The 72,089-nt window shown below is 31.7% G+C and overlaps 2 protein-coding genes across 6 annotated transcripts; one reads left to right on the top strand and one right to left on the bottom strand.

Annotated features, from left to right (window-relative positions):
* Positions 1–19,776: 19,776 nt before the first annotated feature.
* LOC145321978 (uncharacterized) lies at positions 19,777–52,932 on the top strand. 3 transcript variants are annotated; one of them, XM_080163700.1, is made up of 11 exons: positions 19,777–19,814; positions 22,236–22,255; positions 22,916–22,986; positions 30,168–30,273; positions 30,551–30,624; positions 32,828–32,875; positions 36,012–36,087; positions 37,225–37,372; positions 38,714–38,775; positions 49,147–49,294; positions 49,819–52,932. In XM_080163700.1, exons 1-11 carry the CDS (start codon positions 19,790–19,792, stop codon positions 49,899–49,901), a joined length of 861 nt encoding a protein of 286 aa, XP_080019826.1. In that variant the 5' UTR covers positions 19,777–19,789; the 3' UTR covers positions 49,902–52,932. The 3 variants fall into 3 exon arrangements, with proteins under 3 accessions (XP_080019826.1, XP_080019825.1, XP_080019827.1); XM_080163699.1 differs by lacking the exon at positions 22,236–22,255 and having other exon boundaries at positions 19,777–19,834; XM_080163701.1 differs by lacking the exons at positions 19,777–19,814; positions 22,236–22,255; positions 22,916–22,986; positions 30,168–30,273 and adding an exon at positions 30,328–30,378.
* A 3,279-nt stretch (positions 52,933–56,211) lies between these two features.
* On the bottom strand, positions 56,212–70,703 carry RIC-3 (RIC3 acetylcholine receptor chaperone). Of its 3 annotated transcripts, none has more exons than XM_080163694.1 (19): positions 70,665–70,703; positions 70,066–70,135; positions 69,864–69,920; positions 69,445–69,544; positions 68,850–68,973; positions 68,468–68,530; positions 67,841–67,922; positions 67,521–67,565; positions 66,239–66,296; positions 66,015–66,078; positions 64,413–64,481; positions 63,274–63,351; positions 62,371–62,471; positions 61,767–61,835; positions 61,288–61,394; positions 60,387–60,519; positions 59,678–59,814; positions 59,076–59,212; positions 56,212–58,751 (listed from the first exon to the last, which is right to left on the bottom strand). In XM_080163694.1, the coding sequence occupies exons 1-19, from the start codon at positions 70,695–70,697 to the stop codon at positions 58,446–58,448; spliced, it is 1,833 nt and encodes a 610-aa protein (XP_080019820.1). In that variant the 5' UTR covers positions 70,698–70,703; the 3' UTR covers positions 56,212–58,445. The 3 variants fall into 3 exon arrangements, with proteins under 3 accessions (XP_080019820.1, XP_080019821.1, XP_080019823.1); XM_080163695.1 differs by having other exon boundaries at positions 59,678–59,811; XM_080163697.1 differs by lacking the exon at positions 67,521–67,565.
* Positions 70,704–72,089: the final 1,386 nt, after the last annotated feature.

Here is a 72,089-nt window from a genome sequence, read left to right as displayed (position 1 = left end):
AACCACGAGCAGACATAGTTATTGATTTTTTACAGTACAGACAGTAATAGTGTACATTCATTTCCGCACATGTATAACATTATCAAATCACTACGCCCTAGAAGCCTCTAGGGGAACTTATGGTAGGAGGGGTAAAAGTGGACTCCCCCACTTTCAATTTGAGTTTCAAAAACTAAAAGTAAAAATGTTTTTTTTTTCTTTTTTGAGGTTTCTTTTTATTGGGCTTGTGAAGATCACCTCCCCTACAATAGTAAAAAAAAACTTCTCTGAACCTATAGAAAGCAACACTGTAAAGGAGAAGCATGACGGTTCAGAGGTGAACGAGATTTTTCGCTACAAAAAAAGCTTACTTCTTTATACAAAAGTATAAAAACTGTATATTATTACAACATAATAAACTGCTCTTTACTCCTACCATTAAATATCCGCTATTATATATTTGCAATTTTGTCTTAATTGCAAAAATAAACAATATGCGTTGTGATGATTTATGGAAGTGAACGCCAACCAAAAAAACAAATACATATTTTTCATTTACAAAGAAGGAGATAAATACTAAGTGGTGTTTTGCATATTATCTTAAAACATTATTTGCATGAATTTCAATGCTAAAATTATGATTGTCTTAATTTAACAAATAACGTTCGTCTAATAATGAATACCAGTAAAAAATTAATATAAATGACAAAAAGTTTTTTTTTGTGCAAGTATTTGATTGGGGCAGAGGTGTAAAGAAAGGGTGTTTATACACCTACTTATGTAACCTATACCTATACATCCTTGTACATCTACACCCCCCATTAACATCCCTTCTTATATAGTCAAGATAAAAACTCCCATTTTATTCTTTTGAATATTTTTCCCTTCACTTTGAATGACTCTTGGTTGGCTGCTTGTTGTCATTTGTATGGATGAGGGATAGGACAATGGAAGATAATTAATCTGGTATTGGAAATTTGGTATGTATACCCCATTAGGACTACTTCCATTAATATAGTAAAAAATAATATTATATAATATAGTAAAAATATATCAAATTAATATATGCAGGCGTGGAGAAAGGGGGGTGTATCTACCCCAAATCAAAATAATAGGGGATAGATACACTTCCCTATATTCCCTCCCCCCCCCCTTAATGCAGGAGTTAAAAGTGACACCCTCTTAAAATCAAAGAGGTGTAAACCCCTGACAAAACACTGTGGAAGCCTCTGCTTATATCCCTGAGTTTAGCTGGTATAATCCATAATACAAAAGTTCAGACAATGCAATACATCATCTAATAGATGTATTTTCTTTAATAAACAAGAAAATTATATTTATGTACCATCCCCAATGATGATAAACAAAACTTCCCCTTCAGTAGTTAAAATTATTGACTACACAAACATTGAAAATTAAGTTATTGATCTAACAAATTAGATAACGCGAACATAAAACTTTGGATCCCATTTTACTTTACAGTTAAATGTCCCCTCCCTCCCCTGATAATATGAGTTTCTGATGATAGAGTCTACTACCTAAAATAACTTAAAACTAACTGCTAGACTCACATCCTTTTTTATTATTTTCAGGGTGTAATAGTCTATTTAAATATGTCTATCACACTGCAGAAAGAAAAATCTGTGAATAGTAATATCTACATATATAGGGATCTTGGACAAAGTAGCTTCGGACAAAGTAGCTTCAGACAAAGTAGCTTTGGACAAAGTAGCTTCAGGACAAAGTAGCTTCAGGACATTTACTTAAGAAAAGTAGCTTCCTAAGAAAAATAGTCTCCAATAGTAATAAAAGATTTTACAAAATTACAAAAAGAAATTTGTAGATTTTTACATTTTTAAATATTGTTTTTACAATTTTTCATAATGTTTTTACAATATTTTGGTTAGGTTAGGTTAGGTTATAGGCTAGGGAGCCGAGCGCCCGCGGCTAGGCAGGCCAGGGGGCCGAGCACTGCGGCCATGACCTTCATTAACAGTGGAGGCTACTTTTCTTAGGAGGCTACTTTGTCTGAAGCTACTTTGTCCGAAGCTACTTTGTCAAAGATCCCATATATAGATATAATCATAATAAACATGGATAGAATAACAGATGATATGATAGGCATTCCTAATTTGTTTAGCCTATAATTATTAGGAGGATGAAAGAGGTCTAAATAAATATTTTGTGTCATTGGCCTATCAATTCATTCAAATTATCATTTTATAAGAATGGTAAAAAAATCAGGGAGGGATGAGACATTGAACAGTAAATTACACTGGTACTCAAAATTTTATAACCAATTTATTTTATTCGTTTGCTCATAAATATTTATTCTATTCTGATTGATTGGTTTCAAACTATTAGTGTTGGAAATTCGAAACAATGATTGAGATTTAAAGAAAAAGGGGTATTTTTGTTTATCATCATTGGGTATGCACAATACATCTTCCATTTTCTTATCCTTAAGATTAGATTAACAGCTTTAAAACACTGATTAGTTTGTTCCAACTAGTAGTGAAACAATGATTCAGATTTACAAAAAGAGGGTTAATTTTGTTTTTCAGCATCGGGGATAAACTATTTACCGTCCATTTTCTTATTCCTTAATACTAGACTAACAGCTTTAATACACTTTATCTAATTCAAGTCCCTAACTATTTTATGAAAGCTAAGTAAATGGTAATTGTGTCTCTGCCCCGTGCATACAAATATAGCCAAGCCATTGCAGGGTAACATGAAAAAAGGATAATTGGCTAATTTCTTATTCGCTTATAATGATAAACAAAATTACCTCTTAGGTAGATTAAAATTATAGGTTGAAAAAAATAGATATTTAAACCGCCTAATCAAGATTTGGTAATAGTTCTCAAAGTTTGTAGGCAAACGAGAATAGTTATTTCTTTCATCGTATTATAAACGGCTTTCCGCGGATATAGAATGATTGTACATTTTTATATTCGTAGAAAGCTGGATATAATACGATGCTATACATAGTTTTTTCGTATGGATGAGAACCGGTTCCTATCCACCGGATTCGAATGAATACGAGAAATTGTTTTAAAAATTTGGGCACCAGTGTATTTTTCAGTGTAATATCCCTACTGATTAAACTATATTCTTCGTTGAAGATTCTGTTAATAAATGCCAGCACAATTGTTAATCTTAATAGAATTCAGCATTTAAAAAATCTGATAATAGGACAAATATTCTGTATAAAAAAAATATATATTTACCTATTTATAATATGAACCTTCATGCAGCTAGGGTTTAAAGCCAATATAACGATTTTAACATGTTTTATTTAAGATTAGAGATATATTACCTACGTCCAGACAAACGTACAGAAGCTCAGTGTAGAAACTTTACTTTTAGAAATGTTTCTTTTATCACAACCAATTTCAGCATTTTTACAGAGAAATAATGTTATGCAATTTTGTCATTCTTGTTAATTCTGAGAAGAAAAAAAATGAAAGATATTTCTGAGGCCTATAAAACAAATGTATATCTGCACTGGAGTCATATAAATCTTTATACAGGGTGTTCCAGTAATATATTCTTATGCATATATCCTTACTTAACAGGATCTGTGTCTGTCTGTCTAGTGTGTACGAAAGGATCTTACACGGTGAACCAATGTAAATTTTACTTTTTCTGTAAAACAAAATTAAAGAGGGGGGGTCAACTCCTCCCATGTCAAGGGCGTCTAGAGGCCTCTGCGGGTGCTTTTCATCTTTGTGCCTAACCACGGTGGGTTTAACCTGTTCCTAACTTAACCTAACCTAATCAATACTTCTAAACCAGTTTTGCTTCAACAATTTAAACTTTTATTTACATAAGTCAATTGGATGGTGAGCAGTTGTTTGTTTTGTATATTAACACTAATACTTTCGTAAATCACAAAACATTTAGAATAAACCAACTTAATTTGGACAAGCCCTGTAAGTTCTAAAAATGTTTGATATAGTAGATATTTTCCTACATTTTTACTTAAAATAACCTTTTAATATGCTTTCATATTATTAGACTTCTTGATTCTAAACATGAACTTTTATTAAACTAATTAATTTTAAGTTTTATAAATTTGGAACTATCTAAGTTTTATTTAAGTTTAATGTTAGCAACAGTCATTAATTAAAACAAAAACTATTAAAATTTAAGATGCAGGTGTGTACAAACTTAAATCTTATACACAAAAAATACAGCTTTGAATTTGACCAAGATAACATAACATGTACAAATATTTTCATAATCAACCCAGCATTTTTTTGCAAGGTTAATAATATTGGGAATAGAACAATAATTTAAAACTATTGCAAATTAATTTGATTAAAATATGATCCTTTGGCAACATAAAGCAGTTTTTTCTGGCAAATTTTGCTAATTATTTCCTTTTATTGACAAATCTGCCAAAGTTTGGCAATTATTTGCAATTTTCACTAACTATTACCAATTTTTGCAATCATGGGGATCCTTGTTAAATTTACAGTTTTATTTTACCGAAGTTTTCTTTATGTTTAACATCTATCTATCTACCTGTCAATCTTTCTATCAAATCCCTTCCTATCCAACTATTCTATTTCATAAATATAAAAAATGCATTTGATGTCTGGAATTATTTTTGACTAGGTAAGCAAGTTTTTTTTCTGTTGAACCAAATAATAGAAAAACAAAAAGATAAAAAAGTTGTGGACTAAATGCTTATTAATTTTAAAAATTCAGTGCTCTATTCTTATATGATTTATCCTTTACAGTGAAGATTCTTATAGGTCCAGGTAAGGTCCAGAAAAATATTCCTCCCCCTTTTTAAGATAAAATTTAAAATTGAGGGGCTACTCCCTCCCCCCCCCCCCCCCAACCATTCCTCCAGTGTCCTTAGAGGCCTCCCATTGATACTAAAAGTTAATATATAAAACTTAAACCTAAACTTTAAAAATTAAGAAGAAAAAAATGTTGATAAATTGAAAATATAAAATAACTTTATATTTATCTCACTCCATAGAACAGTTAAGAAGATAAAAATGGTATTATCTCCTAAAAAGACATACATTGATTTTTATTAGTTTACCCCAAGTTATGCATTTTTGGGTACAGGTAAGGACAACTTAGGTGTCGCAGGAAAAAATACCATCCACTTATTTTCACTTTTAAAAATGGGGAAGAGGAGGGGGTTTTGTCAGAAAAAGAGAGGGGACAATGGGCTGTTTTCAATTTATGTATAATAACGTTTACTTATTTGCTGGGTTAACAACTCTGGGGACTTTAGTGAATTTTGATTAGTTGCTTTATTAAGATAAGTGTTCAAACGGTTCAACCAATTGTAATCTAAAAAAGGGGTAATTTTGTGTTTCATCATTTGGTATGTACATCAACTTATCGGCCAATTTCTTATCCCTTTAGATGCCAGGGGTTCTGTGCTCGCAAGGCACTTTGAGGGAAATCACAGTTTTTTTTTTTTTATGAAAGGCATTATTATTTCACCTTCCCAACTCTAGAAGAAAAAAATATATTTCTGATAAAGTTTTAACTTTATAAGTTTCCCCAACAACTTTTTACCAACTCATTATTTTATAGATAGGGTAAAACTTTTAATAAACTATATTTTTAAGAAGATTAGTTTTAGAAATATTATAGGGTTCTTGTTTCATATGAATCTATTAATAGTTATTTCTCGCATCGTATTATAAACAGCTTTCCGCGGATATAGAAAGTACAATTATAAGATTAAAACCAGTTTTTTTAGCCAGTGCCTTTGGCACCTCAAGGCAAAAAAACTGGTTTTAATCTTATGGTTGTACATTTTTATATTCGTAGAAAGCTGGATATAATACGATGCTAGACATAGTTTTTTCGTATGGATGAGAACCGGTTCCTATCCAACGGATTCGAATGAATACGAGAAATATTATTACTTGGATGTTGCACCAGATTTTCATGTACTCTGAGGAGGTGATGCTTGCAGCTGGCTAAAGTAACGATACCTCTAACCCACCTCTTTTAGTCAGATGTAGTGGGCCCTAGTCAAGAATCAAGATTAAACCACCAGCGCATTTGGAATCTGCCTTGTTTAACATATGCGCGGCCAGCTCGTTGTACAATGTACATGTCCATCTTCGTCCAAAGATTTTTTATGTGCTAAAAGGTCATTACCTAAGCTTTCTATAGTGGGGTCAAACGTCCTGATTGGTCAAGTAGTTTTGGCGCTATGGCCGTTTAAAGTTTGTCCAGTCTTATTTGCCCCACCCTGTATATGCTATATCCATTTTCTTGTGTTATACTTAAAAATTGGTAAAAATTACTTCTAATTGGCATAGAAAAACTATGTACCTATCAAATGTTTTGTTAAAGTCAAACTGCTTATAATTGTAACTTTATCAATCTAAGACTAAAGAATCATTAATATGAATTATATGTAATATATATGTTTTAACGAACACAAATCAATCACGATTGATCAATTCTTTACATCCTGAATGAGGATAAACAAAATATCCCTATAACTATAAACTTTTGATTAAAATTAAGTGAAAAAGTTTGGGTATAGTCCCTTTCGTGGCAACGCACATTAAGGGGCGATTCTTCGTATTTTTCACAGTAGCTTTTCTCCTATTTCTAGCCCCTGCGGGGGGCTCTAACCCAGCGGGGCCAATTACCTAACTCAATATAACCTAACCTAACCTAAAATAACCTATGAAAGCCATTTTAAAAATACGACGAATCGCCCCTTAAGAGGCGTTACCACGCACCATATGTTTTTGAGCCAACAGATAATATAACAACGTAATCATAAAACTTTGGGTACCAGGTTAATTTATAGGTCTAATGTCACCTTTCTCTGTAAAGAAATTACATTTTAGTTTTGATTTAATTTTTGTGCATTTATAGATTTAATTCGCAAAGATTATTGTAGTTATAAAATCATAATTTTGCAGGAAATGTTTAATAATTTTGCACCAAACTTTCCTTTACCTAAAGATTAAAGGATAGGTAATTACAAAAAAAATATTGTTCCTTTCATAAGAGTAGCATGATGTATGTCTGTAGTGAAGTATGCTACTAGAAATAGCCACTAGAAGAAATGATGTCTGTTTGTATGTGTGTCTGTAGTGAAGTATCCCACTAGAAATAGCCACTAGAAGAAATGATGTCTGTTTGTATGTGTGTCTGTAGTGAAGTATCCCACTAGAAATAGCCACTAGAAGAAATGATGTCTGTCTGTATGTGTGTCTGTAGTGAAGTATCCCACTAGAAATAGCCACTAGAAGAAATGATGTCTGTCTGTATGTGTGTCTGTAGTGAAGTATCCCACTAGAAATAGCCACTAGAAGAAATGATGTCTGTCTGTATGTGTGTCTGTAGTACAGTAGAAATAGCCACAAGAAGAAATGCAAAAAAATATCTTAAGTAGGGTTGGGCCGGATATCCGGCCATTTTCAATTTCCGGCCGAATACCGGATACTGAAACTATCCGGCCGGATATCCGGCTCTATCATTTTTTATACTTTACACCAAAAATCTCTGCTTTTTAAAATTTTAAATTGCTATTATTTTCTTATTATTGAAGCTAGAAGAACATTTTTTCTGAACAAGTTTAACTTTATGTAAATTTATATAAGATTTCTGAAGAAATTTTTTTTGCTACTTTAGTATCTGGTAATTTGGCCGGTTATCCGGCCGGATATCCGGTAATTTGACCGGTTACCGGATATCCGGCGTTTGAAATCAGCCGGATATCCGGTATCCGGTATCCGGCCAAAAAAGTATCCGGCCCAACCCCAATCTTAAGTGCCACTATAGGTTCTGAAGGTGTAGTATAAAAAATAGCTAGTATCATATTATATATGATCGTTCAGACGGGTATGTTAGGTGAACTTTTTAAATTCAATATGAATAGTTGATGAATTAACAAAACAAATTTATGAATAAATTAACACTTTTTTTAAATTTGCATTTCAGTGAAGCCTAAAACTTTATAAATTCATGAAATCACTTGATTACCTATCCTTTAAACCCCTGTTGTTAGCCTAAACTAATTTGCATTAAAACAGAGAGAAATTAAACTGTATTTTACTTGTATATGTATATACATACATACTATTATACTCCAGTGTATATTTGAATGCTAAAGTTTAAGGGGTTGCCTTCCGTCTTTCCATTTTTTTATGGATAATATGCGGATTATTTTTAGTAGGAAAACTACTCTCTAATTCATCTTGCAATTATATCCGTCTATCAGTACGTCCATAAACTTTTTGTGTTGATTCTATGTACCAAGAAAATCTTGTATAGAATTTTCTCAGTCCGTCGGTCGACACACAGAAAACTGTCCCGAATTTGTATTAATTTTGAGGAACAAGACTCCAGTGACGTCATATTTTCCTTTCCCGAAAAAGGGAAGGGGGGAAGAAAATCTCTTCAAAAGAGATGGGGAAAACCCCCTTTTCTCCATCTCTTTTTTCTTCCCCCCTTCCCTTTTTTTCTTTCACCCTTCCCTTTTTCGGGAAAGAAAAATATGACGAAACTGGAGTCTTGTTCCTAAAAATTAATACAAATTCGGGACAGTTTTCTGTGTGTCCGTCGGTCGCGCTTTAAAGACCAAAGTATTTTAATTTTATGAAAGGTTAGAGCGCAATTTTTGAGCCAATGAATAAGGTAACGTAGTTTTAAAACTTTTAATACCAGTGTTATTTACAATCCAAGTCCCCTCCCTCCCGTCAAAGATCGAACCTTTGAAGCCACGGTAAAAATGCGGTTGTTGTACATAAGTTGCGGGTGGCAGTACCTGACTTAAATGAAACTGTCGCCAAATGTATTAAAGCTAAATTTAATGGCTATAAAGAATATAAATTGACCTAATCTTGGCCGAGCCATTTCATGCTACTTTCTTTTTTAATATCAAAATTTGATTTCAAATACTTGACTTTGGCATTCCATGTAGGTTATTAAAATATGTAAAGTGAAAATAAGTTGAAATATGGAAGAAAAATAGAAGAGTCTCTAAGAATGTACATCAACTACTATATTTCTTCAGCACTGCTATATTTATGACTCGTTCGTATGTTAATTAAATTTTAATAACTTGTTATAACAGGGGAGCTACTTTAAAATTAACTTTGTACGTGTGTCTTTATCGCTATATAGATAGATTGCCTTTACTTGGTATGTTGGGCCGTCGGGAATGCTACAAAAGACATATACATATATGTATATGATCATTTATATATTTAAAATATTTCTCTCTTTCTTTTTATCCCTCTTTTTTATAATCACTGAACATTTGCCCTCTATCTCATTTTTTGTGATATGCTATAAATGGATTTTGTCATCCTTGTTTTCCTTGCATTGCAAAGGTAGATTTATGTTTCTCGTATATGCATTTATTTTCCATTACAATGACCAAAGAAATCAGTTTCTTTTATGGCGCATTTAAATTTAAGTTGTTTTTTTAGTTTCTTGATATTCTAACATTTATTAATGATATTGTATAATAGATAGTTTTCCACGAATTGTCCAATGTGCTGTTGGCACCGATGCAATGGGCCGAAAACCAGGACCAATATAATAGTAATTAAATTTATTATCTTTTTTACACACTTTGGTCTTTGTCATAAAGCGAGGGTTATGAGAAGAGCAAGAGGGGTATATAATGATCCACTAGCCTGTATTGGGGGCATTACCTACTTACTTATTCTAAATGTGACATATTATAATAATAAATCACATACTTTCTCATATTAGATGAATAATCTACATCTATAATATAGTTTCTTTATTTTTTTACTTTTTAATAGATTTTCTCATTTAAGAGGAGAATAAAGGTGTAAAAAGGGCCTAAAATGTAAACAGGAGAGGGCAGGAGAAAAAATGTCGGCTTAAAATCAGGAATCTAAATGGATAAGACAATGGACGATAAATTGATATACATCCCCAACAATGATACACAAAATTACGCATTCTGTAGTTTACAATTAGTGATTCAAACGTTTAGTCATTCAAATTAATGAACCAACCAATTAAACTTTGATAATACTCCCCAAAGTTGTTCAGCAAACAAATAAAAAAATATGTTTATTAAACTTTGGGGACTAATTAACAGTCTAGTGTCCCCTCTCTCGATGCTAATTATAGTATGAAATTATATAAACTATTAAAATATATTATTAATGTTATGTTATTATGTAAGGTCTTTATTCAAATCAACCATGTTTTGAATCTTGATAATAGTTATTTATCGCATCGTATTATGGACAGCTTTCCGCGGATATCTAAATAATTAAATGAAGGTTAAAGACAGTTCTGTTAGACCCAAGGTGTGGAAGGCCCGGGCTATCAATTATTATGCATTTTATGATTTTTCTTTTAATATTCTTGGAAAATTGTCTGTAATACGATTTAATACATGCTTTTTCAGTTTTGCTAAGAACCGGTAATAATTCAGCGGATATTAATCGTTTAAGAAGCCATATTGGGAAAAAATATTTTCATTCTAGACTTGCATTGTCAATAAATCATTTTACATGACATACTCTGTAATGATGTATATTTTTTTGTTCTTTTGGTTCTGCTAGCTTTTAAAATTTAATATTACAATGTGTAAAAAATTTATTTGCGACTTTTAACAAAAACCATTTTGTAACCCATAATAATGATTACATGCATATTAACCAGTGTTCTTTCATTCCTGGAAATTATTACAACACCACAAATTTACCTTTCTCTTTACTTTTCTCTCATTATAAAGCATCCCTTCAATTTCAGTAGCGAGGCTACTCTAAACATCCCGTTGATATCCTTTTGTAAGTCCGTATCTCTATGGGGAAATTTGATTTTCTCAGCTGCTATTAAAGGTAGATTGTTGGAAGATATAAGTTACTTTGTCCGCTGTTCATGCAACAAAACACATATTATTTTTTATTAGGTTTTTGTAAATCTTTTGTAATATCTTCTGTCCTTTTTTCTCTCTCTTTATCTACATCTCATTTTTATTACCACCGAACATTTGCATTTGATGATATGCAGAAGTGAATGCATACCTATAAACTAACAGAGGCCAATTTATTCATAAATTATAACCATAAACATGACCGTTTATAATATCCATTAATTTAACAATTTATCAATAATTTTTATCAATTTATCATAAATTATTGAATTTATTTATTGGTAATACATTTTATTCTCGATTAAATACAATTTTTCGATTTTTTCAATTGTTCATTGATTCATCTATCCGTTAATCTGACCTATCAATCTATTTGTTAATCCATTTATTTATCCACCTATAATCCTCCATTTATTCATCTATCCATTCATGTATTCCTTCACCCATTCATCCATAAATACATCTTTAATCTATTTATAAATCTATTCGTCCATAAATTCGTCATTCATTCATCCATCTTTACATATATCCCCTAAATTATTAATTCACTTATCCATTCATTTATACATCTATATAATGTATTTAGTAAGGTTTTTTGTTTTCATTTACTTCTGGCTGTACATTGTTACATATTTAATAGTTATATAAGCTAGTACATCTATAATCTATTCATATATCCATTTGTCCATCACTTCATCCAGCTATACATATTCCATTCATTCATCTATTCATCCATCCATTTATTCATTCATGCGTTTATACATTTACTACTCTATCTATTCATTCTTTCATTTATCAATCCTATTTATCTATCAATCTATCCATTTATTCTTCCATTTATCAATATATCCATTCATTCATCAATCTATCCCTTTATTCTTCCATTTATCAATCTATCCCTTTATTCTTCCATTTATCAATCTATCCATTCATTCATCAATCTATCCATCTGTCTATCCATTTATTCATCTTTATATCAATTTACTAAAAATGCTTTTACATAATGTAACAAATATATAACACCTAATTAATGCTTCTTGTAGTTCTAATTAATAATTAAGTATAAATAATTAACATTATTTACGATACAAGAAAATGTTACATACTTCAATATTATAAGAGGGAGATAAGTAAAATTATAACATTTTTTAATGCCGTGATACAATTATTTTATTTTCACCTTGTGAAAGATACTTTTATCAACCATTTATGTTTGAGATTATTTCTATGGATGTTTAAAGTTGTCTTAACATATGTTAATTTTGGAAGTTATGACTGTATCAAAGTATTTGATGGATTTTCAACTGGTACCCAAAATTATATGAAAACAAATTTTCATTTGTTTGCTTAAAAAAATATAATTACTATTCTATTTCAGACAACAAACTCTTTCAACTCATGACCTTTGTCTATAATTATTTGTTCTTAAGGAAATTATATTTTCCTTCTTAAACGGACAAGACATTTGGCTTATTTAACAGTAAATACTGTCACAGTGTCACATAGCAAAATATACATGCTTTGCTTGATCTGGTTCAAGAAAAAGTTTTATATTTACTGGTCGATTTGGTCACAGGGAGGAAGGGGACATTGTGCTGTTTATTACATTAGCCCCCAAAGTTTTATTGAATTTTGATTGGTTGGTTCATTAAGTTAAGAGCCTAAATATTTCAACCATTAATTATAAAATAAAAAAGGAGTGATTTTGTGTATCATCATTGGGGATGTACAATAATTTATCAGCCATTGCCTTATCCCTTTAGAACCCTGTCTATTTGGTCATCCTTTCTCAACTTCTATGGTGAACATCTTCCTTTCCTAACCACACAAAGAAAGGAATTCATACAATGTGTTTTATAGCTTTAGTCTATATAGAAAAAGTTAAATGCCGTTTTTATCACCTTAAAAAAAAAGACGTACACACGCTCAATTTTTTATACCTGATCGCTTGTTATGAGGTATATAAAGGGATAAGTTAATGGCCAATACATGTAAGTTATCTCCAATGATGATACACAAAAATACCCCTTCTATAAATTACAATTAGTGGTTGGAAACGTTTGAACCAATCAAAATTCAATAATGTCAACTAAGTTCATAATCCAAAGAATTATAATGCAATAATATAAGATTTTGGAGACTAAAATAATAAACAGTCAATTTCCCCTCCCTCCCTGAATCGAATATCAGCCTCTATTGAATCACAACTAAGATGTTAAAATATGCTTTATGCGCTTGATAATATAGTAAGAGAAGGAGGAATTCCTTGACCTGTAAATAAAAACATACAATTACCATTTACAATAAAGGCATCTAGAAAAACGTCGAGCAATCAAAAAGTATTTGGAATCCCACCTCACGAAAGGATCTTTAACAAAAATTGAAATCTTCGGGTATAGTCCCTTTCGTGACAACGCCCCTTAAGGGGCGTTTCTTCGTATTCATAGTATCTTTATTTTCATCTAAAAATAAAAGTATTTTGTGGCAAAATATAATTTCTATCATTGTTGAAACATAACAAAGAAAGAATAAAAAGTTTTGCTAAAAGTTTATCAAGTTCCTCCAAAACCAGGGAGGGGGGGGACATTAGATGGAAAATTATACTGGTACCCAAAGTTTTAACAACAGGATTTCTATTTAGTGGTGAAGCCTTTGTATCTTTTTAGAAAATCTTCATTTCTTTATTCAAACTGGTAGCGTCAAAACATTATAAATAAAAACTTTGATCAGTAAATATGATAATATTGTTTATAATCATTCGGGATGTACATCAAATTATTGTCTATTGTCTTATCCCTTGACATCCCTGCTCACAACTATCTTGATACAGTAACATGATATGGCTGCCATTTTGGTCTTATCACAAGTAAAAAGTTAAAGCCTGATATTGTATTGCTGTATATGTATCCTTTTTTAAAAGTAAAAGGATAACTGTCTTTATAGTGGAGCTTCCTATAAGTTGAGGGAGGGTTTATAAATATTTTGAAGGTTGTTACAATAACCCCTCCACCCCCCCCCCCCTTTCCTTAAGTGTCCTAAGATGCGTGAAAATCAATACATTTCGATTTAATAAGGATTATTTTTAACTGGGGAAATTTGATGATGAGAATAATCGGGAATAGTCCCTTTCGTGACATCGCACCTTAAGGGGCGATTTGTCGTATTTTTAAAATGGCTTTTTGTAGGTTATTTTAGGTCTGGTTAGGTTATATTGGGTTAGATGATTGCCCCACAGGGTTAGAGCCCCCCGCAGGGGCTAGAAATAGGACAAAACCTACTGTGAAAAATAAGAATAATCGCCCCTTATGGTGCGATGTAAAGAAAGGGACTATACCCGAATAATCTTATAATTTGATAAACTATAATTCCATATACTTTCTTTCTCCAGGTATATTTTTAAGTTGAGCAAAAAGAAGATTATATTGTATTGATAGAAATAGGTATTATAAAAATAAAAGCTAAAAGTGGGTCAAAGGTTTAAGCATTGGTCTTATAGGAGGTATTAAAAGGTATGGGCTATTTGTGAGGCATATAACAAACTCTTTAATAAAAAAATATTTGTCTGTATATGTCTTAATTATGCATTGCACGAATCTTGCTTCCTTTGGGTGTGGAAAATATATTTTATTCTTTAGACAGGCAAATGTTTAAAGAACAAAACTATGATTTTAATTAAAAGATTATTAAAGACAACAGTGTAGAATAGATCTATGAAACATGACACTTTACAATTATATTTTTTATATTAATCTAGAAAAATTTTCTCAACCTCTGACTAAAAGTTGGCAATGGATATATCATCGATTGGATGTTGCATTACATTTTCATGTACTCTTAGAAAGAAATACTCGCAGCTGGCTAAAATAACCCTCTTTACCCCTTCCCTGTTTCTGGATGAACGAACTAACCAACTAATGAGGTCCATAGTAGCAAGCTAAATTGTCGACAAATGTTTCCCTGTCTATATATCCACGTATATCATATATCCATTGAGCTAGGTGGCCTTGTGGTTTTTACACAGAAATTGGATTATAATCAGAGAAGTTCATTCAGCCAAATACATTTATAATTTAATATATTTATAATATAAACAAGGATGTAAACATCCGTGAAATCGAAGATCTGAAACTACACTTGTAGAGTGTCAGACCTGAAAAATCAGAATATAAATGTATAAGAGTCGAAGCAAAATTGTAAGTAAATTTGTTAAAAAACCGCTACGGACGGACCGACCCTAATTATAGATAAGCTTTGCTTTTAAAAAAGTATACATAAACAATTTATTAAAATCAGGGGGAGAGGTGACATTGAACTGTTTAAGACACTAATACCCAAAGTTTTATCACCACGATATCCATTTGATGGCTCAAAAAAAATTTTATGTATTGGTCTCCAACTATTAGTGTCCAAACTTTTAAAATTATTCTTAATAATTGATCATTTTGTTTAACATCACTGGGAATGTATTTTAATTTATGGTCCATTGTCTTTTCCCTTAAGATCCCTAGTTAAAAGGATAAAAAAACTAATCTAGGCTTGCATAGAAGATAAGCACATCATTTGACTAGATAGACAGACAAATATATCGTAAGAATAGCCTTAGAAATTTTCAACAAAATTTTTAGTCATATCTTGTTGAAAAGCAGTTGAGAACATGACGTTTTCCCATACCGTTTAAATCAAATTTGTTTTGCCAATTTTACAAAGCCTACTGACATGATTTTAATCTAAGTTTTTCTTATTGATTGTAGTTAAATTCCTAAGCTTGTTTCTCATAATTCTTTTTTTCAGTTAAGAGGTCGAATCCAATTTTATAGCATAATAAACTATATATCTCCATTTCAAAGATAAACATATGTGGTTACATGAGTTTATAGTTAAGCTTTATAAATGCCTTGAGGTGATTTAGGCCTTTTTCCTAGAGGCTAGGGACGAGAAAACTAGTGCTGAAAATAATCGTCTATTCCCTTTTAATATGACGCCAATAAGAATAGTTCAGTTTTGTAACATTTGCTCATTTTTTTGGAGACTCTGCTTTCCTATTTCATAGTTGGTTTCAAGCTCCTAACTGTTCTACCACCTCTGAAAATGAATTCGACAATGGGAAAGTTATTTTGTATGAGCAAAGTTGACTTGTATAGTTCCATATTCCCATATTTTTACAAGGATACGGGTATAGTCAAATAGATGATAGAACAAACAGTTTCACAATAATGTTTACTTGTTACTTTGTCGTCATATATAAAAAAGGTTTAAGTAATTTTTTGTCCCCTCCCCTCTGCCTCTAAACATATGTTATTGATCATTATTTCAAATCAGGACTTTCAGCCAAGGGGCATCTAGGTCATAAAAATTTATATTTATCTTCTATTGGCATATCAATTTATTCCTGTATATTTCTTGACAATAAATTCAATTTTAACTTTTCTTTCATTCTTCATTGCTGTGTCGTTCTTTCCATACTAGCGGCTTAGCCCCTAGAGGCCTCGAGGACCACTTGGGGAAAGGAGGGATGTACAATTATTTTCTAAAAGAAAAAGTAATTAGGAAGTTTTTGTGCACGGTGAGTGTTTTTTTTATCAAGGATTGTTTTATCTTGGGGGAGGGGAGAAGTGTGAAACACCCAATTCCCTTAAATAGTCATAAACCTTCTTCTGGTTCTATAAGTGGCTTCACTTTAAAAAGAAAGAACCATAAAGGTTCAGCGGTTAGCGAGATCTCTCGCTACACACACACACACACACACACACAGACAAACATCCTGTTACATTTCTAATAATAAATATCCAATTTTTTTCAAGCATTCTATTATTAATGGATATATTATTACCTGGATGTTACACCAGATTTTCATTTACTCTGCAATAAAGTGATGCTCGCAGCTTGTTAAAATAAAGATGCCCGGTCTCCACCCCCTTTAACCCTTTCCCTCCACTCCTACTGAATGAACGAACTGACCAGTAAATGAGATTCATATTAGGAAGCTAAAATGATGACAAATTTCTCCTGTCAATATATCCACGTATATCCTATATACATTATTGTATTCTTTATTCAAAATATTCTCTTGAGTTTTTTTTCTGTTCTGAAAATTGAATTTTGATAAATTGAAGTTTGTAGATAGGTTGTGCAAAATATATTTGTTGTCAATTTTATTTATGAGTCTACACATAAATATTTATTTGGATATACTTTATAACAAGGGCGATGACGTTCATAAGTAGCGCAGCAATAACAAGGTGACAAATTCAAATGTATAATTTGCCTTTTTAAAATGTTTGCATCAGTTTAATTTTTTTGTGGTAGGATGTATCTAATGTACTTTTCTGTTTAGGGGGATGCGTAAATAGCTTAGAACCTCTGCAGGTTCAGATGTTTTTTTGTTGTTAATAAGTAGAGAATAATCTGATCAGCAATTATCGAGATCTTAAGCTTCACACGGGCAGACGGACAGACAGACTGACAGACAGACGGGCAGAAGGATGGACAGTCAAAATTCTACGTGTTATATATAAAAGGTTATCATCATAATAACTTTTAATTCAGACGGACACATAAAACCATACCAGATCCTTCAGAGTAGCTATGCTACTAAAAATTATTAGGTTTTATAGTTGATTTAGTATCCTCAACAGTTGGGCAACTATGAAAGAATAAGTTCTGTTAAAAAGATTAGCTTTTTTAAATAGAAAAAACTGCTACAATTAAAAACTATTCTGCCTCAAAAAATTCATTTTTATTCATTTAAACGAAAACAATGTAAAAAACATTGGTATTTTAAACAGTTTTCTGTATGTAGAAATTTTATTATGAGCTGCCTAACTCTACTAACCATTTTTATGGATATTTTATAGTTTTATGGCTAAATGGCCATATTTTTGTTTGGTTGTAACTGGAACATACACATTTTGATAAAAAAGTAAATTAAGCCAGCAGTAGCTATGGTAATCCGTTTGGACAAGGCCCTGCAGGGTTATAGCCACCCGCAGGGGCTAGAAATACATTTTTAAACTAAAAATAATGGATTGGAAGTTTAGTGGTTCAGTTACAGGATTAAGTTAAAATTACCATTTGTTTCATATAGATTATTATAAAACAAAGGTCAGGTGACCAATTTTGTACTCGGTGGCATAGATAGTTTTAGGCTATTTTTGCCTCCTCCCGATTTCCCCTCCTTCCCTGCTTGAGTACAAAATTTTTTGGTTAAACATTTTAAGTGTAATGGATTTTCAGAAACATAAAAATTTAGACTAAACTTGTAAAGAGTAAATGTATATTAACCCTTAACGGTCGGGGGGGGGGGGGCGTTGAACGCCCCCCCATCCGGTTTTTTCTATCTCATTTTCTGTGTGTGAAAGATGAAGAGCCCAAACTGCTTGACTTTTTAAGTATGGGTATGACACATAACTGAGAGTTGGAATTTTTTGAATATCTCCATCCTGGCGGGCACAGGATGCCAGCAAACCTGGCAGGGTCATCCAGGTAAAGAGCAAAAATATTTTTTTGACTAAAACAAAGCATTTTATCATACCAAAATACTAAAAGATCCTCTAGTAGTACATCCTTATATGAAATACAGGTGTTCAAGTCACTTTCAGGTTCCAGGTATGATCCTGCAGGTCCTGATCCTCCAGGTCTCCAGAAATCTTTAAAAGGCTCCTGTGGCCGCAATTTTTGACTTAGAGACTTCAAATTTTAAACTTAAGCTTTTCTTACATGTCTACATAACGTATTAAAATTTCATGAAGATCCGCCGCCGTTTTCCCGCCGACCGCCGACTGCAGCGGCTGGCAGCTGCCAAGTACAGCTGCGGCCGCTGAAATTTATATTTTGATATTTCTAATGTAAAATTTACATAAAGATAAACATTTTCTGGAAAAAATTTTTTCTTCTAGCTTCAAAAATAAGAAAATTACAGCCGTTTGAAATTTTTAAGTAAAATAGGACCTAAAAACAAAGGTTGTTAAATAAAAGGGTGAAGGAAGCGAAAATTGACTTAGACTTATAAAAGGTCGGAAATTCATTATCAAACAGGGGACTTGCACAAAAAAATTTAGCCCTCTAGCTCTAATAGGAACTGAGATAATAAGGGGGGGCGTTGAACGCCCCCCCCCCCGACTGATTAAGGTGCGGCAAGGGGCCCGACTGTAAAGGGTTAAAATGCAGGGAGGCAGGGGATATTGGACTGTCTGTGAATTAAATTGGTACCCAAAGTATTACAGACTTTTTATCGTATCAAAAACATAGGGTACTTTTAATGAATCTTGATTAGTTGGTTACAATTATTTAGTTTCCAAACTTTTCAACCAATAATTTTAATCTACAGACGGGGTAATTTTGTAATAATCAACATTAGGGTTGTATAACAATTTACCATCCATTGTCTTATCCCTGAATCTCCCTGATAAAATCCAAATATACACTCATAAAATATTGATGGTAAATATAATAATCCATATTTGTATCAATTATTCATAACTACAAAATATAACTTTCTATCTCTAACACACTCTAAAAAAAAATTTATAAAGCTGTTATTGTTACACTGTATAACCATTAAGATCCTATAAACGGCTTGAACTACGCTTCAATTATTAGTAAAGCTAAATATTAATTCTACACAGCTTAAAGGTTATATAACGAGGAGGAAACACCCCCTTAGTCAAAGAGAAATGGTCTTTTTGGTTGATGTCCCTAGACTCTAGAGGCTAGGGGCATAGCCCCTTATTAAGAATTACTACTCTATTGCAATGTTATATCTAAATGATAATTTTTTTAGATATTTATAAATTTCCCTGATTATTCAAACCATTTCATGGTATAATACTTTCTTTTTATCAAAAGGTTAGTTTTAACAATACTTTTAAAATTAATTTTAATTTTAAACTTTTTTTTTAATATTATTTATTTTCAGATTTGAATAATATAAAAATGGAAGATTGGTGCGGAGTTTTGGGTAGACTATGTGGAGGACAGGTAGTTATGAAAGAACAGTCCTACTAACTATAAACCTGGGGAGTTTTAGGTAGACTATGCGGAGGACATGTAGTTATGATAGAATAGTTCTACTAACTATAAACCTGGGGAGTTTTAGGTAGACTATGCGGAGGACAGATAGTTATGATAGAATTGTCCTACTAACTATAAACCTGGGGAGTTTTAGGTAGACTATGCGGAGGACAGATAGTTATGATAGAATAGTCCTACTAACTATAAACCTGGGGAGTTTTGGGTTATACTATGCGGAGGACAGGTAGTTATGATAGAATAGTTCTACTAACTATAAACCTGGGGAGTTTTAGGTAGACTATGCGGAGGACAGATAGTTATGATAGAATAGTCCTACTAACTATAAACCTGGGGAGTTTTAGGTAGACTATGCGGAGGACATGTAGTTATGATAGAATAGTTCTACTAACTATAAACCTGGGGAGTTTTAGGTAGACTATGCGGAGGACAGATAGTTATGATAGAATTGTCCTACTAACTATAAACCTGGGGAGTTTTAGGTAGACTATGCGGAGGACAGATAGTTATGATAGAATAGTCCTACTAACTATAAACCTGGGGAGTTTTGGGTTATACTATGCGGAGGACAGGTAGTTATGATAGAATAGTTCTACTAACTATAAACCTGGGGAGTTTTAGGTAGACTATGCGGAGGACAGATAGTTATGATAGAATAGTCCTACTAACTATAAACCTGGGGAGTTTTAGGTAGACTATGCGGAGGACAGGTAGATATGATAGAATAGTCCTACTAACTATAAACCTGGGGAGTTTTGGGTAGACTATGCGGAGGACAGGTAGTTATGATAGAATAGTTCTACTAACTATAAACCTGGGGAGTTTTAGGTAGACTATGCGGAGGACAGATAGTTATGATAGAATTGTCCTACTAACTATAAACCTGGGGAGTTTTAGGTAGACTATGCGGAGGACAGATAGTTATGATAGAATAGTTCTACTAACTATAAACCTGGGGAGTTTTAGGTAGACTATGCGGAGGACAGATAGTTATGATAGAATAGTCCTACTAACTATAAACCTGGGGAGTTTTGGGTTATACTATGCGGAGGACAGGTAGTTATGATAGAATAGTTCTACTAACTATAAACCTGGGGAGTTTTAGGTAGACTATGCGGAGGACAGATAGTTATGATAGAATAGTCCTACTAACTATAAACCTGGGGAGTTTTAGGTAGACTATGCGGAGGACATGTAGTTATGATAGAATAGTTCTACTAACTATAAACCTGGGGAGTTTTAGGTAGACTATGCGGAGGACAGATAGTTATGATAGAATTGTCCTACTAACTATAAACCTGGGGAGTTTTAGGTAGACTATGCGGAGGACAGATAGTTATGATAGAATAGTCCTACTAACTATAAACCTGGGGAGTTTTGGGTTATACTATGCGGAGGACAGGTAGTTATGATAGAATAGTTCTACTAACTATAAACCTGGGGAGTTTTAGGTAGACTATGCGGAGGACAGATAGTTATGATAGAATAGTCCTACTAACTATAAACCTGGGGAGTTTTAGGTAGACTATGCGGAGGACAGGTAGATATGATAGAATAGTCCTACTAACTATAAACCTGGGGAGTTTTGGGTAGACTATGCGGAGGACAGGTAGTTATGATAGAATAGTTCTACTAACTATAAACCTGGGGAGTTTTAGGTAGACTATGCGGAGGACAGATAGTTATGATAGAATTGTCCTACTAACTATAAACCTGGGGAGTTTTAGGTAGACTATGCGGAGGACAGATAGTTATGATAGAATAGTTCTACTAACTATAAACCTGGGGAGTTTTAGGTAGACTATGCGGAGGACAGATAGTTATGATAGAATAGTCCTACTAACTATAAACCTGGGGAGTTTTGGGTTATACTATGCGGAGGACAGGTAGTTATGATAGAATAGTTCTACTAACTATAAACCTGGGGAGTTTTAGGTAGACTATGCGGAGGACAGATAGTTATGATAGAATAGTCCTACTAACTATAAACCTGGGGAGTTTTAGGTAGACTATGCGGAGGACATGTAGTTATGATAGAATAGTTCTACTAACTATAAACCTGGGGAGTTTTAGGTAGACTATGCGGAGGACAGATAGTTATGATAGAATTGTCCTACTAACTATAAACCTGGGGAGTTTTAGGTAGACTATGCGGAGGACAGATAGTTATGATAGAATAGTCCTACTAACTATAAACCTGGGGAGTTTTGGGTTATACTATGCGGAGGACAGGTAGTTATGATAGAATAGTTCTACTAACTATAAACCTGGGGAGTTTTAGGTAGACTATGCGGAGGACAGATAGTTATGATAGAATAGTCCTACTAACTATAAACCTGGGGAGTTTTAGGTAGACTATGCGGAGGACAGGTAGATATGATAGAATAGTCCTACTAACTATAAACCTGGGGAGTTTTGGGTAGACTATGCGGAGGACAGGTAGTTATGATAGAATAGTTCTACTAACTATAAACCTGGGGAGTTTTAGGTAGACTATGCGGAGGACAGATAGTTATGATAGAATTGTCCTACTAACTATAAACCTGGGGAGTTTTAGGTAGACTATGCGGAGGACAGATAGTTATGATAGAATAGTCCTACTAACTATAAACCTGGGGAGTTTTGGGTAGACTATGCGGAGGACAGGTAGTTATGATAGAATAGTCCTACTAACTATAAACCCGGGGAGATTTAGGTAGACTATGCGGAGGACAGGTAGATATGATAGAATTATCCTACTAACTATCAACTGATGATTTAAAAACAAGTCGATGTGTATTTATGGTAGAATTGTCCTACTAACATAAAATATTTTGTTTTTTTCCGCTATTTGATATTATTCTAAGATATTAGAGAGGAAGGCTTTCAATTTTTAGTGCCGTTGGGTTATTTGTTCATTCTTGGCCTAAAAAATGGCAACACTTTCCAAAAAGTAAAGATCGTTCGATTTCATAGCTTCAGAAAACTGTATGAAAAGATGAACGTCATTTGTTTTAAATAATAATAATAATTTTAAATTCTTCATCCTAGGGAGAGATGATAACATGTTATTTATGCCTGGATGAGATTCACTATACAGCCTGGACTTCTGGAGACCACAGGTATGATAACATAATATTCATGCCTGGGTGAGATTCACTCTACAGCCTGGACTTCTGGAGACTCCAGGTATGATAACATAGTATTTTTACCTGGATGAGATTCACTATACAGCCTGGACTTCTGGAGACCACAGGTATGATAACTTCATATTTGTATGTATAACTGGATGAGATTCACTATACAGTCTGGACTTCTGGAGACCACAGTCATGATTACATAGTATTTATATCTGGATGATATTCATTATACAGCCTGGACTTCTTGTGACCACAGTTGTAATAATATGACATTTATACCTGGATGAGATTCAATATACAGCCTGTACTTCTGGATAACATGGTATTAATACCTGAATGAAATTCATTATACAGCCTGGATTTCTAGAGGCCACAGTCATGATTACATAGTATTTATATCTGGATGATATTCATTATACAGCCTGGACTTCTTGTGACCACAGTTGTAATAATATGACATTTATACCTGGATGAGATTCAATATACAGCCTGTACTTCTGTATGATAATTGAAAATATGGCAATATGATAATTGAAAATATGACATTTACAACTGGATGAGATTCACTATACATCCTGGACTTCTGGAGACCACAGGTATGATAACATCATATTTGTATGTATAACTGGATGAGATTCACTATACAGTCTGGACTTCTGGAGACCACAGGTAGGATAACATGGTATTAATACCTGAATGAAATTCATTATACAGCCTGGATTTCTAGAGGCCACAGTCATGATAACATGGTATTTATGCCTTGATGAGATTCATTATACAGCCTGGACTTCTGGTGACTACAGGTAAAGCTTCCCTGCTAGAAAAGAAATATATTAGACTGAATCAGGGCTTTTAAAGAATAACACTGTATATAAACAATATATGTATATTATACGAGAATGATATCGATCCAACGGTCATTCGAGATCCTTCGTTACAGACATAAAAAAGTTTATTGCTGAAAGTTTTGAATGAACTTATTAGAATTCAATATAAGTACTAAAATTTAACGTTGAGATAACATGGATATAAAAAATGGGTACCATAGCAATTTACAGTCCAATCTCCCTCCCTCCCTGTGTCGTCGTGATGGATGTAGAAAACAATAAAAGTAAAGTTAGTGAAAAAAAAGATTTAAATAAAATTGTATGGTTTCCTTGTGTAGAGTTAACTTACAATTAGACCAGACTTTTACCTTATTTTCAATGTGACAAACTTAGATAATATGATAATTTTTGTCGACTTTGAGGCAATAGATAAAAGTGGTCATGTCTCACATATTACCTAGATTGTATTTTCACTATAAGGCAGGCAGACTGTAAGACTGTAAATTATACCAGTACCTATAGTTTATAAACTCGACCTCTATAGTTGGCTTTAAATCTTTAGGGAAATTTAATAGATATCGATATATTTTATGTCCAAACTTTTCAACCACTAATTTAATATATACATAATTATTTTCGGGGTTTATATCAATTTATCGTCCATTGTTTTATCCCTTAAGATCCCTTTATGTACCTCATATATTTGTCATGTTATTGTCATTGTCATTTCTGAAGATTGCGAAAGCACGAAACTTTAAGTTAAAGATAAATAAAATTGAAGTAAAAAAACGTTGTTTTACTAAAAATTAATTGTCGTGTTATGTATTTTTTTCAAAAAATACTTTATTTTGGTTTATAACAGTTTATTGTTCTTTCTTCATATGAAACTAGCGGCTTCGCCCCTAGCCTCTAGGAGCTTTGCCCCAAGAGGTAATTAAAAAAAAGTACTAATGCTGCTGCCGCCAGTAGTTGTTTGTGAACTAACTTCTCCATAAGAAAAAAATCTAACTTCTCCATAAGAAAAAAAATCAAACTTCTACGCAAGAAAAAAAAAATCGGAGGGGGGATTTTTTATTTTTTTTGGGAGGTTGGGGGTGTCCCAACCCCCTAGAAAATAGCTTAAAACCACCACAGGACCAATATGTATATACCCTGAAGAGTAGAATCCGATCGGTTCAGTGGTTACCGAGATCTTAAGCTTCAGACGGACAGATGGACAGACATCATTCAACTTTGTATTATAGATATGAAACTTATGGCCATAATTGTCCATAACCCTCTCTAATTTAATCCTCTTGATTTACTCAATTGATTTACATAAAAAATGTCTGGCAATTTATTTTTTTTATTATTTTACATTTCTCTGCTTTTCATGTATATTTACAGGGATTTAAGTTGTTATGCTTTCAAACTTGAATTTATCTGAAAGCTAATTTTTTACACTTTGAACAGGTTCGGTCCGTCGGTAACGTATAGCTATGATCGTAAGAATTGTTCTTTCGTTTTAAAGTTTGGCATGGTGATTTTTGTAACAGTTAAAAAAGTTTAGTTTTTACCCTATATTTGTTTATGTTCGTTTTGTTGTGCTTTGATTTTATGGATGTAGTCCTCCTTGTTTTATCTCATAATTTTCAGTGATTTTAGTAGTAAAATAAATTTTGATTTTCACATGTTCTATGGAAAATTTTTCTGGCACAACTTTTAGGGGTGTAGGAAGTAAGGCAGGGGGCAACGAATCCCAAGCATTCTTTCATAAAGGTGAAAGGTGGTGTATACTGCGATCATAATTTTATTTGGAAGATTTAGCACCCCTCTTATATACGCTCCTGAATTCCATCAAGGTGTTTGTTTTCAGTTTTCTGTATACAATTTCAAATAAATTTACTCACACAATTTTATACCACAATAAAATATAAATCTCAAATTTGGAACTTTGGAATTTTGTAATTAAATCAACTATTGTATAACATAATAAAATTTAAAACTGAAACTTAAAGAATTAGAAATAAATTAGATCAAACAATTGTTCATCACAATAACATAAAAACACTAAAAATAGAGCTAAAAACAATTGAACTTGATTTTTTTGGCCACAGTAAAAAACTTACCATTAAGACAGAGCTATGAATAATCTTAAACAAATTTCCTCATTTTACATCAATATTCAAGCATAAAATTTTCATTTGATTTTAAACTCTACAAGTTTTTCAATGTGACTGAAAACACTATTTTTCTTTTGTTGTTTGCATCCCATCTCAGTCAAAAAGAAAGAAATAGTGACTTGAATTCCCTACAGCCATAAGCTCTGTAATTCTTAACGCCTACCTTATGAAATAAGTCAAGCTAAGTTGTTTAAATTTGTTCTCTAAATCTGGAGCAATTAGGATGTGCATTTCATAGAATATAACTAATTGTTACATATTTTCCACAGGTTATTTTATATGGGATGAAATATTTTGGTTTTTGGGGTGGGAAGTATTAAATCTTAAACAATGTCATGGAGATTAATTACTATACCGTAAATTTACACAGGGGCTCCTTAGGCCAAATATGGTATAAATTTTAAAAATTCACCTTATTCATTAAAACAAATTCATTTCGTAGTGGTATATCAAATTTAAACTTTTTAGGTCCTATCCGCATTCTATTGAATCCAACTCTATGTTTTAGAGTAAAGTTTGAATATGTAAATAGTTGACACTTTTTCTCCTGCTCAATTTTCTATGCATTTCCATATGAAATTACATACTTTTACATTAGACAGGTTCAGAATATATTTGTCTTATTTATTACCGTCTTTTGGAAAAAGGCTAGAGATTTTTCCATATTTTAATGTCATGTAAAAAATTGGGATCGCAGAAGCAATTTAAAGATTGCTGGAGACCTGGAGGATGAGAATCAGCAGGATAAGAACACCTATATTTCACATTTTTCACTGCTATAGGATATTTTAGTATATTGGCCACTTAAAATGCTTCTTAAAAAATATTTTTGGTCTTTACCTGGATTATCCTGCCAAGTTTGCTGGCATACTGTGCCCACCAGGATGGAGATATTAAAAAATTTCAGCACTTAGTTATGTGTAACACCCATACTTTAAAAGTCATTTAATTACAGCCATCTATCTTTCACACACAGAAAAGAAAGAAAAGCCATTATGGGTTAAGGGTAACATACATTATAAGTAAATGTTTTGTTCAAAAAAAAATGCGGAGTTAAATTATATTAGATTTTATAAATAATTTTCAAAAACTTCACAAATGTGGTTAAAAAGATAAAAGAAGGAAACATATGAGAGAAGAAAGAAAAGTTTGTTCAGTGCATTTTACGGTTTCTCCAATATCATTAAATTTTGCAAAAATAAATGAACAAAATTCTTTCTTTTAATCTTACAAAAAAAGAAAAGAAAATAGAAACACATAAAGTCAGCAAGGTACAAACAGGTTAAACAGATAAATTTAATGTATATTAAAATATACAAAATCATATAAGGAATTTGAAATTATGATACAGTGCCTTTATGTCTGTAATTTTGTTATTTCTGAACTTTGAAACACTTAGAGCAAACTCTTTTTTCCATTAAAGGTTATGTTTGAGGGCACTTTCTTTTCCTATTTGACAGTGATCCCCCTCAAAAAGAATTTTATTTCTAATTTTACAACATCCTGGGAATCAGCCTCAAACTTTTTAAGACAGAAATCTTATTGTGTGCCTTATATTTTTTGTTGGAATAACAACATTGAGAGTAAACATCTGAAAAGAATATCATATTCCATATGTTTAAATGGATAAAGAAAAAACTAAATTGTCAAATGTGTTTCTTTTTCTATCATCCAAATCAAAATTTGTATTTCTATTATTCTGTGTAAAAATGATTCTCGTATTCATTCGAATCCGGTGGATAGAAACCGGTTCTCATCCATACGAAAAAACTATGTCTAGCATCGTATTATATCCAGCTTTCTATGAATATATAAATGTACAATCATAAGATTAAAACCAGTTTTTTAGCCTGTGTCTTCGGCACCTCGGGGTCTAAAAAAACTGGTTTTAATCTTATAATTGTACATTCTATATCCGCGGAAAGCTGTTTATAATACGATGAGAGAAATTACTATTATTAGATCTATTCATAACTGAAAATTCTTATATATTGTCCAAGACATGTCTCCATTTGTTCTTAATTATTATTATGAATAACTACAGATCCTTTTATTCCTGAGTTTATCCTGCATCCCTTTGTTCTTTATATAAAACCATAAATATAAGATATGCATCATTTAATGATTCTCTGCCTTTACTTTAATAGCAAAATTTGGACATGACAAGAAATTTTAATTGAGTAAAGAATAATGACATTTGTAGAGATGCATTCAAAATTAAAAAGTATTCTAAAAATATAACATTTATTTTGTTGAAATATTCATATATTTCCACACTAGGAAAATATAAACAACATATAACAAACTAAAATACACAATATTGTTCAAGTTTCTAAGTCAATGAGGGATATGAACACTTGTATAGATACATAGCATAGGAACAATAGTTACAATGTAAAATAGTTTTCTATAAATGCAATATCTCTATAATACCATACTAAGAAAGTATAAACAACATATAACAAACACAAATGCACTAGAGTATACAATATACAATTTTAAGCTGGTTTCATAATAATAAAACATGCATAAGGACATACATAGAGTAAAAAAGAAAGAAAAAACAGCTCAGTATTATCAGAATTTAGATAAACAGTAAACAGTTTTACAGAAATATACTATCTTGGTAGCAATTATGATTGGTTGGTTATAAACCAACAGTGTTCAAACTTTTGGACCAATAATTCTAATCAAAGGAGGGATAATTTTATTTATCATATTTGGGGAAGTAAATCAATTTATTGTTAATTAAAATAAACTGTTAGTGAAACGTTGAATAATGAATAAAAATAGTATTGAAAGTAGGATTTTAATAAGCCCACACACTTAGCTTACCCTCTCAAAAAGGTTTGCTCTCATAGAATGTTAGATCGTTCTTGTTTAATTGTAAGAGTTTTCAATGAAGATGCATGGCAGATTACATTGTATAGAATTGACTGATGGACCATAATATTGATATAATAGCAATAATATTTCATACCATAAAATATTGGAGGATAATATCAATGTAGCATCAATTGGGCATTCTTTAAGCCCCCTTCTCCCCAAAAATATGAAATTTACTGTTTAGTTGTGAAAATACTTTTTAATTTGAAATATACGTGCATCTGTCAGTATGACAGTCTGTAACTCTTTAGGGGAAATGTTATTTTCTGAGCCGCTACCTAAAATAGATTGTTTATTTTTATGTTAAGAGACCACTTACCAAAGCGAATCTAGTAAACAACTTACTTCGTTGGCTGGTCTGTCTGTAATGATGAAAAAGGCATAATATATTTTCAAAGTTTTGTGATAATATCATTCTATCTCTTTCTTTTCTCTAGTTTTTATGATCTCTGAACATCTTGTCTTGTTAGTCTTGTCTATTATAGAGAACAGACTCTAGTAAGGTCAATTTGTAGCCAAATCACTGTAAAGCTTTCACACAAATATACATCAATTCTACAAGAACATTTACTAATTACATTTTTCCCATAAATAAAAAATATATTGGAAAAGTCTGAAAAATAACAGAATTTAATATGCTAAAGCATTTTCTCTTTCTAAACATATTTAATATTTTGTTTTTTTCATAAATTTATACTTATCTGGATCAGGGGCTGCTATTCAGCCGATTAATTCTGCAAAATTTAATATTTTGTTGGGGTAAAGTTGGCATATAACTTAATTTTATGTAACTGAAGGGGAGTGGGTAAGAAGGGGAGAAAAAAAGGAAGGGGGTTATGGGGTAATTTTCCTCTAGAATTGTTTGGAAGAATCACATTCCCTTTAACCAATATTTTTTAAGAGGATAATTTTTAATAAAAAAAATAACTATCCATCTATCAATACACACATTCATCTAGTTATGTATACATTCATTTTTCATACATCTATTCCACTCATTTATCAATCAGTATCTATCTATCCATGCAACCATCAATTCATACATCTATGTTTCTATCTATCCATATATTAATTTATCCACCAATACTTCCATCCATCTATTCATTATCCATTTAGCTGTTCATCTATCCATCAAACTGACCAACTATTCATCTATTTTTAATAGTTTGTATATTTAGACAACACTGAAGTTTAATTGAAACACTTTCAAACTTTTCATATATCTCTCTATCCATCTATAATATCTATGTTAATATTTTCCACCATGTAGTTTTTGCTTCATATTTAGACGACACTGTGCTAGTAGAAACACTGCCCAACTCTCTACCTTCCCTCTCCACCAAACAAGGATGTGTGCGCGCTGTGGAGCTAAACTAAGGCTCTGGCCGGCCCAGGTGAGTTATCTATCTATCTATCTATGTACAATGTACATATCTGTCTATCACCAAACAAGGATGTGTGCGCGCTGTGGAGCTAAGCTAAGGCTCTGGCCAGCCCAGGTGAATATCTATTTATTTATTTATCTTATTATTATTTGTCTACAATCTAGACGCCCGATACTTTGGCTGTTTGTCTGTCATTATCTCATTTTTATATCTATTAATTTCTCTACCTGTCAGCTTATCTGTTTTTATCTATTTATATTTATCTATTTTCATTCTATCTATCTAGGGTCCAAGCTTTACATGTGATTCTCGTTCTTGTGAAAATAAAAACAAACTGGTCCCATCCACTGGAGATAATAGGTAGGTACCATCATTATTCTAGCAGGACAAGGTAGGAAGGGGATATTGGGCTTTAAATTTCACTGGTACCCAAAGTTTGTTAAACAATGTTATCTTATTTGTTGGCGCAACAACTTTTTGTACTGTTATTGAATTTTGATATATTGGTTCCAAGCTAAATATTTTTATTAAGAACCAGGGGTAATCTTGTGTATCATCAATGGGAATGTATACCAATTTGTCGTCCATTTTCATAGAACATTGAAATCCATGATTATAAGGGTAGATAATCCGTACTTAACAGGCTGGATAGAACTGTCCTATCAGTTTCATACTTTAGATCATAATTCCTGTAACAATAAAGTGTTGCATCTCAACATTTCAGGTTTTATCATTTACGCTTTTATGAATGCTGCCATCCCTGTTTTTAAATATCTGTAATATATTTAGTTTGAAGCATTTAAATTTAAAATTTAATGGTTCATATATAAAATATTTCATTTGTAAATTTAAAATTCATCGCTGAACACACTATAACTTAAAATTGATGAAAATTGTTTACAGATATTTTCAACTTGTAAATTGCTTTAAATCAGGGGAAAAGAACTAAGAAAATGATCTAATAAAATAGTATATATTAGAAAAAATGAATTTAAGGGAAAACACATTTAAATTCGGCATTTAAAAAATTGTTTCCATTATACATAATACAATTTCAAGCGTTTATGACTATGTGGTTAATAAGACTTAGAAATAAGAAAAGTGGGTGTGTCTGACATAATATCGACAAGATATTTCGATAAACAATATTTATGTTGACATAATAAAAAGTTACCATGGCTGACATAATAGTTTAATGACATTTTATCTACATGTTTATGTTGACATAATTACGACATAACATTTGTTAGCACTTTTTATGTACTAAAATAAGATTGCTGTTTTTGTGTGAGGAATCTCCATTCTAATTTCATATCGAAATTTATATTCCTTAATTCAAGATTAAATCCGCTAAGACTATTTTAACGTGACTAATGTACAAATAGATTTTATGGTGAATTATCAAAATATTTATTACTTTATCTCTGTCATCAAAACTCAATTCTCTTTAATCATTTTTCCAACAAAATATTTTAAAATCTAATTGTTTGAATCAGGAATTTAATGGTTATCTATAACACAAAGTAGCTTGATGTCTGTCCGTCTGTCTGTCAGTCAATTAAGATCTCCGTAACCACTGAATCGAGTGGATTTTAATGTTCAGGGAATATACCTACTGGTCCTGTGGTGGTTTTAGGCTATTTTCTTGGGGGGTGGGACACCCACAACTCCCCCAAAAACAAACAAAAATTCCCTCCCCATTTTTCTAAAAATGTATTAGTGGTTGCATTGGTTGCATTGGTTGCATCTCCAACTATTTTTTTTAATTACCTCCTGGGGCAAAGCCCCTAGGGGCTAGGGGAGAAGCCGCTATTAATTTTTATAAAAGACACGCATCCGAAATAATAATTCAAATTGTTTATTGAAAAATTTTGACATCACTAATTTGGAACCAACCAATCAAAATTCAAACACAAGAACGCAAATGTTTGGCCATAATATCAAACGTTCAAAAGTATTTTAATAGTATCTTTAAATTAGGTTTTTGCTTGACTTTTTGCATTAATTAAATCACAATCCCTTAACCCTTCTATCCCCGGGTTTAACATCTAACACAGATCAAAGATAAAATTACAAGGTTCTATTTAATTGTTTGCTGTAGTTTTACTAACAAGGCATTAATTATTAAATTTTTATCATCTTATTATTAACAGCAGTTGTTCTTTTTGTCTGAAACTTATGGTTTTGATAACTACTAAACGCACATAACTTCTGGGTTGGTTTCAGGCTGTTCTAATTAAAAATTAATGCATTTCAAAACAGAGCTTCTAGATGCTATTTTCGCTTTTAAAAAGTAGTAAGGATATTTTTGTTTGTCTGTTGATATCTAGTTAACAATTAAAATGGTTTTAAGTTCTGAATTTTAGGGAAGCTTCATAAAGCTTCTGAGATGGTTTTAAGCTATTTTCATTAATGTTTTAGCGGTGACCTCTTTTTTGCCTTATTGTTGACACATTGTATTATTTCATTTTATAATCACTTTTCCTTATTGGCCTAACCCTGGATGGACAAAAGCCCTACAGGAATCTGAGGAATCTTTTTTTAACCTAACATAATATTTCAGGTACAATTGTTTCAAATGTGACTTTGATCTGTGCAGCGACTGTTCCAGGTAAATGCATTTTCCAGTACGGATTCGAAACCGGTTAATATCAGCTGGATTAGAACCGGTTCTCAGCCACACTGAAAAATCATTTATTGCATCGTATTACAGACAATCTTTTACGAATATTAAAATAAAAATAATAAAATTAATAGCAGTTTTGTTAGCCTTGGACTTAGACCTCTCGGGTCTAACAAAACTGGTTTTATTCTTATAGGGGCATTTTATTGTAAATTACGCTTGTACCCAAAGTTATCTTGTTGACTCAAAAACATTAAGTACTTTTATTGGATTTTTATTAGTGATTAAACCTTTCAACAATTAATTTTAATCTACAGAAAATTTAATTTTATTTAACATCATTGAGGATGTATATCAATGTATCGTCTATTCTCATATATCATTGATCATTACTAGATATTTCTACTGCTAGGTAGCCTAAAATATCGACTGGTTCCAAGCAGGCTGTCGGCGTTTACGATGAACTTTACATGATCAAACTTATCAAAATAAGGTTCTCATGGCAAAATGGGCGGATGGTGTTTAATGCTTTCCATGAAATCGATTTTTGACCATAGAACTCCTCCCCCCTCCCCTTCAATTAAATTATGAAATAAGGGGGATGGTTGTTTAAATTCTAATGTCACCTGACATATTCATTTTTACAAAAATCGCATGGCCCTTAGCCGTAACAGAAAGGCCGTTTATTAAAGGAATTATTTAATTTAGAAAAGTTTATTTTTTTCTTAAAAGTTTTAAAGCCGATTTTGCCATTAGACGTCGTTCGTAACATTAGAATAGAAATTTAATAAAATGATCAATTATTACTATCAATAAAACAGTCTAGATGTTTTTTTTGTTTTGTAAATTTATAAAAGTATTATTTTGAAATCATGAAGTTTATTTGTATGAATCCCAAGCTTAAAATGGTAAAGTGTATGTGAACGTTGTTAAATGTTAATTTGTAAATAATATTTTCTTCTTTTCTTTTACAAGAAAGTTACTTAAAATTTCACAGTAAGGGTTAATGTTGTAGTCTGTAGAATATGAACTTTTTTGGTTTTCAATTTTTTTTAGCTAAGACGTTCTTTTAGTCGGCCAGTTGGTCTGCAGATCAGACATAGAGTTTCTAAATTTTTTCAAAATCATTTATTTGCCCTCTTTATTTCATTTTTATATTCATGATTTTCATTTTATTACTAAAAGCCGTTTTTAACGGACAGCCGGATGAACAGACTAACGGACATTTTAAATTATAGAGTTGCTCAGCTATCAAAACAGATAGTCAGCATTCAGTATTTGCACGAAAAAACAATGGCTAAGTTATTGAAATGAGTGAAAGAAAAAGAAAGAATTAGAAAAATAATTTATAAGGATGCTGTGAGTATTGGTGCAAAAAATATGACGTAACAAAAAAAAATTAGCCAATGAGAGGCCGTTATTGACCAATGGTAAAATTTATAGTGGCCTCTCATTGGCTAATTTTTTTGTTACGTCATATTTTTTGCACCAATACTCACAGCATCATTTATAAGTACAGTATGTAAGACTTACTTGTGTACTTTATAGAGAAGCTTCGCTCTAAAATATGGTTATAAACAAGATGCACTTTATATTTATTATTTTATTACTTGTTATTTCTATTATAAAACTTCACTTCATATCTAGATGATTAATGGGGGGAATTTTGTATGAGAACATGGAATTCTTATATAAAAAGTAACAGGATGTCTATCTTTCTGTGTTTGTTTGTGTTGAAAAGGAATCTTATTAACCAATGAAAAGAAATGTTTGTCTTTTACAGCAAAGCTTATTATAGGTCAAGGAAAGGTTTATAGCTATTTTAAAAGCCAAATTCAATTAGCCCTTAACAGTCGGGCCCCTTGCCGCACCTTAATCAGTCGGGGGGGGGGGGGGGGGAGGCGTTCAACGCCCCCCCATATTATCTCAGTTCCTATTAGAGCTAGAGGGCTAAATTTTTTTGTACAAGTCCCCTGTGTTATGATGAATTTCCGACCTTAAGTAAGTCAAAGTCAATTTTCGCTTCCTTTACCCTTTTATTTAACAACCTTTGTTTTTAGGTCCTTTTTTACTTAAAAATTTCAAACGGCTGTAATTTTCTTATTTTTGAAGCTAGAAGAACAATTTTTTTGCAGAAAATGTTTATCTTTATGTAAATTTTATATTTGAAATGTCAAAATATAAATTTCAGTGGCCGTAGCTGTACTTGGCAGCTGCCAGCCGCCGCAGTCGGCGGTCGGCGGGAAAACGGCGGTGGATCTTTATGAAATTTTAATACATTATGTAGACATGTAAGAAAAGCTTAAGTTTAAAAATTGAAAATTGAGGCCACAGGAGCCTTTTAAATATTTCTGGAGGTCTGGAGGATCAGGACCTGCAGGATCATACCTGGAACCTGAAATTGACTTGAACACCTGTATTTCATATAAGGATGTACTACTAGAGGATATTTTAGTATTCTGGCAAGATAAAATACTTTGTTTAAGTCAAAAAAATATTTTTGCTCTTTACCTGGATGACCCTGCCAGGTTTGCTGGCATCCTGTGCACGCCAGGATGGAGATATTCAAAAAATTCCAACTCTCAGTTATGTGTCATACCCAAACTTAAAAAGTCACGCAGTTTGGGCTCTTTATCTTTCACACACAGAAAATGAGATAGAAAAAACCGGATGGGGGGGGGCGTTCAACGCCCCCCCCCCCCGACCGTTAAGGGTTATGGTAAATAATTTTCAATAAAGTTTATTGTTTGAATAATTGTATTTGTAATATTTAGTATTGATTCCTGCTTTTTAAGGCAAAGCTTATGTGTAATAGCGGTCAGTATGTCCTTAACGGATAGCTTTTATCCTGAATGAAGGCATGTAAGAAGTCCTATTCTTTCAAACTTGGCAGGATGAAACTTGTAACAATTATGTACAACTTAGAAAGCGGGCGAAGCCCAATCTGTACCACTTTTGCACCACTTTTGATTCATGTGACGTCATATAAATGAGGGAGATGAATGTAGAATCAAAAGTGGTATAAAATTGATACAGGTTGGACACAAAGCGTAGCAATTTTTTAATTATGACCAAAAGGTCTATTGGTACATTGAAAACATGTTGATTTTTAATTTTTTTCTAGAAAATCTACGGATGAAACTGAGGAGAAACAAAACGGCCACACTGTCAACCATTCTGATAAACAAGATAAAACTAAGGTTTGTATCTCTCACATAATCGGTGAAGACTAGGTTGTCCCTTCAGCACACTATTGTAAACCGTGTCATTACTCATTACAAGACCAATGGTACCTTTAAAAATGTTCTAAGGCTTTTAGTTTAGCTTTATGTAAGTTTTTATTTTTTTTATTTTTATGGAGGTCAAAATTTTATTGCATCAGAAATATGGCTTCATGGTGCTCCCATAAAAGGTCTTGAGAAGCAGAATCAGGAACTGAAGCCCGTTTAAAATATTTATTAGTCTGAGAAAGTACTGAAAAAGACAAATTTTAGGTGTTTTTGGAAATTAGCAATTTTTTAGAGGTTTTTGAGATTTTCTTAAGACTGATAGCGAGATATTTTTCAACGGACTTTGATTCCTGATTCTACTCCTAGTCTACAAGGCCTTTTCTAAGAGCACCATGAAGCCATAGTTCTGATGCAATAAAATTTAAAAATTTAAATTTAAACAAAGATGAAATAATGGTCCCAGAACTTAATTTTTGGGTTCAATCGTCATTATTTTGTTAGAGTGCTGGGTTTAGATAGTGTGCTTGTCAAAAATCTAAAAAAATGGCTTTTCTGGGACACCATAATGAAGACTTTTTTTTGTATATATAGGGGAGGAAATTTTTTTTAAAGATATACTCTTCATTTAATAATTTGCCAGCAATTTTGTAAATTTATAGTTTTAGTCAATTTGACTCTAGCAAAACATTTGACGAAAAAGAAATAATTTTCTTTCTATTTTCTTGGCAAGAATCCCCCTCCCCTCTCAAATTCTTAATTTGGAAAAGCTTGAATTTGTAAAACTTTGGGCGATTTAAAGATTTATAATTTATATTGTAGATTATTTAACTAATTTGTTAAAATTAGAGATATTTCCCTTAAATCGCCTAGCAAGCGCAGATAACTCCACATTCCATTATATTTTTAATGAATTAAAAAAAAATGGAGACGGGCATTTTTAACCCTGCGGGACCTATACCTGCAATGCCGTAATCCTTCGGGGTTACTCATTGCCGAAAATTACCTAACCAAAAATAAAACACCGCCATCCACCTTATTATTTAAAAAGGGGTTTGTTCTTTAAAAGATACTCTAAGGAAAACCACCGATATTTTGGATGATTTATAGGAGGAAGCTGCACAAGAGTTGACGGACAAGCTGGAGGAGGATGAGAACAAGAATTGTCCTCACGAGGAGTCCAAGAATGACAAGAGAATGTCGATACTTGCGGATGATGATGATAATATTCCTCTCATTGATGTTCAGTCGTCTGCAGGTATGCAACAGGGAATGAGGGAGGGGTCATTGGTACCCAGTTGTACTGGTACCCAAAGTTTTATAAACACGTTATATTGATCGTTGGCTAAAGGACTTTAGGTATTTTTATTAAATTTTGATAGGTTGTTTTAAATCAAAAGTGTTTACTTAAAGAAAGACAGTATTGATATTAAACCAACCCTTTGGAATAGAAAATTAGATAAAAATATTTATAAATAAATCTATTATAATAGAAGATCTTCCTTAGTTAGTTAAATATAAATAGAAAATAGATAATTTTATATGTTATAATAGAAGACCTTCCTGATCTAGTATCAATAACCAACAAGCTATATGTATAGCTAGATAGATAGATAATTATATCTATTATTTAGAATATCTTCCTGAGTTAGTATCAATATCCAACAAGATATATGGATAGATAAATAATGTTATCTATTATTACAGAAGATCTTCATGAGTTAGTATCAATATCCAACAAGCTATATAGAATTATAAATAGCTAGTTAGATAAATAATGTTATCTATTAATATAGAAGATCTTTATGATTTAGTAACAATATCCAACAAGCTATATAGATAGATAAATAGCTAGATAGATAAATAATATTATCTATTATTATAGAAGATCTTCATGAGTTAGTAACAATATCCAACAAGATAAATAAAATGAAAAATAGCTAGATAGATAAATAATGTTATCTATTATTATAGAAGATCTTCATGAGTTAGTATCAATATCCAACAAGATAAATAGAATGAAAAATAGCTAGATAGATAAATAATGTTATCTATTATTATAGAAGATCTTCATGAGTTAGTATCAATATCCAACAAGATATATAGAAAGATAAATAGATAGATAGATAAATAATGTTATCTATTATTTTAGAAGATCTTCATGGTTAGTAACAATATCCAACAAGATATATAGAAAGATAAATAGATAGATAGATAAATAATGTTATCTATTATTATAGAAGATCTTCCTGAATTAGTATCAATATCCAACAAGTATTATAGAAAGATAAATAGATAGATAGAAAGCTAGATGATTTATCTTTATTATAGAAGATCTTCCTGAGTTAGTATCAATATCCAACAAGCTATATAGCTAGATAGAAGATAGATAGCTAGAAAGCTAGATAATTTCATTTTTACTATAGAAGATCTTCCTGAGTTAGTATCAATATCCAACAAGATATATAGAAAGATAAATAGCTAGTTAGATAAATAATCTTACCTATTATTATAGAAGATCTTCATGAGTTAGTATCAATATCCAACAATCTATATAGATAGATAGATAGAAAGCTAGATAATTTTATCTTTATTTTAGAAGATCTTCCTGAGTTAGTATCAATATCCAACAAGCGTCCCAAAGCTTCCTCATTTAGTCAGGTTAGTTGAATATTCTAGTTGCGAAGATACTTTACAAGTACTGTTGTGGGTGTGTCTCTAATACAGGTTAAACCCGGGCTTTGTAATAGTTTCGAATCTCGGCCCGACACAGCGTCATAACTAAAGACGTTAAAAATAGTTCCAACAGCTTCTTTGAAAAGTACAGACAATTCGGATAATTTTTTTCCGAGATCATTAGCTCCAACAAACAAACCTTTTTATGTATTTACTAGTAATTAAATTTCTAACTAATATTCTGTTATAAAGTTAAGCACTATTTTTTTTAGATGTTACCCTTTAAAAAATAATACAGATATAATTATAATGATTTTTTTATTTTGATTTAGGCATACCCTTAAAAAGGACAAAAATATTAACATAATAATAAAGAATTGTAGCTAATTTCTGTGTCAAAATTACAACCTTGACAACGAGTAATGAATTTCTCCCCTGACAATTACTTTATTATTTCTTAATCATGAAATAAAGTATGTAATAAAAGTATAATAAATTTGTACCTTTAACAACAAGAAGGGATTATATCCTTTTATAAATACAATAGTAAGGTTTTTTTATATTTGTCTGTTAACAAATGACACTAAAGTCCTGAAATGGTTTCAGGCTATTTATTTTTTTATTTAACTTTTAAGTGGGAACAAACGAAAATTATAATAAACGTATCTTTGGTGCTTATTATAGTTAAGTTAGGTTAATAAAAGGTTAAAAGGTTGGGATTTTACCATGCAGGGATAGCACCCTGTAGGATTAGAAATATATGCGTTTTAAAACACTTTTTCAAAGTAGGGCTCGGTTTTACGGCGAGACGTTCAAGAAATAGGTTTATGAGAAAACACCAAAAAATCCGTACGATTTATAGATAATTTACACATCTCAATTTCGGAAGCATTGGCCATAATTATTTTTGTTATTGAAATACAAGCAAGCTAACTTTGCACTTCAGACAAAGTTTGGTGTTTTCCTCGAAGTTCCTTGTTGAGCACAGAAACCCAGACTTATTTTTCAAATAAAAAAAACGTGGGGTAATTTTTTCAATTGTTTTTTTTATAACTTTAGTTCAGGCACCGCCAGTATAGATATGACTTCTGAAAAAATAATAACCTATCCCCCAAAGAAGGCGTCTTAACTTTTTTGTATAGCTAGCCGGTGCTTTTAGTAAGTAGTAGATGTAAATTTTTCCATAGAATTTAGATATGCAATCGGTTTTTTTGTAGACCTCTTATTTTTTAAGTAATATAAGTTTGTTTGTTTTTTAATTAAGTCGATTTTAAGGTACTAAAATGCAGCAAAAAAAGGAAAGAAAATGGCCATTATGAACAAAAATAGTAAGATCTTTAATTTTACACCTTACTTTTTCAATTCTGTCAGGTAATTATTGAAAAAATCGATTTATTTAAACCCACGAGAATAAAAACTTTGAAGTTAATTTTATCATTACCCAGGCATAAGAAATAGGCGTTATATATACTGTCAGAAAGAGAAAAATATTACAAATCCATTCTAGGCAAAATTGAAATAAAAAGTTTACAATATAGTATATAAACTACAATAAAAAGAATTATAAGAAAATATTATATTATATTATACAGGCAACCATCTTATTTCTTGAATTGAGAATAAAAATGGGAAGGGGGTAAAGAGGGGATGAAGAAAGTGTTGCCTGTACAAAAAAATATATTAGGCCATTTTTTTATTTTTTATTTTTTTTACTTTTTTCAATTTTGCTTACAATGGATTCGTAATATTTTTCTGATTCTAAAGGTATATATGAACCCATATTTTTTTACCTGTGTAATGATAAAATTAAGTTCAAAGTTTTTATTCTTGTGGGTTTTAAAAAATTTATTTTTTCAATAATTACCTGACAAAATTAAAAAAGTAAGGTGTCAAATTAAAGATCTTACTATTTTTGTTCATAATGGCTATTTTCTTCCTTTTTTTTTGTTGCGTTTTAGTACCTTAAAATCGACTTAATTTTTTTTTAAACTTAGATTACTTTTAAAAAAAGAGGTCTACAAAAAAACGATTGCATATCTGAATTCTATGAAAAATTTTACATCTACTACTTACTAAAAGCACCGGCTAGCTAAAAAAAAAAGTTAAGACACCTTCTTTTCATTTTATTTAGAGTAATTGAGCAGGGGGTAGGGGAGAGTTCCAGGGCTCGACAGACTCGAAAAGTTTTAGCTAGTAAATCCCTCGCATCTAAAAGTGTTCTCACCCTATTTTCAATATTTTTTTTGGTGTAGTCCTTTAACACTGCGGGTCGCTTTCCATGCAGCATAGTTATTTTTTTGTAGTCCTCTTCAAAAGTATATATGTTTGGGGGTCAATTTAGAAATTCAGTGAAATTACCATCGTCGCTTGTAAAAACTTAAAAATAATAAAGATAAAAGTTTAAAGAAAGGCAGAACAAAATGCATTTTTTAATTGTCTTTTCAAACAATATTTAATTTTAAGGCATCAATCAGTTTAATTTAAAATTATTCATTTGTTTTTATATGACTGCCTAAATTGGATAGTTTTACTTTTTCTTTACAGTCGTGTGTGCACTTACCACGCTAAATAAGAGCAATGTGTTAACCTCAAAACGCCTAGTCGAGCACAGAACCCCCACCCCCTTAATTCTAAAATAATTTGAAAATAAATGGGGTAGTTTTTCGTGTCTTTGTTTTTACTTTAGGTCAGATTAGGTTAGATTATATTGAGTATAGGGAAACCCTGCAGGGTTAGGGCACTGCAGATGAATGCCCAGCAGGATTATTCCCCCTGTGAGACAATGGGGGGGGGGGGGGTTCTGAGCTTCCTAGGCATTTTGAGGAAAAACACTGAAAGCAATTCAATAACATTGAGAAAGAAGATTGCAACACAAGTATTGTGTAGAAATAAATTTAAATTTGAAATTGAAACTGTATAATTTTCCAATTTCAGTTAAGTGTGTTTACTACCAAATATACAATGATACTTCAATAGAAGATAAATAGATATATATCGCATAATTCTAACTTGCAAAATTATGTCTTAATTGTGTTTAAGGGGGGTTAAGATTGATTTCTCTGCTATTGTCTTATCCCAGTATTCGCAACTAACAATCATTGATAGTTACATATGATAGTACTAGAGGCGGCGTTCTAAAATTATCCCGCTATTGGCTAGATTGAATATTAATCTTGTTCTTCCATTGGCCTATCCCTGAATACTAATCTTTTTCTTCCATTGTCCGATCCCTGAATATCAACCCAACTACAAAAAAGTTACTATTTTAACCCATTAGTGCCGAGCGCCACTTTTATGGGCCGATCGAGCTGTAAGTTTCAGGGAAGCTTTATAATGGTCAAAACGGAATTCGTATTTTTTTGTTTTGCTCTAGTGGCGTGCACAGGAAAGTTGCAAAAAAACCCGGTTCGGCTTGGCCATAAATACCAACCAGGCATTAACACCCGTTTTTGGTGCTTTCCCCCAGTTTTAAAACCCGGTTGACCTGTATAAACCCGGTTATTTTGACCAAAAATCGAAAAATGTAATTTTTGAACGCCAAAAGTGAGATGAACACTTTTTAGAACTTTGATACGATCCGTAATTGAAAACTACACAACCTCATGTAATCTAAAGAGCTACAAGTATAATACGAAGCGATTTATTTCAAATTTAGTGTTTCGGCTATAGGTGCCGCCGTTTTCGGGTAAAAAAACCCGTTGCTCGAAGTTTTAAAAGACACACACTACAAAAAAAGAACATATAAAATTTGGGTGTTACATATCAGAAAACGAGCATAAAACTATTGGGTGACACCTATAGAGATTACTAGGGTTATTAGGGTGGCTCAAACCCTTACTAATGACGTAAACTGTTATTTTTATTGGTTGAAAAGTTAAAACCGGGTAATAAAAACCGAAACCGAGCCGGGTTTTAAAATTTTCGGGTATTTATGGCCAAGCCGAACCGGGTCATAATAGGGCGTAAAAAAACGATAAAAAAATCATATAAAAAATTATAATTTGAATAAAACGAATTCACAAATAGATGTACTTGTCAATAAACATTAGATTTCACAAAAAAAATCAGCGACTTTACTATAAAAACAAAAAAGTTAGAAGGGGTATTTTGATTTTCATGATTTTCAAATTTTGTTGAGCTATACCAGCAAACGGAAGTAAGCTAAACTGCCTGCTCCAGGGGGAAATGAAAGTCAGGGTAGTAGAGGGGGGATTCATTCTGAGAATGATGCAATTATGAAGCCGGAAACCGGTTTTTTTTCCATTTTTCGGAACCGGGTTTTGATGCCCGGTTCGGCACTAATGGGTTAAGATAAGATTACTACAACTTTAGTTTCGTTTTTTCATCATTTTTTAAAGATTAAATGTCCCTCTCTCTCACTTTCCTTTCATTCCATCTTTTTAAAATTTCATTATTTTTATTTAAAACTGTATTTATAATTTTGTCTCTCTTTCTTTAAAATAGATCGTAGTATTTTTTGTTTCAAATTATCGTCCTGAAAGGGTTAGAATGTTTAGTTAATTGTTTAATTTTAGTTTAATTTCTGAACACATTATGGACGCTTTGCTAGTATCAAATTATTTTAAAACTAAGTTTTCTTTGATTTACTATTTTATAAATTCAAATTTTCTATTTTATGAATAAAAATTTAATACTTTGATATAATTCAAATAGCAAAATGAAATTAAAAAAAATAATTTATTCTTCATAGAGTAAAATAATGGGTCTTATCATTCTGGTCAATGAGAGTTTATTATGGATTATTGGAGCACTATGAGTATTAAACACTCTACTATTGGATGATTCAAGCTCATTTATAGACGTTTATTTCCTATATAGATCTGTCATGGATCTTGATGCAATAAAGCAAGCCGTTTTATAAAAAATCTGTCGAAAATAATTCGTAAGGTTAAAAACAGAAAAAGTAATCGCTTATATAGGTATAGAATGGAACGATTCCCGAGAGAAAAACTGCACATATAAAGTCTATATTACAGAAATTAAAATTTAGATTTACAGAAGATTTGCTTTGGTTCGGCAGGTTTTAGTCTATTTCCAAAGAAGTATGCCAACCGGCAATATCTTATAAAATAAATGATAGGACAATGGACTAGAAACTTACAACTCCTCTATTTAAAGAAACTAGTATAATACAAAGTTTTAGGAAAGATGTATTACATTGAACTCTTCAAACGTTAAAACCTTGTTTCATATTTATTTCAATTCAAAGGAAATGTATGGGTTCGTAAACTGAAAGATTTTAGTATTGAATGTTAAAGTACATATGTGTTAAAAATTTATAACATAAACTTCAAAGTTAACAAATAAAAGTAACCGAAACAAACCACACAGGGCTCTTATATATAACATAACCAATAATAGATATAGATTCTTTCTTCATGTTATTATTTTAAGTTGAACTGAAATGCTTTTAGTGATACCCTAATTACCATCTGTATTGTGAATGGTAGCAACCGTTCCCCCTTATAAAAAGAAAATTAAAAACGAAGGGAAGATATTTGTTCTTTTTATACCTAACCACTGCAGGACGCACTAAATCTGTAGGGCCATCACCCGTGGTATCCTCCCCTTGCTGGGCTTCCGTGTACCCAGTATAATCAAACCATTTTATTTTCATTTTATATTCAAATTAAGGGGATGAGGGGTTCTGTGGTAGAAAATGTTCTTCGGGGTAAACTGCTTAACCAACTTTTGTAGATATTCTTTGAATTCACCTATATACTTCTTCCTGTGTTGCAAATATTATTTTAGATACATTTAAACCATAGAACACTATCTTTCAGAAAAAAGGTGTTGATGACTTTGTTTGTGTGTCTGTTTAAAAGATTTCGCTTACTTCTGCATGTGGATTAAATTTGATCTCATATAAAGTAAATCTTCTTATAGAACATAAATTTACTAGTTGCTTTGCTCCTAGCCTCTAGAGTTGGGTCGTAAAGGTCAGGAAAATACCATTTGACCACCCAAAGGCATTTATAAAGCTTCTCAAACTAATTGGCGCCAGTAACTTCTTAGATATTTAGCTTTAGACAAAAAAAAACGTACTACTTTATACTATAGGATTATGAATATTATGTTCAGTTTCCATACTTGACTTTTTGAAAATCTGTTTGAAAATAAAACCGCTATTTGTCTTTATGAGCTGGGGGTAATCATTGAGAACAAGCTACCCAACCATTCGTCTTTAGTAATCTTTGGTTAAACCTCACACTGTATATTTAGCTCCTTGCTCTGGGGGGAGTTCATAAATTTTGTAATCTTATCAGTTTATTGTTCAGAGCTATGTCTACAGAATAATATAAAAACAATAGAGATATTATATATAGAGTTTATTATTCAGAGATATGTCTACAGAATTATATATAAACAATAGAGGTATTACATATAGAGTTTATTATTCAGAGCTATGTCAACAGAATAATATAAAAACAATAGAGATATTACATATAGAGTTTATTGTTCAGAGCTATGTCTACATAATAATATAAAAACAATAGAGATATTACATATAGAGTTTATTATTCAGAGCTATGTCTACAGAATTACATATAAACAATAGAGATATTACATATAGAGTTTATCATTCAGAGCTATGTCTACAGAATTATATATAAACAATAGAGATATTACATATAGAGTTTAGTATTCAAAGATATGTCTACAGAATAATATATAAACAATAGAGATATTACATATAGAGTTTATTATTCAGAGATATGTCTACAGAATAATATATAAACAATAGAGATATTATATATAGAGTTTATTATTCAGATCTATGTCTACAGAATAATATATAAACAATAGAGATATTATATATAGAGTTTATTATTCAGAGCTATGTCTACAGAATAATATATAAACAATAGAGATATTATATATAGAGTTTATTATTCAGAGCTATTTCCACAAAATAAAATATAAACAATAGAGATAATACATATAGAGTTTATCATTCAAAGCTATGGCCTACAGAATATAATCTAATCAATAGAGAAACTTATAGAGTTTTTTTTTAGAAGAAAAAGCAAAGGAAAAGACGTTATTTATTGAATAAAAGAATATGCAATTTACCAAGAAAATAAATATAGAGTTGGTCTATTTTTCTTTCTAGGAGTAATTCCTTTTAGGATACAACTAATATGAGAAGCCTTACTTCTAAGGGGATTCAAGCTCTTAATCTGATGAGATGTTTTTACATTTTTGTTTCACAGTTTGATTTCTTTTTAAAGTTGTCATCCTTGTTTTCTTGAATATAGTGTTGTTCTCTTTTCATCCCCTTTATTATATGTTATGATACCCAGTTGTGAGCTGGTCCAAACAAATGTCTGTTAAGATTAGGATTATATCATTTACAGAATGCTTATTTCTTTATTACATAAAACGTGTATCTTATATATAACAATCCTTATACTAAAGTAACAGGATGTTTGTTTGTCTGTGTGTGTATCTGTGTGTCTGTGTGTGTATCTGTGTATCTGTGTGTCTGTACCGAAGGATCTGAACCTAGTAATAGTGTCTGACTGATTATGACGTAACAAAAAAAATTAGCCAATGAGAGGCCACTATAAATTTTACCATTGGTCAATAACGGCCTCTTATTGGCTAATTTTTTTTTGTTACGTCATAATCAGTCAGACACTATTACTGTGTTCAGATCCTTCGGTACAGACACACAGATACACAGATACACACACAGACACACAGATACACACAAACAAACATCCTGTTACTTTAGTATAAGGATTGTTATATATAAGATAAATGTTTTATGCTATAAAGAAATAATCTTTCTGTAAATGAAATAATCAAATTTTTTTTTACTTTTTCTTTTAAAATTTACAATAAGAAATTGGGTTATAAAATTTGACTCTCTGCTCCTCAAGTGCCCCCTAGAGGCCTCTAGGGGCGTAGCCGCTAGTGTTTTATAAAGTAACAGGATGTCTCTTTGTCTGTCTGTGTATCTTTTGTCTGTACCGAAGGATCTAGCTAACCGCGGAAACGATCAGGTTCTCCTTAACAATTTTTTTTAACTTTTTAACCCTTACAGATCGGGGGGGGGGGGGGCTCCAAGAGCCCCCCCCTCTAGTTTTTTCAATCTCATTTTTTTTGTAGGTAAGATGGAGTGCTGTGACTTCATGACAGTAATTATACGTCGGCAAGAGTTGATTTTATTAGGATATCTGGTCTGTGTCGGTCGTGGTGTCCGGTCAAAGTCGATTGGGTAGCACCAAAATTAGAAAAAAAAATTCTAAATAAATCTTAATTTCTACATTATGACTTTTGTGTATAAGGAGAAACCTAAAATTTTTTTGGTGAATACTTAGATATCAATGACCTTCTGAGAAAAGTTGTGTTATGACCGTTTGACCGCTTCCCGACCGACTTTATGACCGATTTTTGTCCGGCTTTTACCACAGACATATATCATTAATATCGTGGCTTCTATTACAGCTAGAGACCTATATTTTTTTTTGGTAAATCCTTGAGCAACATCAAACTGATAAAAATATTAATTGGCGCCGCCAACCGCCGTTTTACCGCCGTAACCGCCGAAAATGGCGGTTTCCGTTATTTGCCGTTTTTCGGCGATGATCAGAAAAAGTAATTTTTTTGTTATGAAAAATAATAGTTCGTCCTAAAATTTGGTCAACCTAGCTGCAAAATTGGCCGCTCTACAGCTGTTTTAAAATTTAGCGGCTGGCCGCTAAAAAGGCTAAGAAGCGGCCTGGCCGCTATGACTAGTAAAAGTAATTTTCTCTAAAAATACACATGAACCACCAGAAAAAAATTTTACGTCTTTATCTGTAACAGGAGCCGAGATAGAGGGGGGGCTCTTGGAGCCCCCCCCCCCCCCCCCCGATCTATTAAGGTGGGAATTGGGGCCCGAGCTGTAAGGGTTAAAAGAAATCTAAATTTTAAAAAATAGGTTTTGGGATTCAACTCTCCCCTTCTCAAGTGCACCTAGAGGCCTCTAGAGGCGTAGCCGCTAGTAATATATATAAAGCAATTAAAAAACAAATATTATATTAATAAAATACTAAAAATCAGCCATGTGACGTCATAAAAATGAGGGATTATCCATCTCTTTTTTAAGGGTTTTCTTTCCCACTTCTCCTCTCATATCCCTCATTTTTATGACGTCACATGGCTGATTTTTTAACACTTTGTAAAGTTACTTTATTATTGTGCATAAAAAAATTCTAATAATGGTAGAATTTGTAAATTTTTATAATAACATGCATTTTACATGCAAAATATTGAGAAATTAATCCACCCTTCTAAATATTTTCTTTCCTAAATGAGAAAAGTTTTAGTTTTGATAGGCAAGTGCTTACGCATAAGTAGTATAGTTCTACATACTTTTATACCCAAAGTTTCAATGCACTGCTCACTTGCACTTTCTTGGGAAAAAACTTTCCTCGAAGAAAGGGTCATTTGTTTGTTTTTTGACCATTTAATATGTAAAATTTCCTTTCTTTTAGAAAATTTATTAAAATACTCCTTTACTAACATTGTAAAGATCTGTATTACTAAGACTGTAGATATTCTTTTTTCTTTTTTTTCCAGTAAAATTTATGAAGTAAGAAAAATAAATTTTTTCAGCAACATTGCAACATTTGGATTTGTGTTGCAATTTTATCATAGAATAATAGAGAAAGTCAACTGGGTAATGAAATAGACTCTACTAAATTAGACTATGTGTTACTTTCTAAATATATTATTAAGAAGAAAGCTGTAGACTCTGTCTACTGTTACAGTGTCAGGATGTCTTGTCCTAAAATAAAGCTAACCCTATATAAATTGTTTCATCTGAAAATTAGGAGACCATTAAAAATTACTGTACTAAACCCTTGCCTTGGCCATTGCTCTCAAATGACAAAGCTAATATTGCTTGATTCATTTTTACAAGAGACTAAATTAATTTACAATGATTGTTTAAATCAAAATATATCATCATGTCTCAGAATAGTTTATTATTTATTAAAAAAAGGTTTAAATAATGATTATTACTGTTAAAAAAGAATTCTGTACTAATTTATAAATTGAAATTTTTTACTTCTTCTTTATTGGCTTTTCTTCCTGGATTTTCTGTGATTCTTACATAAATTTCCACCAGAATGATGTGAAACTGTAGAGTGTGGAATTAAGAGTTTGTGCAAAAGCTTTAACTCTTCCAACTTTGTTCAATCTAATCTGCGAGTTCAGCATACCAAAACTTTAAACCGATCATTGATGTAATAAATTTTAAAGTAATCCTTTAAAATAAAATAGTGGGATATTTTGTTAGAAACAAAACATCTCTTTAGAAATTTTACATTTTTATAATTTTAGAGACCAACGGCGATAGACTCGAAGAGCCGAAGTATAACGTCTCTTGGCGTGTCCCAGGACAACTACGCCTTCCCAGCCGCCGGCGGGCTGGTCAACAAGAAGATGGTCGCGGATTCGCCGGACATATTTAATCTTCGAGCTCCTTTAGGTAACTTTAATATTGTTAGCCGCTAAGCCCATAGGGGCCTTTTAGAAAAAGTCAAACCTCCATTTTATATTATAGTTTCAAAAAATTAAAAGTATGGGCGATTTCTTTTGAGATTGTAATGGTACCCCAAAATAGATATAAACCTTCCCAGCGCCTATCAGTAGCCACATCGTAAAATAAGGAAACCAATTCGGCACAGACAGACAGATAGACATCCCGATATATGTATAATTATGACATGCCAAAGGTTAGAAAATTGAATATAAAGACTAAGAAAAAATGTGCCAATTTTAGTGATTCCATCCGAAAAAAAGAAGGGAGGGGATATTGGACTGTAATTTATGTTTGAAAAAATAGTTTTATAAACACGTTATCTCATTCGTTGACTCAAAAACCTTACGTCATTGATTAACTAGCAGAGTTCGACTAATAAATTTAGCCTATAAAAAAGTAATTTTGTTAATCATTATTGGGGATGTATTCAAATTTATTTCATTGTACATAATTTTTTTTTTTTTTTTCAGTCTCCTGCGAGAATTTTCTGACGCCCGCAACCTCGAAAGAAGCAATAAATTTGGCCGTGGCTGAAGAAATTAACTCAAAATAAAACTAAACAGAATATTGGCTAAAAGATAGAGAAAATTTAAGCTATAAAGTTGTCTTATAATTCATCAAAAATAAACAATAGATTAAGTTAAAGGCTCAGAACTTTGATAAAATAATTGTTTGATTGGTTAAAGATTTGCTTCATTACGGAAAGACCGAACTACAAGTTGGCTACCACAATTTTTATAAATCATAATTCAATAAATTTGAGAAAATATTGTCAGTGGATACGACTTTTAATTCTATGTAGATTTCTGTATACCCATGCGAGACATGGATTATCACCACGGATTGGAACCAGTTTGCTTATAGTGGAAAAGACGCAGTTTTGTTTATTTGCCAAAAGTTTTCAGTTGCAAAACTTTTCCAGTATGGCTTTTAAACAGGTTAATATCCACTGGATAAGAACCAGTTCTTAGCTGTACTGATAAATCATGTATAGCATTGTATTACAGACAAATTTCCACAAATATTAAAATATAAATCATAAAAATAAGTCTGTTTTTTAGCCTTGTCCTTCGGCCACTTGGGGTTAACAAAACTGGTTTTAATCTTATATTTTTTTTATTTTACTATCCACGGAAAGCAGTCTATGGTACATTGCTATAATTAAATATTATCATTTATCATTGAATAAACTATAAATATATTTCAAAATGATTTTCTTAAATTACATAGACGCCATTTTCTGAAATAATATTTATATTTCTACTGTCAAATACTCATATAAATAATAAGGTATTTTTCTAATAATACAATAATACATATACTTATACAAAACAATTTTATCCAAAAGTAGCGAAGTGTAAGTATAAACATTTCAAATTTGTGCTATTCCTTAAAGTGACTACCAAGCAAAGAAACCACCACCCCATTTTAAAAATGAAAATTAGGGCTATCCTGTACTCAGAATAACCAATCCTATCATCCAGTAAAACACTATGACACGAAATCCCCTCCCCCTCTTTATATTGAAGTGAAAAAAAGTCTTACCAATACACACAAATTATAGAGTAGATGTGTGCTTCTTATAATGATTTAATTTTAAAACTTGTCCAAAATTAAGAAAGGAAGGGGACATTTGGCACTTGTCCCCAAAGTTTTATAATAACGTTTTCTTATTCATTGAACTAACAACTTTTGTGACTTGAATTTTGATTGGTTGGTTTAATAAAGTAAGTGTCCAAACGTTTCAACCAATTCAACCAGAAGGAGTAATTTTGTGTCGGTTAAATTTTATCATTTGTATAATTAAAAAAAAATATTTTTTCCATTATTTTGGTGTAAAAAATCTTACCCTAATTCATTTTTGCATTTTAAGAATATAAAGCAATTTTTAAATGGTTGATTATTGTTTTAACATTAAGTACAAATATTGTATTTTACTGTAAAATAGTTGTATTTTTGTGTTCAAAATTTAAAATAAAAAATCAAAATGCAATTTTTAAATATCATAAACCAACGACCAATTTCTAAATTTATCTTTTAAAATATCAAAGTAGCTTTTCAAATAAGATATTCTGTATAATGCTTTATTGTTTTTAAAAATTACAAAAAAGAAAAAAACAAGCAGAACTGACCAGAGAGGGAGGGGACATTGGACTGTAAATTAAACTGGTCTCCAAAGTTTTAAATTACGCTATTCTTATATTCATTGGCCTAAAAACTTTGGATACTTTTTAGGAATTTTGATTGTTTGCTTCAAATCTGATTACTAGTAGTATCCAAACTTTTTAACCAACGATTTTTGTCCACTGTATTATCCCTCAATATTTCTGATAAATATTGATTTCATTGATTTTAATTCATTAATTAAACAACGCTGAATTAAATTTGAATTAATTAGTTCTGTGATGATTATATAACATGTGAATAATTATTGAGCATGCTTTACTAGGATATTGTATTGTCCGTAGGTAGCACAATGGATATAAAATATATGGATATTATGACATCTATAAAAATCTATTGATAGCAAATAAAAACAGCAATTATTCAAAGAATGATAAAACATAGTAACCTACATAACTTCTAAACGGCTGGCAGCACATCCTTAAAACGGACACAAACATCTTTAACAGCCCAATTTTATGCCTAGTTAAAGTGCGCAGTTAGATAAAATGCGCGTAGAATTTAACTTTTTTCGCGCATTTACCAACACTGCGCTCTCCGTGTTTATTATTGTATTATTCCAGATGATTTGCTGTGCATTGATATAAGCAATCTTAGGCTTTGTTGCCAGCTGTTTTTTTTTCAAAAGCTGGGTTTTTTCTCAGCAAGGGAGGGGACATTGGAATGTTTTATTACACAATACACAAGTCTCCAAAAATTTATGAACGTTTTCTTATTATTAACAACTTTAGGGACTTTATGAATTTTGATTGGTTGATTGATTAAGTTGAGTGTCCAAACGTTTCAACCGCTAATTGTAATCTACAGAAAGGGTAATCTTGTGTATCATCAATTTATCGGTCAACGTCTTATTTATTTAGAACCCTGGATTTTCTTACTTGATCCAAGATTGCTAATAATTATATTAATAAAAATGTACTGTAATGTGAGAAGTTAACTAAATGTGGTGTGAATTATTTTTTATGGAATGTCGCTGAAATCTGCTAGATGAAAGAATTTTTTTCCTGTACTGCTTCGAAACCGATTAATATCCGCTGGATTAGAACCAGTTCTCAGCCAAACTAAAAAATTATGTATAGCATCAAATTACAGGCAATTTTCACAAAAAAAATAAAGTCATAAGATTAAAATCAGTTTTGTTAATCCGGGCCCTTTGGGGTAACAAAACTGGTTTTGATTTTAAAATTTTCATTTTGAATAAAGAAGCGGAAAAAAGAATTTGTATAAAAATATCATTTTTTTAACAGGAGGATTTCAGGAATATTCAGTAAATGTAGATGAAAAATATGGATATATGAATGTGATAGTTAGAAATACATTTATTCATACTTATGTTATTATTTCAAATTAAATAAAAATTTTCAAATGTAAAGTAAAATAAATAAAAGATTACGACCCTTTGTGGGTTTTTAATTAGACTTGGTGCAGAATAGAAAATACTAAAGAGGAAATTGAACTGTATGACATAAGTACCCTAGGTTTTATAACAACATCATCTTTATCAATGGCTAAAAAATTGGTTACTTTTTAAAATCTTGATTTGTTGGTTTAAAACTAGTAGTGTAAAAACTCTTCAAACAGCAATTTTAGTTATTATAATTGTTCAAGTATTTATATTTATTTCTCGTATTTATTTGAATCCGGTGGATAGGAACCGGTTCTCATCCATACGAAAAAACTATGTCTAGCATCGTATTATATCCAGCTTTCTACGAATATAGAAATGTACAATCATAAGATTAAAACTAGTTTTTTTTAGCCGGTGACTTCGTCACCTCGGGGCTAAAAAAACTAGTTTTAATCTCATAATTGTACATTCTATATCCGCGGAAAGCCGTTTATAATACGATGCGAGAAATGACTATTATCGTAACCAGTACATTGTCTTATCCCTTAAGATCACTAGAATAATTTGAAGTTTTGAAGGGACAATTGGTCCAGAAGTTATATATACTTTGATCCTTTGGCCAATTATGATTTTTTGCTTCAGTTATTGATGTTGTCATCCTTGTTGATATCTTACTGAATACAATGGATATAGAAAGCGTGGATATATTGACAAGGAAAAAATTAGGTTGCTAATATGGACCTTATTTATTGGGCAGTTTCGTTCATCTAGTAGGAGGGGGGGGGATTGATATGGGGTAAATGTGGAGAATTGTTGGTATAGTTATTTAAGCCAACTATGAGTATCACTTTAGAGTACATGAAAATCTGGTGCAATAACAAAGTAATTTTAAATCGTCACTGACACTCCCACAATACTTCAGTAGCACAATAGATAAAAGAATAATCCTAAATTGGCGTGCTATTATTGTCCTATTTGATGGTAAACCAACACCCATCAGACAACCAAACCCTTTGATTGCACGACCTTTGTCTGAGAAGTCCTAACAGTGTGTACATGATAATGTCGTACCGAGATTCGAACCTTTCAATTGTTCTATTTAGTTCAAAATTGCAAAAAAAGGCAAAAAGAATTGTTGTATATTGTCTCTTTCGTGGCAACGCCTCTTAAGGGGCGTTTCGTCGTATTTTCACAGTAGCTTTTTATAAATTATTTTAGGTTATTTTCATCAACAAATTTACTCACAATTTTGCTTTGACTCTTATACATTTATATTCTGATTATTCAGTTCTGACACTATAGAAGTGTTAATGTCCGTTTGTCCTACCGTTTCAGTGCTTCGCTTTTATGGATGTTGTCATCCTTGTTTTTATAAATTTCCTGACACCTAGTATTATTGGACAATTTTGCTTGGATCTCGCATAGAAAAAGAATTTGTTGTAAAACCTTTAATAGAAGGATTAAGGTCAGGATGGAAAAAGCTGGGATAAATCCTTAAATTTTTCAAGTATACCCTACAACTCCCCCCCCCCCCTTAATCTGCAAATATAGCGTAATTAGTAGTAGTATCATGTCGGCTTTTTGAGAGTAGGTGTTGGTTTCCACTGCTTTATACTAAAGGCGTTTAACATAGTACCTACTTCGTAAGGACATGCAAAAAAGGTTCTGCTATCAAAGGGTGTTTGGTTATTAAATTTTAAACCAATAATTTTAATCTACAAAAGGAGTAATTTATCTTTCATTTTCTTATCCCTTTATATTCTACTAGCGGCTTCGCCCATAGCCTCTAGGGGCTTTTTCCCTAAAGGTTCAGGTGAAAATTTAAAAAAAGAAATTTACATTTTTTTTAGATATTTTCTGTATTTTATAACTTTTTATAACTCTTTATAACATTTTATAACTTGTTATAACTGTTTATATTTATTTATATTAATTTATATTTTCTAAACCCTTCAATTTTTTCTCTTTTTTAATGTTTTTAAAAATTTCTTTGCCATTAGCCTTTTAGGGGCTTCGCCCCTACAGAAGAAGGAAGGTTTCACAATCTTTTTGAATTTGAAAAAACAAAGTTTAAAAGAAGAAAAGAAATTTAAAAAGAAGAAAAAAAAATAAAAATATAAAAAATATAAAAAAGTATAAAAAAATATAAAAAGATATAAAGAATTTAAAACATATATAAAATTATATAAAAACTTAAAAAACATGAAAATTAGAAAAAAATACAAAAAAAAATTTGAGGGGGGGGGGATTTGCTTAAAACCACCACAGGACTGATAGGTATATACCCTGAAGAGTAGAACCCAATCAGTTCAGTGGTTACCGAGATCTTAAGCTTCAGACGGACGGACGGACGGACAGACGGACAGACATCATTCTACTTTGTATTATAGATGGGGGGAATAAGCGAGAGGGCAATTAACAAACAAAATTGGGGAAAAGGTGCTATGTGGTTCAATGGAAAGATGGAGGGGGGGGATTATTCCAAAATCAAAGTAGCAAAAAGGTTGTATAAAAACATATCAACAAATTTAGGATTATTCTTTTATCTATTGTGTTACAGAAGCTTTGTGGTAGTTTCAGTTACATGAATCGATTTAAAATTACTTGGATGTTGCACCAGATTTACATGTACTCTAATAAAGTGATAATCGAAGCTTGCTAAAAAAATATAGAGCCCCCGGCAGGAGCTAGAAATAGGGGAAAAGCTATTGTGTAAATACGACGAAACGCCCCTTAAGAGGCGTTGCCACGAAAGGGACTATACCCGAATTGTTTTTAGTAAGAAACATATCTCACACAATGCCTTTATTTTTAAAAAATAATGTCTTACCTTTACACTAATCAGCTTATTTTTTATGTATAATTTTCAAAAGCGAATATTTTCTATAATCAGGGTCAGTCCTTACTTCCGTTCGTAACGGATAGCTTTTTTCGTAAATTTAGGCATGTTAGAATTGTCTTCAAATTTGCATGGTGATTCCTGTAGTAGTTAGGTACGGTTTAAAAACTCTATAATCTTTACCAGAATGTACGTACGTCCATTTGATTTTAACTTTTTTGACATCAATTTAATGTGATATAATGATCCGATTGATCTGATTTTTGTAGTAATGATTCCTACTAAAATAAGGTACAATAATATAAGCAAAGCATCTCTATAATCACGTGCTAAGAATGTTAGTATGTCCTTAAAGAGTATTCTGTATTTAAGAAGTTTTGCAACAAATTTACGTACAATTTTGTCAAAAATTTTACATTCAGTTTTGACACTTTACAAGAGTTTCTCAGTTTCGCTTCACCGTAATCAAAAACACACACCAAAAAAAAGATATTAAATGCAATAGTTTATTTTTCAAACTTTATAATGTACAAAAGGACACAAATATTAACATAAATTAGATATTTTTAAGTGTAATTTTTATTGTTTAACACTTTTTTAAACTTTGGCACAAATTATGAACATTGCATTAAAATTTTTTGAAAACTGGTGAAAACCCGCAATTATGATAATGATAAAAATTACCCCCTTAATGTAACTAGTTTTGGGAATAGTCCTTTTCGAGACATCGCTTCTTATGTGGCGATTTGTTGTATTTTTAAAATGGCTTTTTATAGGTTATTTTAGGTCAGGTTAGGTTATATTGGGTTATGTGATTGCCCCACATGGTTAGGTAATTGGCCCCGCATGGTTAGAGCCCCCCGCAAGGGCTAGAAATAGGAGAAAATCTACTGTGAAAAATACGTCAAATCGCCCCATATGAAGCGATGTCACGAAAGGGACTATACCCCTAGTTTGTAATTCAATCATGATTTAATAAAAGTGTTCAACGCATTTTAATCAATAAGCATGAGAGCGGCTTTATTCAATTTTGGGTAACAGTAAAATTTACAGTCCAGTATATATCCCCTCCTTTCTTGAGCACAAACAGACATCATATCTTACTTATAATAAAAAAAAACTTGTTTTAAATAAGAAAACATTTAAATAGTTAATTCCAGGGCTCGGCAGCCGCGCGTATGCCGCTTGTGCCACTTCAGTGAAATCGTGATCTTATTACTGTAAATTTAGCTGTATGTCTTAACCGTTTCCTAATCAGACAATCCATCTTTTCGGATTTTTTTGCATACAAGTTGGTTTATGTTTATGTTTAAGCCGCAGCCGAGGCGCGACTGCCGAGTCCTGAGGTGAATTCTTAAAAAACTTTTGGGTATAGTCCCTTTCGTAACATCGCACCTTATGGGGCAATTCTTCATATTTTTCACAGTAGCTTTTCTCCTATTTCTAGCCCCTGCTGGGGGCTCTAACCCTGCGGGGCCAATTACATTAACCTTTGGAGCAATCACCTAACCCAATATAACCTAACCTAACCTAAAATAACCTATAAAAAGCCATTTTAAAAATACGACGAATCGCCCCTTATGTGTCGATGTTGCTAAAGGGACTATTCCCAAACTTTTTGGCTCACTGCTTCACTAAAATAAGTGAGGCTCGCTAAAAATTTTGAGGGGATAACTTGTTAGTGAGTCAGTGATACAAATAAGTTTTTTTAATAATTCACCTCTGGTTATTTGAGACAAAAGTTATTATTACTATGTCTATAAAGTTATTTTCTCAAAATTTACAATATGATATAAAAAAGGGTAAGGCTTTATTCCCTGAAAGATTTTTGAGATAATTACGATTTTAATACATTAAAGTACCTTAATCGGAAAAATATCAATTCTAACAGGATTTATATTTACATTGTGTAGTAGCGAAGCTACTCTATAATTCACTTTTCATTTACGTCAGTCTGTCTTTTAAACTACAAAAGACAATTATAAACTGTAATGTAAAGGTTTATTGATTTTCTATGATTTATCTTATCATTTTCTCCCCCCTTTCCCCTTTTTTATGACCATTGAACATCTGTCTATAGCTCACTTTGACTGTTTGTCAATCCATGATATTTTAATACTTCGCTACTAATTGATGTTATCATCCATGTTTTCAGGGATAAATGTACAACAAGTAAACAATATTTAAATTCAGGGATACAAGGGTTATAATTAATATCTGAAGAAAAAAAGCAATAGAATTATAATCATTTAGCGACATTTCTTTTGAAAACTAAAAGCTGTAAGGCATTGAAAATGGATAAAAAGTTTCCTTTAAGTCATTTGAATACATCCAACACTTTTCTAAAAACTTTCATTGATATAATTATCTTTTAAAAACTGATTAGGTATATTTTTTCTTGTGATATCATAGACCCTCTATCCATGTATTACTAATACTTTACGTGTATAAAATGCAATTATTCTACATTTTAAAATTAAAAACACTAATATATAATACTTTTTGGCTGTTTTCACTAAAAAAGCTTTAATTTTCCTAATTTTTATATGAATATTCTCATAAAACTGCCATTTTTTATTGCTTTTTTATAATCTTCTCCAAATCTTGTAAAGTTCTTTTTGTTGTAAAAGTTTTAATTAATATTTTTAGAACGTGGTTTATTGCAAATTCTAAAAACTATTTTATAATGTAGGCTTTAAAGGGTTAGATACAATGATTCCTCCTTTTTATTTATCCTTTTTCCCCTCACCACTAGATTCCTCAGTGCTAACTTCATCAGCAGAATTTTCAGATTCTAAATTATCAGACTCGTTTTCTGATTCAGAAATATCATCATTTTGTTCTTCTAGATTATCATCTCTAGTTTTAGCGTCATCAATATCATTGGTGGATTTTTCATTATTTTCATTCGCAGATTTTTCCTCAATATTATCACAATTTTGTTTATCTTCTTTAGCACTTTGTGTAGAATTTTCAGAGTTATCTTTGACTAAAGCTTTCAAGGAAAGGATATCTTCACTCTCTATTCCTTTCTGAAAATTTTAAAGTAATTATATTTTTAGAGAAAATGAACGATAGATTGATGTTCCTCCCCAATTATGATAAACAAAATTATTTGATCCTTCTGTAGATTTATTATTAGTTGAAAAGTTTAAACACTATTATTCAAATATTCAAAGAAATTTGAGCAAACGAATAAGATAACATGGTTATAAAACTTTGGTACCAGTGTATCTAACAGTCCAATCCCTTGAAAAAAAACCTATCACTTATTCGAAATGATTAGGGCTACAGCTTAAAAAAATGAACCAAATAAAATATGTTTTGGTAGCCTCGTTCAAAAAATAAATAAATACCTGCTGAGCAAGAATAGCCTGTGCAAGAATCAGGGGTTGTAGTTTGCTGGTTACGGCTCCAATTTGCTCGACAATTCTTTCCATTGTTCGTTCTGTTTGGTCTAGCCGCTGCTTTAATAACAGGATTTCTTCATCCCCTAGAAATAAGAAAAAATATGTAGAAATAATCTTTGTAACAATTAATTTGCGGTTAAAATTTTAAGATAAACAAGTTTGAAAAAGATAACATCAATAAGCATTAAGTAGCGAAGCACAACACAATCATGGATTGACAAACGGACAAAGTGGGCTTTAGAGCAGATATTCAGCGGTCATAAATAACAAAAATAAAGAGAGGGAATATGTGATATTTAATGATAGAAATTCTTTTATAGAACGAAGTTAATCATTATAGAGTAGCTTCGAAACTACAAAACTAATATTGTAAAGTGTGAAAGTATAAATTGCCTTTATTAAAATTACCCCTTTTAGTTTCTTTTTTAAACTAAAATTGGAAGTAGGGGGTTCATTTTCCCACCTCTCTTATTTCAAATGCCCTTAGAAGCCAGTAGAGGTGTAGCAGCTGCTATTGACGAATAAATGAGCAACAATTTTACACTTACTATAATCAGTTGAATCACTGGTAGTTTTTCTATCAACAGTTTTGTCCTGTTCATCCTCTGAGATATCGCTGGATGTAGTTTTGTCGGCAACAGCTGTTAAAGCACGCTTATGAACTTCTTTCTTCTTTTTCTTGCTGCTAAATAGAACAATGTTTACAATATTTATGAAAAAGAAGCTCTGAAATTTTATGACAAACGAACATTAAAACTTGTAGAGTGTCAGAACTGAATAAGCAAAATATAAATGTAGTAAATGTAGAAAGTCTAAACAAAACTGCTTAAATACAGGATAATGTTTAAGGACATACTTAGATTTTTAGGGCTAGATTATAAAGAGGCTTCGCTTCTGACATTGTACTATATTGTCCTAGGAATCAATAAGGAAAATGGGGGGTGCTTCCTGTGGGAGGTTAGTCCCCCCCCCCAACTTAATTTCATTTATTTTACAAATACTCGGATGCTTGGAGTTCAGGCAACGAAAAATCAATGCGAGCAAACAATTGCGAGAGAATTTAGACACAAAACAGGTATTCTTTAGTTAACATATCCTATTTCAGATATATTCTTAGAAGCTTTTTATTGTGCCCATAAAACTTGGCATCATACTGGCCTGCCATTAGTAATTTAGAATGTGCATTGGACTATCATTGGTCATTTGTATTGTATGACGTTATTTTTATAGGCACTATAAAGAGCTTTATATTCTTACCTCTTTCTTTTAGGATTCTCTTTGGGTTGATCAATATGTTTGTTCACTAACTTATTAACATCATTATCATTATCTACATCAGCAGTAGCAGGTTCAGATATGTCTACAGGAATAATTGGTATCTTCTCAACACCTTAATTTAATAGTTATTCATCGCATCGTATTATAGACAGCTTTTTTGTTATCGATTTTATATTTTTATTTTAATATTCAAAGAAAATGTCTGTAATACGATGTAATTGCAGTATTGCTGAGAGCTGGTTCTAATCCAGCTGATATTAATCGGTTTCAAAGCCATACTGGAAAATGTTTTACACTGTTGTTTTTTTTTTAAGATGCGTAGCATCTCTATAAGTAATTGTTTTCCTCGCTAACTCATTCCTTACAACAGAAAAGTATTAGAGTATGCTATTAGAATGCCCTCAGATTATATGCCACTAGAGTAAATTGTAATGTGAGATTAACTTTTATTTTCAAATCAGTATTTTCTTTAATAATTTCTTTTAGAATGACTTTGCAATTTTTACTTTAGACAAATAAATATTTTTACGAGTGTTTCGAGATTTTCTATCATTATTTTATCTTCTTGTCTTATGTCCTTCTTTTTTTTCTTCTTTTTTTGTAACATATGAACATGATTATCTTTGTAAACACAGCCTATACCAACAACGGAATTAATTCGGAAAAAAATAACGAAACCTATAAGTGATTTCAGCTGTAGTTGTGGTTAACACATGGCAGAATTGACGAACTTTACATCTGCCCCCCGAATATTATTTTAGATTTATTTCGCTTGTTGGTTATATCTTATTCCTGGTGTAAGAATGTTGTCATCCTTGTTAAATTAAATGGTAATTTAAAATGTATTGCATTTTTCTTAGCACTAACAAAACATACTAACCTCTAACGTCATCGTTTTGTGAGTAAGGGGGTGGTGTAGGTTGTAATGTTGGGGAGGGAGGGGATGGATAGGGGGGAAGTAAACCAGCTGTCTCCCCCTCAGGTAATCTAATAATCATAATACTTTATTTGTTGAAGCTAAAATCATTAAAATGTTTAAGTGATAACACAATGGAATAAATCTAAAGAATTCTTTAAAATTATGTCTTATCTTTTGAAGTTAGTGAGATTGATTCCTGACAAATGTTACAAGTTTGGCGAAACTATATGATGTCAATCGGAATACTTATGTTAAATGCTTTTTAAAAAAAAATTCTCCTATTTCAGGCGACTCTTTATAAGTTCCATCTCTTATGATCATTTCTGCAATAGAAAGTTGCCATCGAACTTCTAAACAAATCTCCAAAAAGATAATTTGTGTGTTCTTATTTAATGAACACAATAAAATTTTATTGAACATTTCAAATCAGTATTATGTGCCTTGCAGGATGAGGGTATCCAGGTGTCCCATATTGATATGAGGACATATAATCATGGTCCAACCCATACCTAGAAAAAATAAACATATGGCAGGTGTTCCATATTAATATGAGGACATATAATCATGGTCCAATCCATACCTAGAAATAATCAATATTGTAGGGGGGCATAGTGTCTAAAAAATCAGTCATGTGACGTCATAAAAAATGAGGGAGACTAGAGGAGAAGTGGGAAAGAAAACCCCTAAAAAAATGAGATGTATACTCCCTCGTTTTATGACGTTACATGGCTGATTTTTAAGACACTTTGTCCAGCTACAAATATTTGGTAAGTATCTTTTAATACTATTTGAAGTAAATAGGACTTTTTTTCTTATTTCTTGATAACCATTGAACCGATTAGTTTCTCCATTAAAGGGAAGCTTTACAAAGGTCTCGGGGTGGTTCTATGCTTTTTTATTGTTAAACTTATTATTTGGAATGGTTGGCTATTTATAATCTATTCTTCCCAACAAAACCATACAATAAAAAAATCTATTGGTAGTAAAGTGAAAACAAAAAGGCTTTTTTTTCAACAGGTATTAAAATTATATTTTAAAACTCACTTAAAATCCTCGGCTATGCTGTTGGAATCATCCGCAGGGGTTTTAGGCTTCGGCTTTCCATTCAGTTCTTCCTCTTCTTCGTTCTTGTTCTTAAACATTATCTGAAACAAGGATGACAACATTCATAAAAGTGAAGCACTGAAACGGTAGGACAAACGGACATTAACACTTGTATATTGTCTGAACTGAATAATCAGAATATAAAAGAATCGAAACAGTCGAAGCAAAATTGTAAGTAAATTTGTTCAAAAACTGCTTGATACGGGATAATGTTTCTGGACATACTTACATTTTTAGGACTTGATTATAGAGTTGCTTCGCTTATACTATTGTTCTTTGTTGTCCCATGAATCAATATACAAAAAATCAGATCAAACGGATAACTAGATCACATAAAAATTTGTTGTTAAAAAAGTAGAAAAATCAACATGTTTAAAATGGACGTACGGACATTCTGGTAATGATTATAGAGATGCTACGCTTTCTAAATCGTACCTAACTACTACAGGAATCATCATGCAAAATTTGAAATCGATAGGACAATTCTAACCTGCCTAAATTAACGAATAAAAGCTATCTATCTCGGACGGACGTACGGACGGACCGACCCTAATTATAGAAAAGCTTCGCTTTAAAAAAAAAAATGAATTTTAATTCAGGGATAATATAATGGAAATAAATGGATGTTTATTCCAAAGATGATAAACAAAATTACCAATGAAGTACCAAAAGCTTTGAGCCAACAATTAATAAAGTGTTTATAAAATTTTGGATACAGGTATAGTTTACAGAAAATGTCCCCTCCCTCCCTAAATTAAAAAAATAGCCTTTATCCACCTAGTTTTTTATGTATAATTTATCATATTTAATTTTTTAATAAATTTATCTTTTTTTGAAAATTACCTTCATAGTGGTGTAAACAAAGAATATGATGATTCCAACAGTGTAGATAGGCATTATTATTCCCATGGTTCCAGCACTCTAAAATATGGAGATAGGCATTATTATTCCCATGGTTCCAGCACTCTAAATTATGTAGATAGGCATTATTATTCCCATGGTTCCAGCACTCTAAATTATGTAGATAGGCATTATTATTCCCATGGTTCCAGCACTCTAAATTATGTAGATAGGCATTATTTTTCCCATGGTTCCAGCACTCTAAATTATGTAGATAGGCATTATTATTCCCATGGTTCCAGCACTCTAAATTATGTAGATAGGCATCATTATTCCCATGGTTCCAGCACTCTAAATTGTGTAGATAGGCATGACACAACCCAATCTTTCCAGATTTTGTATAATTATTTGAGGAACACGACTCAAGTGACGTCATATTTTTCTTTCCCGAAAAAGGGAAGGTGGGAAGAAAAAAAGAGATGGGAGAAAAGGGGGTTTTCCCCATCTCTTTTAAAGAGATTTTCTTCCCCCCTTCCCTTTTTCGGGAAAGAAAAATATGACGTCACTGGAGTCGTGTTCCTCAAATAATTATACAAAATCTGGAAAGATTGGGTTGTGTCGATAGGCATTATTATTCCCATGATTCCAGCACACTAAAATATGTAGATAGGCATTATTATTCCCATGGTTCCAGCACTCTAAAATATGTACCTAGATACTGATAGGCATTATTATTCACATGGTTCCAGCACTCTAAATTATGTAGATAGGCATCATTATTCCCATGGTTCCAGCACTCTAAAATATGGTGATAGGCATTATTATTCCCATTTTTCCAGCACTCTAAATTATGTAGATAGGCATTATTATTCCCATGGTTCCGGCACTCTAAAATATGGAGATAGGCATTAATTTTCCCATAGTTCCAGCACTCTAAATTATGTAGATAGGTATTTTTATTCCCATGGTTCCAGCATTCTAAATTATGAAATATTATCACTTGTATCAACTTGTATTATTTAGTAATTTAGAATTTAGCCACTTTATTGAATAGTTTATATTACAGAACAAGTTGGTTGGGAAAAAAAATAAATAGCTCCAGTCAAGTGGACAAAATAATGGTTTAAATTGCAAATGTTTACCTTAGGTTGTGTTGGATGCATGCCATGAGCTGCTCCTAGGGTAGGTCTCATGCCAGGCATCGGTCCACCCTGAAAATATCAAAATCACAGTTACGATGTAAAAGGCGACATTCTACATTATTTTGGACCAAAGAGTCTAACTTTTGTGTGTACAGTAGGTTATTTGACCTAATATTGGCGAGGCTGCAATTTATAACACTGCAACCAAGAATACTAAAGGGGAGTATTGTTTTTATTTCTATAAAACATCCAGGGCAAAGTTAAGTAACACACAACAACAGACATCCAATCCTTTAATTTCACAATCTTTGTCTGAATGTCTGTACATTGGGTTGTGTTGCGCTTGTTTATGGGCATGATATTTGCAATACTCTTTATATTGATGTCATGAGCTTGACATAGCAGCAAAAATAGTTGAGAATAATATGAGGGTGGTTTGTTTTTGTCTTTTTAAAATCTGAGGCAATTATCATAACATTGAAGTTTAATAGTTATTTATTTCATCGTATTATAAACCGCATTCCGCGGATATAGAATGTACTAATATAAGATTAAAACCGGTTTCTATCCACCGGATTCGAATGAATACGAGAATAGTTATTTCTCGCATCGTATTATAAACGGCTTTCCGCGGATATAGAATGTACAATTAATTAATCTTTTGATTGTACATTTTTATATTCGTAGAAAGCTGGATATAATACGATGCTAGACATAGTTTTTTCGTATGGATGAGAACCGGTTCCTATCCACCGAATTCGAATGAATACGAGAATAGTTTTTTCTCGCATCGTATTATAAACGGCTTTCCGCGGATATAGAATGTACAATTATAAGATTAAAACCAGTTTTTTAGCCCCTACGAGAATAATTATTTCTCGCATCGTATTTTAAACGGCTTTCCGCGGATATAGAATGTACTATTATAAGATTAAAACCAGTTTTTTAGCCCCGAGGTGCCGAAGGCACGGTCTAAAAAAACTGGTTTTAATCTTATGATTGTACATTTTTATATTCGTAGAAAGCTGGATATAATACGATGCTAGACATAGTTTTTTCGTATGGATAAGAACCGGTTTCTATCCACCGAATTCGAATGAATACGAGAATAGTTATTTCTCGCATCGTATTATAAACGGCTTTCCGCGGATATAGAATGTACAATTAAAAGATTAAAACTAGTTTTTTTAGCCCCGAGGTGCCGGAGGCACCGGCTAAAAAAACTGGTTTTTATCTTTTGATTGTACATTTTTATATTCGTAGAAAGCTGGATGTAATACGATGATAGACATAGTTATTTCGTATGGATGAGAACCGGTTCCTATCCACCGAATTCGAATGAATACGAGAATAGTTATTTCTCGCATCGTATTATAAACGGCTTTCCGCGGATATAGAATGTACAATTATAAGATTAAAACCAGTTTTATAGCCCCTAGGTGCCGTAGGCACGGGCTAAAAAAACTGGTTTTAATCTTATGATTGTACATTTTTATATTCGTAGAAAGCTGGATATAATACGATGCTAGACATAGTTTTTTCGTATGGATGAGAACCGGTTCCTATCCACCGGATTCGAATAAATACGAGAAAAGATCTTACCCTTCCAGCCCACTCTTTCTCAACAGTCCTGATAGGGGGCGGTGGTGGTGCTTTTGTAGGTCCTAATTCAATACAAATACTTATATTTTTACTTTTAAAAAGGGTCGTCCAACATGATTTGTATTTAATGTAACGACCAAGGATATAAAAATACATTCTGCCCAAAACAACATAATTTTAATAAAATTTGAAAATGTCTTCAAACAAAGTATTTATCTATTCCTGTGCCAGGATGTCCACCCATTGCTATTCTCTCCTTCATGGCAGGATGCACTGGCTCTCCTGAACCAAAATAATCAGTATTTGCTTCTTAGTGCCTTTCATAACTCAACCATAGAATGTTAGGGTCCCTATCTGTATGTTGCAGATTCTATCCATTTCAAGAGAGGGAGAGCTGTTTTGTAGTAGGATTTAATGTAACAAAATATTCAAAACAAAAATAATCATTATTTGGTTTTTGGTGCCTTTCATAGCTCAATCATAGAACATTTACTCCTCATCTGCCACAGGTTCAATCTCAACAAAATTTGTACAAAAATATCAGTATCTTTCTATTGCTTTGACATGTTGACCACCTTATTAAAAAGTTTAAGGCAAAATAGTTGTCCTCTTGATTGGTTAACTAATAAAAATATTTTGTTTAAGCATGAAGTGAAACAAACATAATTAATCAAATAATTATAAATATGAAGTTATTCGATGCATAATTATTAAAATTAAAAAAAAACTAAGAAATGATTGGTAAATGCAAAGCAAACAATTATAGGTATTGTGCATAGAAGTATGATACAAGTGCAAAATAAAATATTCATTCCATATTTTAAGTGTCATGAAACAGTTTTTTTTTTCAACAAGAAAGAATACATCCAATAGCAGGTAGGTATAGCTAACATTTTTTAACTTATTTAGAAAAGTGAAAATATACATATTTTTTGCAACTGTTGAACGTATTATCTTTGTCAAAAATTGAAATATATCAAAATTTTCCCGTTATATAGGGTATTTGATAATCCAAACTGAAAAGTAATAAAGTTAATCTTAAATGAGTTTCAATCTTTTTTACAACTTTTCATGCTGTTTATAATGAACATGATAAAATAGATGAATTGTTTATTTCTTTCTAAAATAAATAAATTATATATTAACCTAATTAATAAAAGTTGTACAATTTCAAAGTTTTTTTAAAACTGACAAAATTTATAGTGGGCGTTTAAGGCTATGTTAAAGTCAGAGTTTAGTATTTTCCTTCAATTTTTCAGGGATCTTAAGGATAAGACAATGAACTATAAATGATGTACATTCCCAATCATGATGAACAGAATTATCCCTTCTATGAATTAAAGTTAATAATTGAAAATTTAAAACTTTTGGGTCCCGGTGTAAATGTAAAAGTCCATATCTCCTTCCTCCCTGAGAAAATTGCCATTAATATTACTAAACTTTATGAAAACACCGACTTAATGAACTTTTCTTTATAAATTTTGTCAGTTTTATTGGTTGAACCACCTTGGAATGGAAAAACAGGCCTTCCACCAGGAGACGGGTCCTCGGCTGCCATAATACAATGGATTCATTATTACTTGGATCTTACACCCAATTATCATGTATATTAAAATGGAGGGCAATTACCCACATTACCCCCCCCCCCCCACCCGTTCTTACCCAAAGTGGCCATAGATGCCTCTAGGGGCGAAGTCGCTAGTAAATTACATAAAATAAAACATGATTTTCATCATTACACCATTTTGTCATTTTGCACTTCTTTTAAGCAAATTTCTCACGTTTTCCAATATATTTTTGCGTAGAGTAATTTAACAAAAACTTACCATCTTTTAAGCTACTTGTATCGTTATTACCAAAAAGCATTGGGTAAAAAATCTTGGGCCACAGAACTGCAAAACAACCAACCTTTAAAATATTGAGATTCATATTGATGGAATTGTACTATGCATTTAAAACTTGGTACAATTTTTAAAATCAAGGTTACAATTTTAGTAGTTCAGCTTCTCTATAACTATGTTTGTACGTTCGTTCTGCGTATGTTGGTTAATGATCTAGGGACCTTAGTTAGGAAGGGAGATAAAAACAATCCATCACTTTCAATTTTAGTTTTAATAAAAAGAAAGTAAAAAAGACTTGAGAGGGTGGGGTGGTGATTTGTTATAGGGATAAATTTCCTGGGTTGGTGCATTTACCCTACCCAAGAGTATTGATAAACCTTTCCAGTTTCCTGGAACTATAATACGCTTTACTGAAAAGGAAAACTATATCTGTTCAGCGGTTAGCAGATCCTATACACAAATAGACAAACATGCTTTTACTTTTATTTAAGGATAAATAATGTTGTCTTTTTTGTGCTGTAGTACTTAAGAAGATATGAAGCCTTGTTGGCCTTTAAAACAAGGACAAATGTTGATGACAGTAGCGCAGCATTAAATAATACAAATACTCACGACAATAGCAATAACCAGAATAGTTTTAGCATTGCTGAAACCTTCAATCCGTTCCTCATCATCCTAAATGATATAAAAATCATTTAAAAAGTAGATGCTCAGTAGTCATAAATCAATGAAATATCACGAAACCTTAATAAATGTTTTAGTATGACTGAAAGACCGACCAAGTTTATTATATACTGGATGCTCACGAACAATTTCATTTAACATTTTTAGTGCTATATATTTATCCTTTCATATTATTTTATTAATAGTGATTCCTAGTACAACATGGTACAGTTCTTTATAATCAAGTCCTAAAAATTGTCATTCTTGTTTTTCTTAAAATTAGTCCTCTCTTTCAACTTTTCGAAAATTAAAATTGATTAATCTAAATTACCTCTGAATCTTCCTCTTGTGACGGGGACCTATGGTTGAGCCTTGGCCCTGCAGGGTTAGGTCCCCCCATGGGGCTAGGCACTCCCCGCCCAGGTATTACACTACCCATTCGAGGATTCATCAATCTAAAAGCAATTATTATTGTAGATAAAGATCATTAGTTTTAAGTGAACGAAGATAACGGGATTATAAAACTTTGGGTACCTATGTAATTTATAGTCCAATACCCTTTTTTGAATGGTACTCTAATACTCCAAGAGGGAGAGTTGAGGGGTAATGGTAATATTTTGTTTAAAATTTTGGTGTTTGATACAGGTTAAATAATTTTATGTAGGTATTAACCATTTCCTCAGGCTCAAAAACACAAGTGGCTGCGACCCTGGCATCTTAGGGTTACGGATTTGAAGGGGAAGGATGGAGAAAAAAATAGACTAAAACCGTACCAAGACTTATGTTTAAAAATAAAAAAGCCTAAAATAATCCCAGGACCCATGTGAAGCTGACATAAAGTTGAGAATCTAATTGGTGCAGTAGTTTTTGAAATCTTAAACTAAATACAAAAAAACTTACTGATTTGTATAATAGGATAGTTATACCTTGGATCTAGAAACCTGTTGTCCTGTTGTATCCTGGCATCCGGAGGGTATCTGTGGCTGGCCGCCATGTCCGGGTGACCGGGTACCCCTCCAGGATAACCTGAATTTTAATGTGAATTGTTATTATTTTAAGTCAGGGATCTAAAAGGATAAGACTATGTCCAATGAAATTATATACATCCCTAACAATTCAATAAAAGTCCCCAAAGTTGTTAAGCCAACGAATTAGAAAACATTAAAATAAAACTTTGGGTACTATTGTAATAAATAGCACAATGTCCCCTGTCTCCCGGATTTTAAGGAGTAAAATTTTGACATTGAATTATTCACATAAAATAACAAATTCTCACAAAAATTAAAATTGGTCCATAAACAAAATAAATTGTTAAAACAAACGTTTTGTAAAGAAAAAGTGTTACCTTGCATATTATGATTAAAGCCTCTACTTTGGTTTGGTATGTTTCCTCCGTGATATTCTAAATAATAATATTATTAAAACCTCTGCTTTGGTTTTGTATATTCCCATTTGTGATATTCTAAATAATATTATTATTATAGCTCCAATATAACAACCTCCAGTATAGCTCCTATCTACACCTGTATACCTATTTATCTCTATACCTGGAGGTAACATATAACCAGGGGGTATGGCTCCATAATAACCTCCAGGATAGCTCCCAGCTACTCCATTCTGAAAAAAATATTATGTTAAAGATTGAGCAGCCACCATATAACTAGTGTATGTAACGTCTGTCCATAACAGTAACTTTGCTTCGCTTTTGTTCAGTATTAGTATCAGTTCTAGTTTTAATTAATTTAATTTAAATATTTGAATTGAATTTTCTCGTATTTAGTCGAATCCGGAGGAACCGGTTCTCATCCATACGAAAAAACTATGTCTAGCATCGTATTAAATCCAGCTTTCTACGAATATAGAATTGTACAATCATAAGATTAAAACCAGTTTTTTTAGCCGGTGCCTTCGGCACCACGGGGCTAAAAAAAACTAGTTTTAATCTCATAATTGTACTTTCTATATCCGCGGAAAGCGGTTTATAATACGATGAAAGAAATAACTATTCTTGTTTGTTTATATTATTGTGCGCTATCAAACAGAAAGAGCCAGAAGAAAGGGTTGAGAATACGCTACTTTCCTGGGTGTATAGAATTTGGTTCAATTAAGAAGATATACAACATCCTATTACTTTTTTAAGGATTACCTGCATTTTTCTACCTCCGTCAGAAGTTCCCATTTTTTTTAATCTTAAAAAAAGAGATTTCCATATAAATTAGATGAAGATAAACTTAGTTACATAATATTATCAAAAAAGGGAAAAATTTCAAATCTATAAGAGGCATACTGACTTTCTTGTCACTGTTAAATATTTGCTTGTTAATTTTATTTTACAATTTAACATGGTCGTATAATCTAAGTATTACCTAATAGATTATGAAAATAAAGTCATATTTAACAAAACAAAAGACTGTCGCAATGCTTTTAGGAATCAGGATACAAAGTTTGAAATCGATTGGACAACTCTAACAAGCCGAAATTACCGTTTACACCTCTCCGTTTCGGGAAGACTGGCCGGCTTTGAATTAAGAAAAGCTGCGCATTAAATAAAGCAATAAACTGTAAATCACTATTCTAATAATCACTTAAAGATTGCGTATGAAGAATAGAACAAAATCAAAAACAGCTGAAGTCACTTTCTCATTGAGGTCTTTATAATATTCAGGGAGTGGGGGGTCGTTGGCAGTTAAAGTAGTCATTATCAGAAAAATCAATTCTTTATTTAACAGAAATGCACGAAAAAGAAATTAAGTAATAAGTTTTGGTAAATTTTTAACTTATCTTTATTGCCCTATCCCTGTTTCCCTGAAGAGGGCCTCTCTTACCCCATTCCCACCTCTCGGAGTCCTTTACTTACCCCTTCCCAATCTTAGCCTCTTCTCTCTTCTCATCAGAGACTTTCCCATTTTCTCTCTTTGTCCTCTAAATTTCCCTCCCCATGCCCCCCAAGACGTCTCTTAAGAATATTGGATTTTTTTGTTTACTTTAAAAGCTGACTTAAAAATAATGTGTATTTTGTTTAATAGTTGTAAGTAGTAAATCAGGGGCTAAGATAAAGTTTTAAAAAAGGTTTAATATTGGGGAGGGGACAATTGACTGAAAATAACACTGAAACCCGAAATTTTATAACAACTTTATCTTAATTGTTGGCTCAAAACTTTGGGTTCTTATATTGAATTTTGAAGTTATTTCTTGAACAAAGAGTTTTCAAACTTGTCAACCAATATTTGTAATATACAGAAGAGGTATTGCTATATCTTGTACAAAATATAAATTGTCTTGTAACTAATAAAGACAGGTTTACCAAGTCACGGAAAAAATAACTTTTTGTTCTTGTTATGAACAAAGATTCTGCAATATAACCGGCCTCAAAAAATCAATAATGAGAAAAATATTGATAGAAACTGCAAAAGATATTCTTTAATGTCGTCTTACTATTAGGAATTTTTGCAAATAATGGCATAAAAGAATCATAATATTACCGTAAAACATCAGAGTTTAAATAACTACTGTCTAATAATTACAACTGAGCAAATTTCTAACATTATATTTTGTCTCAACAGTGATTTTT

Source organism: Acartia tonsa, chromosome 6 (assembly GCF_053477335.1).
Source record: "Acartia tonsa isolate MP-2025a chromosome 6, ASM5347733v1, whole genome shotgun sequence".
In the NCBI taxonomy this organism is placed as follows: domain Eukaryota; kingdom Metazoa; phylum Arthropoda; class Copepoda; order Calanoida; family Acartiidae; genus Acartia; species Acartia tonsa.
The sequence above is the reverse complement of the archived record's forward strand: the minus strand, read 5'-3'. Positions and strand labels throughout refer to the sequence as shown.

Bases quoted from the DNA above. Each gene is read 5' to 3' on its own strand.
- LOC145321978 (XM_080163700.1), top strand. From the start codon at position 19,790: ATGGAAGATTGGTGCGGAGTTTTGG. The intron at 37,373-38,713 runs GTATGCAACAGG...TCTTTATTTTAG, and splicing joins TGATGTTCAGTCGTCTGCAG to AAGATCTTCCTGAGTTAGTA. The intron at 49,295-49,818 runs GTAACTTTAATA...TTTTTTTTTCAG, and splicing joins TAATCTTCGAGCTCCTTTAG to TCTCCTGCGAGAATTTTCTG.
- RIC-3 (XM_080163694.1), bottom strand. From the start codon at position 70,697: ATGGGAACTTCTGACGGAGGTAGAAAAATGCAG. The intron at 69,921-70,065 runs GTATAGAGATAA...ATTATTATTTAG, and splicing joins TGGTTATATGTTACCTCCAG to AATATCACGGAGGAAACATA. The intron at 59,815-60,386 runs GTAAGAATATAA...TGTTCTATTTAG, and splicing joins GAGAATCCTAAAAGAAAGAG to CAGCAAGAAAAAGAAGAAAG.